General features: G+C 36.6%; 3 protein-coding genes and 1 pseudogene across 5 annotated transcripts; all 4 read left to right on the forward strand.

Moving 5' to 3' along the window:
* Window positions 16,534-17,401, forward strand: Or8aj1-ps1 (olfactory receptor family 8 subfamily AJ member 1, pseudogene 1; annotated as a pseudogene).
* Or8b55 (olfactory receptor family 8 subfamily B member 55) lies at window positions 37,990-38,925 on the forward strand. Its single transcript, NM_001000456.1, has one exon. The coding sequence runs from the start codon at window positions 37,990-37,992 to the stop codon at window positions 38,923-38,925; it is 936 nt and encodes a 311-aa protein (NP_001000456.1).
* A 9,779-nt stretch (window positions 38,926-48,704) lies between these two features.
* Window positions 48,705-52,350, forward strand: Or8b56 (olfactory receptor family 8 subfamily B member 56). 2 transcript variants are annotated; one of them, XM_063265079.1, is made up of 2 exons: window positions 48,705-49,624; window positions 50,417-52,350. In XM_063265079.1, the coding sequence occupies exons 1-2, from the start codon at window positions 49,565-49,567 to the stop codon at window positions 51,368-51,370; spliced, it is 1,014 nt and encodes a 337-aa protein (XP_063121149.1). In that variant the 5' UTR covers window positions 48,705-49,564; the 3' UTR covers window positions 51,371-52,350. The 2 variants fall into 2 exon arrangements, with proteins under 2 accessions (XP_063121149.1, NP_001000457.1); NM_001000457.1 differs by lacking the exon at window positions 48,705-49,624 and having other exon boundaries at window positions 50,417-51,370.
* An 8,720-nt stretch (window positions 52,351-61,070) lies between these two features.
* Window positions 61,071-64,070, forward strand: Or8b56g (olfactory receptor family 8 subfamily B member 56G). Of its 2 annotated transcripts, XM_063265947.1 has the most exons (2): window positions 61,071-61,142; window positions 62,190-64,070. In XM_063265947.1, the coding sequence occupies exon 2, from the start codon at window positions 62,192-62,194 to the stop codon at window positions 63,143-63,145; it is 954 nt and encodes a 317-aa protein (XP_063122017.1). In that variant the 5' UTR covers window positions 61,071-61,142; window positions 62,190-62,191; the 3' UTR covers window positions 63,146-64,070. The 2 variants fall into 2 exon arrangements, with proteins under 2 accessions (XP_063122017.1, NP_001000802.1); NM_001000802.1 differs by lacking the exon at window positions 61,071-61,142 and having other exon boundaries at window positions 62,210-63,145.
* Window positions 64,071-72,089: the final 8,019 nt, after the last annotated feature.

Genomic DNA, 72,089 nt, shown 5'->3' on the forward strand with positions numbered 1-72,089 from the left:
GGGCCCCAGCTCCGAAAAAAAGAAAAAAAAATCCACATGTGGTAAAGGTGTGGAGCATAAGACCATAAAGCCCTCAGTCCTGCTGGGACAACTATATCACACTCCTCCTGTCAAGGTTCAGGAATCACTGCAGAAGCAGCAGAAAGAAAGTGTGATCCAGGTGATAGATGACCAGAAGGAGACAGTGTTTTTTTGGACACAACAGGTAGTTACACTTATTATTTCCAGGAACTTGTGACATCATGCACAGGAACGATGAAAGTTCAAGGTGGACACAATCCTAATCTTGAGAGGGAAAGTGGGTGTCAAGTCCCATTCATGCCCAACCAGCTATTGGAGCCTGAAAGCTGAGGGAGAGTCAGTTTTGTATAAGGGTTGGCTTGAAAGGTTGATGATGTTTCAGTAGAAAGCCACACTCTTAAGAATGTGTGCACAGCACAAATTGGACATGGCGGAATTAAACAAAAAATAAAAAGGAAAGAAATGAACAGTTAAAAGGGGAAGTGGAGCTTGGAAGGCTTGGAGGGAAAGAGTGAACATAATCAAAATATGGCCGGAAAGTTTCAACTAATTTTTTAAAAAGAATACTAAGTAAAAATGATTACAATTTAATGAATAAAAGCACTGAAGTGCACAGTAACAATAAACGAAATAAAAATGTTGTTCAGAAAGTACATTTAATAGTTTAAATTGTATAGCTTTTCCTGTTCAATTTAGTTGTGTGAAATATCCAATATTTACACTGGCAGGCATAGTAAATGGAAACATAAGGTGACAAAGGTCATCATCATTTCTTGGATTCTTACTCCATCCTAGAATCATCAATATATTTGAGTACCATTATCTCACCTAACTTTGTATCATTCTTCTCTCTGCCATGAGATCAGTGCAGTGAGACTGGAATTCTTGCTTCTCTCTTTCCTCTGGTACACATATTTATTCTAAGGGTCTAGCTGTGATGTAGCCTACAGTAGTCTCACACATCATAGATGCCAATCCAAGAACAGTGTCTTTTCTACAAGTTTTTCTTATTTGTATTCTGAAGACAGAAGACAATTAAGATTTGTTTAAGTATACCAAAAAGATAAAACAAAGTACAAAACAAAAACAAAAACAAAGCAAAAGAATAAAAACACTGAGACTTCTTTAAAAAAATGGAATCGATATGGAGAAAAAAATAGAATGGAGGTGATGACACCATTTTATTTATACCATTTTGTTTGTCATATGGTGGTTTAACCATTTTATTTACAGTATCACATGGTTTAAAGTCTTTATCATGTTTTACACAGAACTGTGTTCATATTGTGAATAACTGTATAGATTTACTATTTATTATAATACAATAAAGTTTAAACCTTGTAGGAAATATATGCAATTGAGCAATTTATTAACTCATAGAGAGCAGAAAAGGCACTAATACTTGAACTGTACAGACGTCAATTACAAAATGTCTCACGTTAGAAAAATAACCGAGAAAGCCCACAGAGCAGTCTACTCTGAATAAAGGCATTGGTTCGTCCCTGTGCAGTGTCAGGTATGGAGTTCCCATAGAACACACAGATTCTGTAATAGAAGGAAAGTCAGTATATCCCAGATGTAGATTTGTACCATGCTTGGAGCAATGCTGTAGTCAAGAAGGCATTGTGGCATGTTCTATGATTATATTTTCTCAGTTGTTTAAACATATTTGATATCTAATTATACTCCCCTTCCCCAACTCCTCCCCAGACCCCTCCCCACATCTCCATCTACCCAAACCCACATCCTTTCTTACTTTCCCTCATTAGGAAAAAAAGGAATCTTAGAGAGAAAAACAACAGTAAAGTAAGATAAACAAACAAACCCACATAGGACAAAACAGTTGAAGAGAAAAACAAAGGACCAAAGAATAATTACGAGAGGATTATTCACAGATAGAGATAGTGACGCAGAGGTTGATTTACACAGAAAACCAATTAAAGCACCAGGTGAGAAACCATAGTATATAAGCGAAAGACAAGTGGCAATAAAACAATACCCAAAGCATTATGAGATAGATAGATGATGGATAGATTCATAAATGATAATGAGATTGATGGATAGATACCATTAAGATCATTTTATAATGTCATCTAATCCTGACCATGAAGCCTAACATTAAGATTGGTTTCTATGTCCAGTAAGAATACAATAGAGAAATATATATATATATATATATATATATATATATATATATATATATATATGTATGTATCTAGGTTAGGGATATTGAGCTTGTCCCAGCTCTGTGCATAAAGCAATAGTCTCTTTCAGTTCAAATATACTGTTCCTGCCTTGTCCTGCCTTGTTTAGAATGCATTGTTTCCTTGGTGTCCTACACACACACACACACACACACACACACACACATTCACACACACACACACACACACACACACACAATCACTCCCACTTTTGTTTCTTCAACTCTTTCTGTCTCCTCTTGCCAGGATTCCATGGACAGTAAGGGGTTGGAACTGTTGTTAATATCCCATTGAGGACTGAATATTCCAAGGTTTCTCACTCTCTACATTCCTCAACTGTGGGTCTCTGTATTTAGGAGGAAACTTCTTTGATGATGGCTGAGCAAGACATTTATCTATGACTTTAGCCTAATGTCATTAGGAGTCATTTTGTTGTGGCAGATCTTAGCAGGACAATAACCTTTGGGTTCCCCTAACATTTCTACACTGTCTAGTCTCAAGTTTTTGGCCAAGCAAGCTGTGTTGGGGACCATTTACATCTTATATAATGGACCTTAAATTCAGTCATGTATTAGTTGGATAGTCCCCACAGACTTTGTGTCAGTATAGTATCTAGCATGTAATTCACACTATAAATCCAAGTGTTTATAGCTGAATGAGTATTTATTTTTCCAGTTTGTACTTTGATGGTAAAACGACTACCTTTTAATACCATAAACACTAGTCAAAAGTGGTAAGGGCTCTAGACAGGCACAAGCTAGATTTTGCCATGTGAATGATTTGTGTAGATATTCTTTTTAGCAATAGAGTCCTAGAATCAGGTTCTGGAGATCAAACACAAACTGCAGGAGGTGGGGACATGGAAGTGGGCCATTACCTCTGTACCTGGGTCTTCCCACCATAGATAAATGTCAGGGTCAGCTCTCCCATACTCAGACCCTAGGGGCTGATTTACCCACACCACTGCCACAGGGCCAGTTCCACTGTGGTTCCCCAGTGAGGCACAGGGCTGCTTTCCTGATTGCAACCAGTGGGGAGAGAGAGATCCTTCTCTCCAGAGTACAGCTTCTAGTGAGGTGTGAGGCCAGTTCTGCCCAGCAGATGGATATCCAGATGATCACTTGTAACTGCGCTGACCACCTGACATCTCAATCTTCTCTAGAGGTACTATGAGCCATGGACATCAACACTGAGCCTGGCTACTGTCTAGTCATAGACTCAGACATTGCCCTCAGTGGCAGCTCATCTGGAACCTCACCATGGCCCCAGGTGGCAATGCTGACCACTTATAACAGGCTAGTACTCCCTAACTTCCAGTCTCTAGTTCTGCCTTTCTCTTTCATTTTGATCTGATGCAACACACATACATATTATGGTAGCTACAATGGAGACTGGTCACATGACTGGCAGGCCCCTGGGTGACATCCTCTATACATACTGCATGACATGTGGGCAAGCAGCTATCTATGGCCCATTTGTGATGTACATTGGAGGACCAGTCTGTGGGTTGTATGGCAGTCTGTAGGTTTCTCTCTATATTCCTCCTTTTATGCTGAACTGCCTCGATTTGAGTTTTGTGAGCCCAAAGCACAAAACAGCTTGGACCACCAAGCTAGAATGAACAAAGGATTGTCGTCTTCTCAGCTCCTAAGTGACTCAAGAACACCACCTACAACAAGGAGTCTCTTTGCCCATTGCCTTGGGGTATATTGTGTTCTTTCTAAGGAACCACTGTAACGATTGCCTACTGGCTATACATCTTTTTACTCCCACCAGTAATGTGTCCTTTTTAATCATATTCTCACCATCATTAGTTGTCTGTTCTTCTTCATTCTGACAGGTATAAGATAAAATTTCAAACTCATTTTTATTTTCATTTCCCTGATGGCATAAGATACTGGACATTTCTTTAAGTATTTCTTGATCATATGAGTTTTCTCTAATTATATTTGTACCACATTTTAAATTGGATTATTTACTTTCTTGATATAGAGTCTTTTTTTTCTATATATGTTTTAGAAATGAGCCCTGTCAAAGGACACTGTCCTTAAGACAAAATGGCAACCAACAGATTGGGAAAAGATCTTTACCAATCCTACATCGTATAGTGGGCTAATATCCAATATATACAAAGAACTCAAGAAGCTAGACTCCAGAGAAGCAAATAACCCTATTAAACAATGAGGCACAGAACTAAACAAAGAATTCTCAGCTGAGGAATAGCAAATCGTTGAGAAGTATCTAAAGACATGTTCAACATCTTTTTTTTTTTTTTTTCCGGAGCTGGGGACCGAACCCAGGGCCTTGCGCTTCCTAGGTAAGCGCTCTACCAGTGAGCTAAATCCCCAGCCCCCATGTTCAACATCCTTAATCAGCAGGGAAATGCAGATCAAAACAACCCTGAGATTCCACCTCACACCAGGCAGAATGGCTAAGATCAAAAACTCCGGTGACAGCAGATGCTGGTGAGGATGTGGAGAAAGAGGAACATTCCTCCATTTTTGGTGGTATTGCAAGCTGGTATAAGCACTCTGAGAATCAGTCTTGAGATTCCTCAGAAAAATTGGACGTTACACTACCTGAAGACCCAGCTACACCACTCCTGGGCATGTACCCAAATGATGTTCCAACACATAACAAGGACACATGCTCCACAATGTTTACAGCAGACTTATTTATGATAGCCTGAAGCTGGAAAGAACCAAATGCCCTTCAACAGAGAAATGGATAAAGGAAATGTGGTTCATCTACACAATGAAGTACTATTCAGCTATCAAAACCAATGACTTGATGAATTCATGGGCAAATGGATGGAACTAGAAAATATCACCCTGAGAATAAAAGGACACTTGGTATGCACTCGCTGATAAGTGGATATTAGCCCAAAAGCTCGAATTATCCAAGATACAATCCACAGACCCAGACCACCTGAAGCTCAAGAAGAAGAACGACCAAAGTGTGGACGCTTCAGTCCTTCTTAAAAGGGGGTAACAAAAATATGAGGAAATATGGAGACAAACTTTGGAGCAGAGATGGAAAAAATGGCCATTCAGTGTCTACACTACCTGAGGATTCAGCCCTTATACATACAGTCACCAAACCCAGACAATATTAAACCAAGAAGTACATGCTGGCAGGAGCCTGTTTCCTGAGAGGCTCAGGCAGAGCATGACAAATTCAGAGGCAAATACTAGCAGCAAACCATTGAACTGAGAATGCAGTACTTGTTGGAGGAATTGGAGGAAGAATTTAAGGAGCTAAAGGGGCTTGCAACTCCATAAGAGCAACAATACTAACCTACCAGAGCTCCCAGAGACTAAATCACCATCCAAAGAGTACACATGGAGAGACTCTTGGCTCCAGTTACATATGTAGCAGAGGATGGCCTTGTTGGACAGCAATAGGAGGAGAAACCGATGGTCCTGCCAAGGCTGGACCCCCCCCCAGTGTAGGGGAATGTCAGGATGAGGAGGCAGGAAGGGGGTGGTTGCGGAGGCGGAACTCCCTTATAGAAGAAGGATAAGAGGGATGGGATAGGGTGCTTATGGATGCAAATGTTGGAAAAGGAATGACACTTGAAATGTAAATAAAAAAAAATCCAATTTTTTTTTAAAAAAAGCTCAGTAAAAAACAAAACAAAGCAAAGCAAAAACAAAAACAAAAACTCCAAGCTGTTCTCATTTGAAGCTCACTGCCTAACATAGGAAAAAATTGTTTTGTTTTGTTTTCTAAGTTTATTCAGTTTCCAGACAGAATATCAGAATATTGACATTCTTCAAAGCAAATTTCCAATTAGTACTTAACACTTCTTTTTGCACAAAATCATGAATTAAATCACTAAAAATTGTCTTGTCTAAGCACCTGTTTCAAACTTACTCATCTATACTTAAAAGAAGAAATTACTGGCTTTCTTAAAGCTCTGACTAAGTATCAGAGGCTTTTATTCTAAAAGTTATGAAAAGTCAATTCCAAAATGCACAGTCTTTCTAGTCTGTGAAAGCAATGTGAGCAATGAATTTTTAAGGACATATATGTTGAAAGTGGCCAACATCTCTCTGTAGCAGCTAGCAGAAAGGCTGGTTGATATGGTTGGTTTCTCCTCTGTTCCTTACCACCAGCCCTGTTTATCTGAACTCTGAAGTAAAAGGAAGTGTTATGTTTATGAATGTTTTAGAGAAAGAAATCAACTGTTTAGTTTATAAGCTATTAAAATAATAAAACCGGGGCTTTTGAAATGGTTCGGTGGTTAAGAACATGCATGGCTCTTCAGAATTTGGTTCTTAGCATCCAGGTCCTACAGCTTAAAGCTCGTATTTTTAATTTATTTATGTGTAGGAGTGTGTCTGCTTGTGGGTGTGTGTGCACAAGAGTGCAGGTGTGCATGGAACCCAGATATTGGATCTTGTGAAGCTGGAGGTATAAAAGTTATATGCCACAGACATTGATATTAAGAACTGAACTTGGGTACTCTGGAAGAAGAGCAAATTCTCTTAATTTCTGAGCCATTTCTCTAACTCCAGGAAAGAGATTTAAATAGGTGAAGAACACAAAACAGCCATAAATGGGAAAGCCAGACAAAGATCTCCATGAAGCACACCAGCTTCTCACAACTATTTCCTGTCATAATTCCTCCTCCATAAATTTACTTCTAAGCAAAGTGAGGATAAAAAAAGTGAGGATAAAAGGCCAGAAATTTGAACTTCTGTAGAAGCAGATTGATGCTGCTCAAAGACATGGAAAAGGCCATTTTTTTCTACCATGAAAGACTCAAAGAAAATAAAGGCATGCTTTTTCTGCCTCTATATCTGCAGTCAAAAGGCAGACCGAATCAATCATCCAATTAACAAATTTCTCTCTTCCACAATTTCTCTCCATACCAAAATTCAGTTGGCCACATGGGCAGTGGTCTAGCTTCTGCCAGCCTAACATGACCAACTGCTTTGTAGCAGAATTGTATAAGATTCAATAGGTTTCGGGCAGGTCAGATAATGCAGTCCATAGTTTGCACACCTCTTGAGAACACTGAAGCAACTACTCTGTCTGCTACCAATCATGTGACAGCAAACAATCACATGGTACAGAAAGTACAACTGGTGTTCGAGCTAAAGAATTCAGTATGCATACAAATTTATTTGAAACAAATAAAGTGACTTGAGCTTCGTTTAAAAAATAAAGTGAAATCACTCAGAAAAAAGAAAGAAATGAACCCTGTAACAAATTTATATTTGGTAAAAATGTTCATCCATTGTATAGTCTGCCTTTTTGTCCAAATGATTGTGTCCTGCACTGTGTAGAAGTTTCTCATGTTGATACAATCCTGTTTGTTAATGTTTATTATTGTCAGATATTACAGTAGTTACATCATCTTGGTTTTCAGGTCCGTTTGCTTGACATATGTTTTCAAACAATCTATGCTGAGATAATATTGAGTATCAGTGTTGAGGTCTGTCTTGGATGTTGCAGAAAGAAAAATCCTGCTTGCATATTTAATGTGTTAGTCTGTGTCTTTTTATTGTGGAATTGAGGCCATTGATGTTGAGAGCTATTAAAGAGCATTGATATTGACTACTGTTATTTTGTTGGCATGTGGATTCCTCTAAGTTTCGAACTGTTCTTCTGGGATTACTTATTTCATGGTGTGTGTGTGTGTGTGTGTGTGTGTGTGTGTGTGTGTGTGTGTACTTAATCTCTTCACATTATAAGTTTTACTTCTAGGGGCTGGAGAGATGGCTCAGAGGTTAAGAGCACTGCCTGCTCTTTCAGAGGTCATGAGTTCAATTCCCAGCAACCACATGGTGGCTCACAATCATCTGTAATGAGATCTGATGCCCTCTTCTGGCCTGCACGTGTACAAGCATGTGGAATGCTGTATACATAATAAATAAATCTTTTTTAAAAAAAGTTTTTCTTCTAGTGTTTCCAGTAGAAATGGATTTATAGAAGTATGGTGCTTAAATTTGGTTTTATTGTTAAGTGTTTTTGTTTCTCCGTATATTGGGATTGGAAACTTTGTGGAGAATAGTAGTCTGGGCTGGCATCTATGCTCTCTCAGAATCTTTAGGACACCCATCCAGGTTCTCCTGGCATTTAGAGTCTTCGTGAAAAGTTAGGTGTTGTTCTAATAGATCTGTCTTTACATATTTCATGAACTTTTTCCCTATACTTTTAATATTATTTATTTCATTCTGCATTTTCAAGGTTTTAGTTACTATATGCTATGGGAATTCTTTTTGCTTCATCATATTTGATGTTCTTATATGCTTCTTATACGTCCATAGGCAACTCTTTAGGCTAGGAAAAATTTCTTGTATGCTTTTGGTTAAAATATATTCTGTCTCTGTCTGTGACAGCCATGAGTCTGTCTATGTGTAGACATTGGGTAGTGATTTAGGTCCTGGGAGCTCTGATTGGTTGGTATTGTTGTTCTTATGGGGTTGCAAGGCTGTTCAGCTCCTTCAGACCTTTCTCTGACTCCTCCAATAGAGACCCCATTCTCAGTACTGTGGTTGACTGCTAGCATTCACCTCTGTATGTCATGCTGTGCCTGAACTTCTCAGGAGAAAACCATATCAGGCTCAAGTCACCACGCACTTCTTGTCTCGGTTTGGTGGATATATATATATATATATATATATATATATATATATATATATATATATATATATATACAGTATATGGGCTGTATGCCCAGGTAGGACAGACTGAATGGCCATTCCTTCAATCTCTGTTCCAAACTATATCTCCATATCTCCTACTATGAATATTTTTGTTCCCTCTTTTAAGAAGGACTGAAGCATCCATATTTTGGTAGTCCTTCTTCTTGAGCTTCATGTGGTCTGTGTATTGTATCTTGGGTAATTTGAGCTTTTGGGCTAATATCCACTTATCAGTGAGTGCATTCGTAGTGTCCTTATACTGTGATTGGGTTACAGCCTCAGGGTGATATTTTCTATTTCCATCCATTTGCCTATGAATTTAATGTAGTCATTTTTTTGATAGCTGAATAGTACTCCATTGTGTAGGTGAACCACATTTTCTTTATCCATTTCTCTGTTGAAGAGTATCTGGGTTCTTTCCAGCTTCGGGCTATTATAAATAAGATTGCTACCAACATGGTGGAGCATGTGTCTTTGTCATATGTTGGAGAATTATTTGAGTACATACCCAGGATTGATATACCTGGATCCTCACATGTCCATTTTCTGAGTAAACTCCAGATTGATTTCCAGAGGGGTTGTATGAGCTTGCAATACCACCAACAATGGAGGGATGTTCATCTTTCTCCACATCCTTGTCAGGGTCTGTTGTCACCTGAGTTTTTGATCTTAGCAATTCTGACAGGTATGAGGTGGCATCTCAGGGTTGTTTTGATTGCCCTGGTGAATAAGAATATTGAACATTTCCTTAGGTACTTCTCAGCCATTTGATATTCCTCAGCTGAAAATTCTTTCTGTACCTCTGTACCCCATTTTAATAGGGTTATTTGGTACTTTGGAGTCTAAATCCTTGAGTTTTTGTATATTTTGGATATTAACCCTTGATCAGATATATGATTGGTAAATATCTTTTCCCAATCTGTTGGTTGCCATTTTGTCCTGATGACAATATCCTTTACCTTACAGAAGCTTTGCAGTTTTGTATGATCCTATTTGTCAATCTTGATCTTAGAGCATAAGCCATTGTTGTTCTGTTCAGGACAATTTCCCTGGTGCCCATGTGTAAAGTCTCTTCCCTACTTTTTCTTCTATTAGTTTTGAGTGTATCTGGTTTTATGTGGAGGTCCTTGATTCACTTGAATTTAAGGTTTGTACAGGGTGATAAGAATGAGAATGGGACCCCCGTAGCAGGAATCAGAGAAAGGACTGAAAGAGCTTGAAGGGGCTTGAGACCCCATGTCAACAACAATGCCAACCAACCACAGCTTCCAGGGACTAAGCCACTACCCAAAGACTATACATGGGCTGACCCTGGGCTCCAACCTCATAGGTAGCAATGAATAGCCTAGTAAGGGCACCAGTGGAAGGGAAAGCCCTTGGTCCTGCCAAGACTGAACCCCCAGGGAACATGATTGTTGGGGGGGAGGGCAGTAATGGGGGGAGTATGGGGAGGGGAACACCCATATAGAAGGGGACGTGGAGGGGTTAGTGGGATGTTGGCCAGGAAACCGAGAAAGGGAATAACAATTGAAATGTAAATAAGAAATACTCAAGTTAATAAAGATGGAAAAAATGGTCAATTTGTATATTTCTACATTCGAACCTTCAGCGGAACCAGCAACATTTGTTGAAAATGGTCTCTTTTTTCCCCACTGGATGGTTTTAGCTCTTTTGTAAAAAAAGATCAAGTAACCATAGGTGTGTTGTTTCATTTCTGGGTCTTCAATTCTATTCAACTGATTCATTTTCCTGTCCCGTATTGTATGGTAATACAGTTTTTATCACTATTGCTTTAAGTCAGGGATGGTGATTTCCCAAGAAGTTCTTTTATTTTTGAGGATTGTCTTTACTATCCTGGGTTTTTTTTTTTATTCCAAATGAATTTACAAATTGCTCTCTCTAAGTCCCACTAACTCTTAAAGAAATAGAAGCAGTTATTAAAAGGCCCCCAATCAAAAAAAGCCCAGGAACAAATGGACTTTCTGAAGAATTCTATTAGACCTTCACAGAAGATGTAATACCAATACTATCCAAACTATTCCACAAAATAGAAACAGATGGAGCACTACCCAATTCCTTCTATGAAGCCAAAATTTGACTTATACCTAAAGCACACAAAGACCCAACAAAGAAAGAGAAATTCAGACCAATTTCCCTTATGAATATCAATGCAAAAATACTCAATAAAATTCTCACAACCTAAATCCAACACCATATCAAAACGATCATCTGTCATGATCAAGTAGGCTTCATCCCAGGGATGCAGAGATAGTTCAATATAAGGAAATCCATCAACATCCACTTTGTAAATAAACTCAAAGAAGCAATGCACATGATCTTCTCATTAGATGCTGAGGAATCATTTGTCAATATTCCACCCCCCTTCATGTTAAAAGTCTTGGAAAGATCAGGAATTCAAGGTCCAAACCTAAACATATTTAATGCAATATACAGCAAACCAGTAGACAACATAAAACTAAATGGAGAGAAACTTGAAGCAGTCCCACTAAAATCAGGGACTAGACAAGCCTGCCTACTCTCTTCCTACTTATTTAAGATAGTACTGGAAGTTCCATCCAGTGCAATCAAACAGCAAAATGAGGTCAAAGGGATACAAACTGGAAAGGAAGGAGCCAAAATATCAATATTTGCAGAGGATATGATAGTAAAGTGACCCCAAAAGCTCCACCAGAGAAATACTAAACCTGATAAACAACTTCAGCAAAGGGGTTTGGTATAAAGTTAACACAAACAAATCAGCAGACTTCCTCTACTCAAAACATAAACAGGCAGGAAAGAAATTAGGGAAATGACACTCTTCACAATAGTCACAAAAAACATAAAATACCTCGGTGTGACTGCTACCAAGCAAGTGAAAGTTCTGTATGACAAGAACTTCAAGTACCTGAAGAAAAAAAGTTGAAGATCTCAGAAGATGGAAAGACCTCTCTTGCTCATGGATTGGCAGGATTAATATAGTAAAAATGGCCATTTTTCCAAAAGCAATCTACAGATTCAGTGCAATCACCATCAAAATTCAAACTCAATTCCTATTATTTTTTTGTTTTGACTTTTATAATTTTTTGGATTTCCTGGCTGTTTTGTGCCCTTTTTTTTAGATTTAACATTTTTGTTGATTAAGTTGTCCATTTTTTCTATCATGTTTCAAGTCCTGTAATTCTCTTTCCTCTCTTTTTTTTCTGCTGGTGAAGGTTGCCTCTGAGGCTCCTGATCAAGGCCTTATAATTTTTATTTCCTCTTTTCCCTCAATTTGTTTTGTTTGTTTGTTTGTGTTTGTTTTTGTTGTTTTATTCTGTTTTGACTTTCATATCCTGAAATTATTATTATTATTTCATTCCACTATTTATATTTCCACAGACTTCATTAATATATTCATTAACATCATTTTTGGCTTTCTTTGAATATAATCATAATATTTTAAAGTCTTCTGCTTGTTCCTCAGATATGCTGCGTTTCTCAGGGACTACTATATTATGATTAATGGACTCTGGTGGAGACATATTATCCTGGCTGTTGCTGATTGTATTTGTTACTGGTGTCTAGTCATCCGGGTTTGGGATGATTGTAACTCTAGGTGTTCATGTATGATGATAGCTTTGTTGGTTTGATTTTCTGACCCTCAAATTCTGAGTAGTGCTAAGAAGATCCATAGGAAGGAGGGAAACTGTCTCTGTCATAAGGGTCTGCAAAGTACACAGTGAATTGAGTAAGAGGGGAAGACATGCCCCTGTAAGTTGTATGCTACAGGACTGGCAATGAGATTTGAGATTTAGAAATGGAAGGGGCAAAGGGACATAAAATTTGCATACCGGTTTTTCTGACCATTTTAGTCAGTGAACCTCCAGGGAGAAAGCTTTTCTTGAGTATTTTTGAGAGAACGATGGGGATGGCGTTAGAAAATTTTCAATTATTTCCAATAAACATTTTAGTCTTAGTGAATATATTGTAATAGTGTATAACTATCATTATTTACTGAAGAACTTTTACTTTTGGGCATTCTATCAATTTTTATCCTCCCAGTTTATTCATCTATTTTTCTGATACTAATATCTATTGAAAGCACCTCATATAAATTATATTGATAACATTTTTCTTATTTGGACTATAACATTATCAATATGTTTTCACACTTTATTCATGTTGTATAATAATTATATGTTTTTCTATTTAAGTGTTGAAAATACATTACAACTTATTTATCTATTAACTTGAGTAAAGACAATTTGATAGCTTCCACATTTTTTATCGTACAAATTTGGTATTTGGAATACGTACTAATGTGTCTTGGAATCTCTAAATCCTTTAAATGTATTCTCAGATGCAGATCTGCTGAATTTTATACATACAAGTGTTTTATTTCCCTCCCAGGAATTGTTGTACCTTATTGCATAGATATATAGTATTTTATATTCCTTCCAAAGGGTTACAAGTATTTGAATTTCTAAATATCTCTATGTAAATTTTATTTTCAACATTTATTTTAATTTAGTTATTTTTATGTAACTATTGCTAGTGCTGGGGTTTTGAAGTGGATTCTCAATTATAGTTTAGATTCATCTTTCCCTGATAGTGATATTGGTTATCCTTTATGAAAACTTTGAAAATATATATATTCCTTGAAGAAATGTCTGCTGAAATATTTTCTTAACATTTAATTTGGATTATTTGTTTTCATTCTGAATTTGTTTTGTTTTGTTTATTTCCTTGTTTCTCATATATCTCAAGATTCAATACTAATTAATCACATTCATTTAATACCATTATATGAGTTATGATTTCATTCCATTTAATTTTTTTAAATACATTTTAAGGAACTAGACAGAGAGCTCAGCAGGTAAGTATACTTATAAAGACATTATGAGGACTGAAGTTTAGATTCCAGAATCTGCATAGGAATCTAAGCATTGTGAAAAGCCTATTGCTCCAGCTCCATTGGGATGTGATGTTTTCTCTTGGCTGTCACATACATATAGTCACAGAGAGTATTGATCACATTTACCATTATGTAGTTTTCCTCTCTGTCTTAATTTCACAGGTTCTGACTTGTTCCTTGTGTCAATTGAAGCAATCACAACTTTTGATCCCTTTTGATTTTTGCTTCAGGAAGGTCCCTTGATCTTTAGTTGTTCAACTAAATTTTATTTTCAATCTAGCACACACAGCATTAGGTATCTCAGATCATCATGCATGGCTCAAACCCTCATCTGAGACACTTCTATTTGTGTTAGTAATAACACAGACACCCACAACTGGGCAAGATGTAAAGAATAAGGAACTGTAGACTACTCAGCTGAAATGGCATATAGAGAAGTCACCTCCTATCGTAAGATGCAGAGATGATTTCAGGAGGGTGAGCAGAATTAGTGTAGGAACCAGAGCTCGTGGGTGAATAATAAACAAGTAAGTAGGCAAGTAAATAAATGAATAAATAAACTTTAATACAGTAGGGCAGTTATACCTCTGTAAGCATAAAACCTATGCTAGCATAGGCCAGACCAAACCCAGCATGAGGAGCAGGCCACACAATTTCTCCTTAGCCAAGAAGTGACTAGTACTTGTGACCTCATATTAAAAGAAAGCCAATTTCATTAGTACACTGATAAATTAACCACACTGCACTGGAAAGTCCCATATCCTAGACCATACGAATAGCACAAACTGGTTTTGAGGAGTTTTCCTGTATGGAACAACTTTTTCCTATCTTTCACTTTCAGTCTTTTTGTTTTTAAAATGAAATGAGTTTATAATCAATACAATATATGTGAATCATTTAAAAATAAGTTCAATGAATATAAGTCATTTTGAGGAGTCAGAGCTTCTCATTTGTTTATTGATGATAAAAACCCAGCAGGACCATTTTTTGATTATCTTTTGTATCTTTTTGATATATTTTGTTTCCTTCTTCCAATTTTATTTATTTATTTATTTATTTATTTATTTATTTATTTATTTATTTATTCATGGTTTCCTATTAGTACGGTTTAAATATTTCAGTTTGCTATTAGTAATAGTTAATTACTATTTTTATTCATGATTAACATGAAGATTAATGGAAATATGTTAAGAGTGGAGGAGAGAATGAAGGGAAAACCACACAGAGACTGCCCCTCCTGGAATTCCATTGTATATACAGGCAAATAAACCAAGTCACTCTTGCTGATGCCAAGGACTGCTTGCAGACAGGGGCCTGATATGGATGTCTCCTGAGAAGTTCTGTCACAAAATGACCAATTCAGATGCAGCCCACCACTGGACTGAGCACAGGAACCCCAATAGAGGAGTTAGGAGAAGGACTGAAGGAGATGAAGGGATTTGCAACCCCAGGGGAAGAACAAAAGTATCAACCAACTAGAACCCCCAGAGCTCCCTGGGCTAAACCACCAACCAAAGAATGCACTTGGAGGAACCCATGGCACTCTGCTTATGTAGCAAAGAGTAGCCTTATTTGGCATCAGTGTGAGGAGAGACCTTGTTTGTGTGAAGGCTTGATGCTCCTGCATAGGGGAATGATAGGGTGGTAGGATAGGAGTGGGTGGGGGAGCACCCTCATGAAGGCAGGGGAAGCAGGATGAAATAGGGGCTTTTCAGAGGGGAACAAGGAAAGGAGATAACATTTAAGATTTAAATAACCAATATAAAAGGAAAATGATAATATGTTATAAAATTCGAAATGAATATATGAATATGATATAAGCTCACTCAGTAGAATATCATAAAACTCTATAAAAATTCATTTTTCTGTTGTGCTAAAGATGAATCCCAGGGTCTCCAGTGTCCTAAATAAGACTTACTGCACTGAATTATATTCTTTTTTCTTACAAATAAATTTTGATTGAATTTGCAAACACTCATTAACTTAATAAGTAACTCTAAGACAGAGTCTGTTGAAAAAACTAGATATATTGCCTTATGTGTAAGTTTGTGCATGTTCAATGAATAGTGCACACATGGCCTCAGTGCCTTCACCATTAAGTTCCCTCCTCATGAAAGGTTCTACGTACTCTGATTTTGAGTGTTCTAGCACAGAAGGCTACATCTTAAACATCCTCAGGCTCTGGTCCTTTTCTCAATTCTACCATAATACTGTATGGAATTTTAGCATGTGGATATTAAGTTTCTTTCTGCATCTGGGAAAGAATGAAGGAATAAAGAAATGATGAAAAAGGGGAGGTTTGATTCTGTACAAGCCCAGACTGCCCTCTTCACCTTTTTCCTAGTCATGTCAGAATTTACAGCATGGACCTTAGTTCTGCAGAATGCTGATGTTTTTAGGATTATAATACAGTGAAGATTATGCCTCTCAGTATTAGGGTAACATGTGAAGTATGTTCTGTAATTCAAGATATTAATTTTCAGAAATACCTAAGCATAGACCTCCATGCTGTGAAGACAGTTATTCACAGAAGATCTGCTTTGTTATCTAATGTCATGTTTATTTTTTATTTTTTAATTAGATATATTTCTTTATTTACATTTCAAATTATTCCTTTTCCCGGTTTCGGGTTTCTTTTTTTTTTTTTTTTTTGGTTCTTTTTTTTCTGGAGCTGGGGACCGAACCCAGGGCCTTGCGCTTCCTAGGCAAGCGCTCTACCGCTGAGCTAAATCCCCAACCCCGGTTTCCGGTTTCTTAAAGAATACCTTTGCATAATGACTATTTGATAACATACTTCAATCTGAGAGAGTTACCCGGTGACCCTGGCCTCCAAGTTCCCTGTGTTTCCTCTTGATATATGTGCTAACTATTCTTGGAATTCTGAGTTGGAACCTGCTAACTTTGTTTAATTGCCACCTTCACGCTGGCATGAATTTTTTCCTCTGTAATGTATTCTTTGTAGAGTTCTAATTCATTGTTCTTGTGTAATGATACACAAAATGCTGACTCACTTTGTACCAAGGAAGGGCTTTATTCCTCACAATGGATGTAATACACAGCTCTCCTTCATTTGCAATTTCATCAACAGTGCTAGGTTCTGATGACATTGACCCAGGATCACTCTGTGGATATCTTCAATTCACACCTGAAGAACATCACCATGTCCCTAAGGTATTCTCTTTCTTATATGTGTTTCATATTTGATGATGTTTTCTTGTTCCCTAATTCACACTGGATCCATGCTGAGACTGACCTACTTTGAGAGAAACACAATCAACCACTAGTTTATGTGTTTGCTATAACTCTAATGCTTCAGCACCTGTGGCAATGAGATAGAGGTGTTCATTGTACTGGGAAAAGACATCACCATACCAACTACTATTATCTTCATTTCTTTTTAGATTAATTGTGTTAGCATCCTTCAAAGAAAGAGTACTGAGGAATGCTGGAAAGCATTTCACAACTTTACTTCTCAATGATCCTTCTCTGTTCTTTTGCTCAGGGACATTTATGGATTGAAAACCTCCTCAGATGAATCTATATATCAGGAGAATAATCACTTCTTTTCCACTGTTGTGGCTTCCACTTTGAACCCTTTAATTACAGCTATAAAATCAAAGGTGTGGGGTTGGGGATTTAGCTCAGTGGTAGGGCCCTAGCTGGGTTCGGTCCCCAGCTCCGAAAAAAAGAAAAGAAAAGAAAAGAAAAAAACAAAGGTGTGAAGAAAAAGTGGGGAAGCATCTTGAACACATGGGCACTGTAAAAAATTTCCTAAACAAAACACCAATGTCTTATGCTCTAAGATGAAGAATAGACAAATGGGATCTCATAAAACTACAAGGCATCTGTAAGGCAAAAGGCACTGCTGTTAGGACAAAACAGCAACCAACAGATTTGGAAAAGAACTTTACCAATCCTAAAACTGATAGAGGGCTTATATCCAAAATATACAAAGAACTCACAAAGTTAGATTGCAGGGAGACAAATAACCCTATTAAAAAAGTGGTTCAGAACTAAACAAAGAATTCACAGCTGAGGAGTGTCGAATGGCTGAGAAGCACCTAAAGAAATATTCAACATCTTTAGTCATAAGAGAAATGCAAATCAAAACAACCCTGGGATTCCACCTCACAGAAGTCAGAATGGCTAAGATCAAAAACTCCAGCAACAGCAGATGCTGGCGAGGATGGGGATAAAGAGGAAAACTCCTCCATTGTTGGTGGGATTGCAGACTGGTACAACCATTCTGGAAATCAGTCTGGAGGTTCCTCAGAAAATTGGATATTGCACTACCTGAGGACCCAGCTATACCTCTCTTGGACATATAACCAAAAGATCCTCCTACATATAACAAAGACACATGCTCCACTATGTTCATAGCAGCCTTATTTATAATATCCAGAATGGATACAGAAAATGTGGTCTATGTACATAGTGGAATACTGCTTAGCTATCAAAAACAATGACTTTATGAAATTCATAGGCAAATGGATGGAACTGGAAAATATCATTCTGAGTGAGCTAACCCAATCACAGAAAAACACACATGGTATGCACTCATTGATAAGTGGATATTAGCCCAAATGTTCGAATTACCCTAGATGCACAGAACACTTTAAACTAATGAAGGATGACCAAAATGCGAACGCTTCACTCCTTCTTTAAAAAGGGAACAAAAATACCCTTGGGAGGTAGGGGATAGGGAGGCAAAGTTTAGAACAGATGCTGAAGGAACACCCATTCAGAGCCTGCCCCACATGTGGCCCATATATGTACAGCCACCAAACTAGATAAGATGAATGAAGCAAAGAAGTGCAGGCTGACAGGAACCAGATGCAGATCTCTCCTGAGAGACACAGCCAGAATACAGCAAATACAGAGGCGAATGCCAGCAGCAAACCACTGAACTGAGAACGGGACCCCCGTTGAAGGAATCAGAGAAAGGACTGGAAGAGCTTGAAGGAACTTGAGACCCCATATGAACAACAATGCCAACCAACCAGAGCTTCCAGGGACTAAGCCACTACCCAAAGAATATACATGGACTGACCCCGGGCTCCAACTGCATATGTAGCAATAAATAGCCTAGTAATGGCATCAGGAGAAGGGGAAGCCCTTGGTCCTACCAAGGCTGGACACCCAGTGAACAGGATTCTTGTGATGAGGGCAGTAATGGGGGGGAGGATGGGAAGGTGAGCACCCATATAGAATGGGAGGGGTAGGGGTTAGGGGGATTTTGGCATGGAAACCAGGAAAGGGAATAACATTCGAAATGTAAATAAGAAATGTCCAATTTAATAATGATGGAAAAATTAAAAAAAAAGAAACAAAGTTGTTTAAGGTGGCCTCAGAAAAAGCCTTAAGCAGAAAATGATTTGAATAAAAATTAATTTTTTCTGTGCCTGGATGTATAGCACAAAGAGAGTTTTTATTTTAAAATAAAAATAATGGCAGTTTATTTATACTTCTCTATCATAGGGTAGAAATTTTTAAAATATCTACATTTAGCTATTTGAATCATTTTTCATTATTTAATTATAGATTTTGATCAACATGAGCATAATTTTTCTTTTTATCATTTTTGCATTCTAAGAATAATGTGTATTGGACCAATTTGAATATGGACATCAGCAAATGTTTATTTGCACATAAAGTTCACTCATCAGGAAAAAAATTTATGTCTACTACTGCAAAACTAGTCAAAAACTGAGGTTGAAAGAAAGTAGAGTTAAGAGATGAACCTATAACTACAAGTTTCCTAAATAAATATAGTTTTTGATTTCTGAACATTTTTATAAACTTTATTATTATAAATCCTGAAAATGAATAAAAGCATCAAATAACAAACTTATTTAGACCGGAAGTTTATATATCACTGCAACTATACAGTTAGAATAAAAATCAGGAACAGAAGCTGTATATTTTTTATATACCTAAACATCATCCAAAATTAAAAATCCAAAGCAGAGTTAGAAATAAAAGACAATTAGTTTTATACTCTTTCATAACTCATGTCCATTGCATACAATCAGTCCTTCCTTTAATATCTACTCTTTCTGGTTTCTTATTCAACATGCTTTAAGAGTAGGAGTTCTGTTCACATGTGTACATGTATCATTGATTATATTCCACATGAGAAGGAAAACACAGGTTATGTTCTTTCCGAGGTTTTATGACCAATATGCATTTCAAATTGTCCATCCAGTTTTTCTTCAAATTTTGTGATTACATCTTTCTTTAGAATAGTATATTTTCCCTCTCTCTCTCTCTCTCTCTCTCTCTCTCTCTCTCTCTCTCTCTCTCTCTCTCTCTCTCTGTGTGTGTGTGTGTGTGTGTGCGCGCGTGTGTGTGTGTGTATCTGTCTGTCTTTCTCTCTCTGTGTATGTGCAAAACGTCAATTTTTCAATATCCTTTCATCTGTTTAAGGACAATTAGGTTGATTTGTTATAATGAAAAATGCATCAATAAATATGGGAATACAAGTATCTTTTGGTAGGGTGTAGAGATTTCTCAGTATATACCTAGAAGTGAACAAGAAGTGAACATGATTTTTATACCCACATTGAACGTATCTTTCACACACTCATTAAATAAGCTTATTATTATTATTATTATTATTATTATTATTATTATTATTGTAATAATGGAGACTTTTGAAAACATATATAATTGGTGAAAATGCAGCTCAGGGAAAAATCAAAGTAGAAGGACCAAAAAGATTGTACAGACCAGAGACCAGAATGTCCCAGAGTGTCCCCTAGGCAGCATAAGTAAAAATGGACCAGTACACTTTTAACAATATGATGGCCTGATCAAGAACAGCATAATGAAAACACCAGTTAAGAAGCTAATGCAAACAGGAAAAGGGGAGGTACAAGTTGTCAATGACTGCTGAATGTGAGAGAGAATCAGTTTCTTCCAAAGAGGTCTTCCCACATAAGTCATTCAATCCCAAGTCATGATCCCTGGACACTTGTACACATGAGCAAAGATAAGTAGACTCACTAGATTATACTATTGTGCATGTATTTTTGCATTTCTTTGGAAGAAAGCTATCATAAATAATATTTCTATTGGGTACTCAAATAAATATGAATTAGTTATATTTGTGCTTTCTTCTATTTCCTCCACTCAGTAAAAGTCTAGTACTTTCAGATGTTAGTTTTTAACAAAAGTACATATTTCCATACTGACTCTTTACATAACCTACATACCAGCCATATATTCTACGCAATAAATGTTCTTTACTCTAATGTGTTATATTTATTTTATTTCAGTAAAATAATATAAATATGTGTTTGTTGAATTCAGAGGTTTCTTAAGTTCAGAGAAATCAGTAATTGTATAGTATCATATAGTATCATATACATCAATAAATATAGAAAAATCCTTTGAATTTAAGTCTATAATTCTCTGAATATACATGTTTTCTTTATTAATCATTTTATTAATTTACATTTCAAATGTTACATATCCCAATTACCCCTCCACAACCCCCTCATCCCATCCTCTCACCCCTCTCCTTTGCCTTCATGAGGGTGATGCTCCATCCATTCACCTACTTCTGCCACACTGCAGCCCTCTAACATCAACCCTACCTTCTCTCCTATTGATGTCAGATAAGGCCATCCTCTGCTACATATATATCTGGAGTCAGGGCTCCCTCCATGTGTATTCATGGGGTGGTGGTTTAGTCCTTGGGAGACCTTGGTGGTCTAGCTATTTAATGTTGTCCTTCATATGGGGCTGTAATCTCCTTCAGCTCCTTCAGTTCTTACCCTTGCTCTTCCATTGGGGACCCTGGGCCCTGACTGACAGTTAGCTATGAGTGCTACCAGCACTTGACTCTCTGGGTCAATGCTGGTAGAACCTCTGAGGGAACAGCCATTCCATGCTCCTGTCAGCAAGTGTTTCTTGACATCAGCAGTAATGTGGGGGTTTGGTGTCTGTACCCATGGATCCCTAGGTTGGACAGTGTTTGGATGAACTTTCCTTCAGTCTCTGTTCCATTTTTTGTCTGTCTTTTCATTGACATTTCTGGGTTAAAATTTTTGAGCTGCATTGGTGGACACATCCCTCAACTGGGGGTTGTGCCTATCTACTGGAGGAAGAATCTTCAGGATCTATCTTGCCTCCATTGGGAATTTCAGCTAAAGAATTGCCATTGGATCCTAAGAACCTCTTGCTTCCCTGGAGTCTGGGACATACTAGTGGCTACCACCATTCCCCCATCCCCAAAAGCTACATGGTCCTATTCAATTTTCTGACTCTCTGTCCTTCTCTTCTACTCCTTCCAAAATCTTTCCTAACCCCTTTTCCCTCCACCTCCTTTCCTTATCACAGTTCCCTCCCTCCCTCCCTCTATAATTATTCTGTAACCTGTTCTATGTAGGACTGAAACATCTAATTTCATCTTCCATTATCTTAAGTGCCATAAGATTTGTGGATTGCATTGTGGGCATTCTGAGTTTTTGGGTTAATAGCCACTTATTGGTGAGTACATACCATGTGTGTCCTTTTGTGTCTGTGTTACCTTACTCAGGATGTTATTTTCTAGGTTCATCCATTTGCCTAAGAATTTCATGAAGTCACTGTTTTTAATAGCTGAGTCGTATTCCATTGTGTAAATGTACCACATCGTCTCTATCCATTTTCTTATAGAAGGACATCTGGGATGTTTCAAGCTTCTATAAACATAGTGGAGCATGTGTCTTTTTTTGTATGTTGTTGCATCTTTTAGGTACATGCCCAGTATTTTGTATCTACTTTATTTAACTAAAGCGAAGTAGCAAGTAAATTTTCCTCTGATTTGACTACATCTTTTTTTTTAAATTGGATATTTTTATTTACATTTCAAATGTTATTCTCTTTTCTGATTTCCTGTCCAAAAGCCCCTATCCCTTCCCCCATTTGCCGTCTTCTATAAGGGTGTTCTTTCTCCACAACCACTCCCTATTCCTACCTTCCCAACTTGACATTCTTCTACAATGGGGGGTTCAGCATTGGCAGGACCAAGGTTTTTTCCTCCAATTGGAGCACAACAAGGCCATACTCTGCTACATATGCAGCTAGACACAGGGGAGTGTCCATGTGTAGAATTTGTGTAGTGGTTTAGTCCTTGAGAGATCTGGTTGTTTGGTACTGTTGTTCTTATGGGAATGCAAGCGCTTGAGCTCCTCCAATCCTTTAACTACTCCAATGGGAACCCAGTTCTTAGTTCAATGGTTTGCTACTAGCATTTTCTCCAGTATTTGTCACGGTCCAGCTGAACCTCTCAGGAGAAAGCTATATCAGGCTCCTGCCAGTGTCATCAATATTGTCTAGGTTTGGTGGATATATGTATATGTATATATATATATATATATATATATATATATATATATATATATATGCTGTATTCCCTGGTAGGGCATACACTAAATGGACATTACTTCAGTCTCTACTCCAAACCCTGTCTTCTTATCTCCTCCTATAAATATTTTTCTTCCCCTTTTAAGAAGGACTGAATCATCCATATTTGGTTTTCCTTCTTGATGAGCTTCATTTGGTTATATGGATTGTATGTTGGGTAATTAGAGCTTTTGGGCTAATATCCACTTATCAGTGAGTACATACCATGTGTGTTTTTCAGTGATTGGGTTACCTCACTCAGGATGGTATTTTCTAGTTCATTCCATTTGCCTATGAATTTCATGAAGTCATTGGTTTTCATATCTCCATGTGTAGATGAACCACATTTTCAGTATCCATTCCTCTGTTAAAGGGGATCTGGGTTCTTTACAGCTTCTGGCTATTAGACATAAGGTTTCAGTGAACATAGTGGAGCATATGTCTTTGTTGTATCTGGGAGCATTTGTGGGTATATGCCCAGGTGTACTATAGCTGGATCCTCAGTAGTACAATATCCAATTTTCCAAAGAACCTCCAGACTGATATCCAGAGTGATTGTACCAGCTTGCAATCCCACCAACAATGGAGGACTGTTGCTATTTGTCCACATCCTCACCAGCATCTGTGGTCTCCTGAGTTTTTGATCTAAGCCATTCTGACTGCTCTGAGGTGGAATCTCAGAATTGTGTTGACTTGCATTTCCGTGATGACTAAGGATGTTGATCATTTCTTTAGGTACTTCTCAGCCATTCGATATTCCTCAGCTAAAAATTCTTTGGTTATCTCTGTACCCCATTTTTAACAGGGTTATTTGGCTCTTTGGAATCTAAGTTCTTTAGTTCTTTGTATATATTGAATATTAGATCTCTGCGGGATGGAGGATTGTTAAAAATGTTTTAGTTGCAGTTTTGTCCTAATGTCAGTGGCCTTTTACTCATAGAAGCTTTGCAATTTTATGAGGTCACATTTGTCAATTCTTGATCTTACAGTATAAGCCATTGATGTTTTGTTCCAGAAATTTTCCACAGTGTTCTTGTGTTCAAAGTTCTTCTCCACTTTTTCTTCTATTACTTTGAATGTGTCTGGTTGTATGTGGAAATCTTGGAGAACAGAACCCTTGTTGGAGGAATTAGAGAAAGGAATGAAAGAGCTGAAGGGACTTGCAACTCCATGAGAACAACTATGACAAAAAACCAGAGTTTCCAGGGACTAAACCAATAGCCAAAGTCTATACATGAACTAACCCAGGACTCCAACTGCATATGTAGCAGAGGATAGCCTTAGTCCTTCCATGGTTGGACCCCCAGTGCAGGAGAATGTCAGGGGGTGGTAAGGGGAAGTGGATAGGAGGAGATACTCTTATGGGGGAGGGACAGGGAATGAGGGTTTTGGAAAGGAAACTTGGAAAGGGAATAACATTCAAAATGTCAATAAAGAAATATATCCAATAAAAAATGAATAGCTAGTCCACCTTGTTTCTTGGGAGCATTTACTTGCAAATTTGTTTTCTGGCCTTTTATACTGAGGTAGTATGTGTGTTTGTCACTGAGGTGTGTTTCCTATATGCAGCAAAATGCTGGGTCCTCTTTATGTACCCACTCTTTAGTCTTTGTCTTTTTATTGAAGAATTGTGTCCATTGATGCTAATAGATATTAAGGAATAGTGATTGTTGTTTCCTGTTATTTTTGTTGTTAGAGATGGAATTGTGTTCATGGGGTTCTCTTCTTTTGGTTTATTTGCAAGGAGATTACTTTCTTACTTTTTCTAGGGTGTAGTTTCCTTCCTTGTGTTGGAGTTTTCCATCTGTTATCCTTTGTAGTGCTGGGTTTGTGGAAAGATACTGTGTAAATTTGATTTTGTCATGGAATATCTTGGTTTCTCCATCCAGTTTTGCTGGATATAGTATTCTGGGCTGACATTTGTGTTCTTTTCGGGTCTGTATGAAATCTGTCCAGGTTCTTCTGGCTTTCATATTCTCTGGTGAGAAATCAGGTTTACTTCTGATAGGTTGCCTTCATATGTTACTTGACCTTCTTCCCTTCCTACTTTAAATATTCTTTCTTTGTTTTATGCATTTGGTGTTTTGACTATTATATGAAGGGAGGAGTTTCTTTTCTGGTCCAAGCTATTTGGTTCTTTGTAGGCTTCTTGCATAAAAAGGGCATCTTTTCTTCATTCTCTTCTATAACTATTATCCTTAGGTTTGTGTCCTGCATTTCCTGGATGCTTTGGGTTAGGAGTTTTTTGCGTTTTACATTATCCTTGATGGTTGTGGCAATGCTTTCTATGGTATCTTCTGCCATTGAGATTCTTTCTTCTATGTCCTGTATTTTTTGGGGATTCTTGAATCTGTGACTCCTGATCTCTTTTTTTAAGTTTTCTATCTCATGGGTTGTGTATCTTTGTGATTTCCTTATTGTTTCTATTTCCATTTTTAATTAGTGAATGGTTTTCTTCAATTCCTTCACTTGTTTGATTGTTTTTTCCTGTAATTCTTTAAGGGATTTTTGTGTTTCCTCTTTAAGGGCCTCTACTTGTTTACCTATGTTGTGTTATACTGTATTTCTTTAAGGGAGTTATTTATGTCCATTTAAAAGTCCTCTTTCATCATCAGGAGATGTGATTTTCAAATAGAAATCTTGCTCTTCTCGTGTGTTTGGATATGCAGTATTTGCTTTGGTGGGAGAAGTGGGCTCTGCTGATGCCAAATCATTTTGGTTTCTCTTGCTGAGGTACCCTCACTTACCTCTCACCATCAGGTTGTCTCTGGTGATAGTTTGTCTTGCTGTCTCTGCTAGTGACTTGACCCTCCTGTAAGCCTGTGTGTCAGCACTCCTGTAGACCCTTTTTATTTTAGCAGGAGCTGGGAATGAGCTGTTCCTGGGTTTGTGTGTCCTGAAACTTCCAGGAATGTTGCTTGCAGCAGAAGACTTAGTCTTACCATAATTCTCAGATGTGTCAGTGCTCCTGGTGACTTGCTTTTAGTTTTTGGGTCAGGAGAAAACTGGCTGGGTCCTTTCCCTGACTGTTCCTATGTTCCTTTATCCAGAGGTTACTAGGTAGGTTCCTGTTGTGCCAGGAAAGTGAGTAGAAGTTGCAAGTCTGTGCAGCCTGTGAACTCTCTGGATTGTCCGCACTTCTGAGAGTCCAGCTCTCTCCATCACATGATTTGGGTACAGAGATCTGTGGGAGTGGTTCAGCTCTGGGCATAGGCAGAAACTAGAAGTGTCCTGTCTGAGACTGCTCCTGACTTTGTGTGTCCTGAGGCCACCATGCCGGTAGCTTGGAGCAGAAGAATTGGTCTTTCCTCTGCTCTCATTTATCTCAGTGCTCTTAGTGACTGGCTTTCAGCTTTGGGCGCAGGAAGAAACTGGAAGAGCCCTGAGGGCAGAGAGGGCTCTAGGTGGGTTCCCTTTGGGCCAGGAATGTAAGCAGAGCTAGTTGTCTCCTCTGAGCTCTCAGGATTGTCTGCACTTCTGAGAGTCCAGCTCTCTTCCCCATGGGATTTGGGTCCAGTTCCAGGCATAAACAGAAACCTACCATCTTGTTCTTTTAAGGGTTATGGAAGACAACATGATGCTTGTTTGGTTTATGTATGGTATGTATGTATGTATGTATGTATGTATGTATGAATAATAATAATAATTATTATTATTATTATTTAGTAATAGTAGTAGTACCAATAGTAGCAGTAATAAAAATAGATTCTTCTCTCATACAAAATACTCTATCCATAATTTGCTATCCCTTCATACCTCCCAGCTTCCACAAACCCCCATCTCCACAAGATTTTCTCCCCCATTATTTCCTCTTCCAAAAAGAACACATTTCCTTTATACTACACTCAATCAGGACAGAAAATATACATCAAGACAAGGTGAAAGAACTCTTATTAAAGCTCAACATTGTAAACCTATAGAAAGAAAAGTATATCCAAAGCAAACAAAAGAAATAGAAAAGAAAAACCTTCTCCTTCTTTTAGGAGTCCAATAAAAACACTAAGCTACAGTGATAACAGGATACAGGACCTGGGTGCAGACTTCTGCAGGCTGTATGCTTGCTGTTTTAGTCTATTTGGGTTATATGAGCCTTGCTTAGTTGATTTTGTGAGCCATGTTCTAACATTTCTCTGACCCCTTTTGTCTTTCTTCTCCCTCTTCTGTGCAAATCACCAATCTCCCAGGGGAAGGACAAGTGGAGACCTTCAGTTTAGACTCTGTCTCTATGCATAATGTTTGGCTGCGGTTCTCTGATCCTGTTTTTATCTACTGCTAGAGAAAACCTTTCAGATGATGACTGAACAAGGAATGGATATAACAGAATATTATTAGGAATCATGTTGTTGTTTTCTTTGTTACTGTACTACTTTCTTTATTTTTTCATATGTTTGTTGTTGTTTTGTTTTTGTTTCTTGTTGTTTTTTGGTTTGTTTGTTTTTGGACAGTCATTTTTGGTTCTACCCTAGGTTTCTGGGAATTACAGTCTATAGTTCCTGGACATCCAGGCAGTGTAAGATATGGGCTTGTTTTGTAGCATGAGAATCTACTTAAACCAGACATTGGTTGGCTACTCCTACAAGTTCTGTGCCAATATTGCCCCAGCACATCTCCCAGGCTGGACAGATGGTAGGTGGACAGTTTTGTGGCTGGGTTGATGTCCAGGTTCTTCTTTTCATAGTCTGTAAAGTACCTAGGTTTTGATGTTGGGATAGAGGATTTTTAAAACCCATATAATTTACCTACTTATCATCTTCCTATCTGTCTGTCTGTCTATCTATCTATCTATCTATCTATCTATCTATCTATCTATCTATCTTCATCTTCATCATCATCATCATCATCATCATCTATCTGTGATGGTTTGATATGTTTGTAGCAAGGAGAGGCACTTTTAGAAGTTGTGTCCTTCTTCAAGAAAGTGTGTCATTGTGGGCACGACATTAAGACACTCATTCCAGCTCCTCGGAAGCCACTCTTCTCTTGTTTGCCCTTGGAACAAGGTTTAGAGCTCTCAAGTCCTCCAGACCCACAACTTCCTGGATACTGCCACACTTTCTGGAATAATGATAATTGTCTAAACCTCTGAAATTGTGAGCCAGCCCAAAGAAATGATTGCCTTTATAAGAATTTTCTTTTTCATGATATCTCATCATAGCATTAAAACCCAAAGTAAGAGAGAAGTTGATAAAAGGAATTGGGCTATTGTAGTGATAGGGCTGATCATGATTTTGTTTGAAAGTATGTATATTTTGGGACTTTTGATTTGCAAAACAGTGAAATGCTTTAAGCAGGGCTTAATGGGCTATCCTAATAGCAATATAGAAAACATTTTTGCTAATAGTATCTGAGCTGCACAGGCCTAGAGCAATGTATTTCAGTGAAGAATTTCAGCACTGTGGTGTAGAGAATGTTTTTGTAATATTTTATGAAGGACATTGCTGATTTTTGCCATTATTCAAAGAGAGTACCTGAAGCTGAGATGAAAAGATTTAGATTATTTGTGTTGACAAAGAAAGTCCCAAAGCAGCCTGGTATAAATTCTGTTGTATGACTATGAAATTTCACTTTTATAAAGAGCACTTTAATGAAAAGGAGCAAGTTGAGAAAAGAAAAATATAAAGTGTATTGTCCAAGTAATAACCTGGTATAAAAAGTGAAATGGGGCTGAATCATATATATAAGGAGATAAACAGTTTAATGTAGTGGTGATTTGAGGCAAGATCCTTCCTGGCTTATCTATGGTCCAGACATGGTGGTATACACCTTTAATCCCATGAGACAAAACCAAGCAGATCTCTGAGTTTAAGGGTAGCCTAGGACAGAGCAAGGTCTAGGTAAAGAAAAACTTAAGTCAAGGAATGGTGGTACATGCTTTTCATTCCAGCATTCAGGAGAAAGAGCCATGTAGATCTCTGAGTTCAAGTTTTAGAGCAAGTTCCAGGACAGCCTATTTTAGGCATTAAGGGGATTGGAAAACAGAAAGCTTGTAGTAGATTAAGAGGGGAACATATTCTAGGCTCAGAAAGCAGCAGAACTTGGTAGCTTTGGCCTTGTGGCTCTGGCTTTATAGTCAAGATGAGACAGGACTACTGGGACAATTGATGCTGGTTAGATGGAGCTAAGAAAATTAGCTCTGATTAAGAGGAGATCAGCATCATTCAGGTGACATCTGGGAAGTATTTTCTGAGATCACAAAGGAGCTATGTTACAAAGATAACCAAGGTTCTAACTTGTGCTGTGTTACCTGTACTTGTTAATGTGTAAGAATCACTCGCATGGTACTGGTTTGAAGGTATGAAGAGATCATGGAGAGAGTATGAGGATTGGCACTGTGACAAGCTGGGGAAGGTTATTGGTCAAGGTGCAGACTCAGTTGCATTTGACAGCGCAGGAGTAAAGGTATTGCAAAGTAGTAGAGGCTTGGTACCATGAAGAGAGCCTATGAAAAGCTATTGGTGAAACTTAGTTGTAGATGAAGTCTCCATTGTTTTGGACATTTGGGTACTATGGGATGAGCTCCAAGTACAGCACCAGCAAAGAAGTGAAGTCAACCAGAGACTAGCGTGCTACAGAGGGCAGAGCGAGTGATATGACTCAAGCCCTTTGGAAAAACCTAGAAGATCATGTGTGGATATCAGAAATTGGAACTAGAAGCTGTAACATTGAAGTTCCCTTAGAGACTCCAAAATATTTAAGATGCTGAGGAAAGCTGCTAATAGAGAGGGGAACCATCATAACAGAAAGAAGTTTGTTGCAGTAAACAAATGAAAAAGGAGTTGGATATCTGAAGACCACTTTGACCTCAGACAAGGAGGTGTAGAGTTTGGAGTTTTCCTACCTGGTTCCCTGTCTTGCTTTGCAGATTATAGTTAAATGATTAGATGGATCTCTGGAGAGACTTTGAACTTTATATATTAACATTGTTGAAACTGCTATAGTCTATGGGGAATATAGGAGTTGGGCTAAATGTACTTTTTATTATGGTATGGGTAGGTATGGCCCCCATAGGTTCATGTATTTGAACAAGTTGATTGTGGCCAGGGAGTGGAATGTGGTGGTTTGAACATGCTTGACACAGGACGTGACACTATTAGGACATGTGACCTTGTTAGCGGAAGTGTTTCATTGTGGGCATGGGCTTTGAGACCTTCATTCTCTTTCCCTGCAAGCCAGTTTTCTCCTATTTGCCTTTGGAACAAGATGGAGAGCTCTCAGCTCCCACAGCTCCACAACTTCTTGTCATACTCCCTTGTATGCTGAAAATAGACTATCGTCTGAATCTGGTAAGCCAGGCTGAAAGAAATATTTGCCTTTATAAGAATTTCCTTGATCATAATTTCTCACCACAGCAACAAAACACAAATTAAGACAGTGTTTTTCTTTCTTTCTTTCTTTCTTTCTTTCTTTCTTTCTTTCTTTCTTTCTTTCTTTCTTTCTTTCTTTCTTCCTCCCTTCCTCCCTCCCTTCCTTCCTTTCTTTCTTTCTTCCTTTCTTTCTTTCTGTCTGTCTGTCTTTCTCTCTTTCTTTCTCTCTCTCTTTCTTTCTTTCCATCCATCCTATCTATCTATCTATCTATCTATCTATCTATCTATCTATCATCGATCCATCTATCATCTATCTCTCTTTGTGTCTATCAACAACTCATCTATCCTCTCTCTCTCTCTCTCTCTCTCTCTCTCTCTCTCTTTCTCTCTCTCTGTCTCATCAGTTACTGATTATTAAAAAGAATGGGGGTCCAAACAAATAACCTCTTCTCACTAGGCAAGCGACGTGGACACTTCTTGTTTCTTTGTAGACTTATTTGTGTATATGACATTCATCAGGAAACTCTTATTATTTCTCATAAGAGGTCATGAGGCCATCCATTTATCTCCAAAATTTTAACCTAAAATTGTTCCCATATAAAGAGAAATATAGGGACAAATAGTAGAAATAAGACTGAAAAAAAAAAACATGGCTCCAACTGGGGAACCATCCCATATGCAGACACCAAACCAAGACATTATTGCTGATACCAAGAAGTGCTTGTTGACAGGAGACTGTTATAGTTGTCTCATGAGAGGCTCTTCCAGAACCTGGCTAATAAAAGTGCAAAGGTTTGCAGCCAACCATGGGACTGAACATGATGACCCCAATGGAGGAGTTAGGACAAGGACTGAAGATGCTGAAGGGGTTTGCAACCCCACAGGAAGTAAAACCATATCAACCAACCAGACACCCCAGAGGTCCCAGGAATTAAACCACTATCCAAAGAGAATCCATGGCCCCAGCTGCCTGTGTAGCAGGGGATGGCCATCAATGGGAGGGGAAGCCCTTGGTCCTGTGAAAGTTTGATGCCCCAGTATAGGGGAATGTTAGGGCAGTGAGGTAGGTGTGTGTAGATTCCTGGAGGAGCTTCCTCATAGAAGCATGGCTGGGGGAATGAGATAAGGGTGTTACAGAAGGGAAACTGGGAAAGGAGATAACAGTTTAAATATAAATAAATAAAATATCTAATATATTTTTTAAAAATGTGTTATGTGACAACAATGCCACAGTAGATAAGACTACTTTCGAATGTATGTAATTTTGTCAAAAAAAAATGTGGTCAACGTTACTGCTAAAACAAACACATGGGAAAATGATTTGTTGAGAGCAGACACATGGTATTTTTCTGGAAGCTGCCTAGAAAAAGGGCACATAATGTTTTGTTAGACTGGACACTTGAAAGAACACATGATGTTTAGAAAGGCTGTTAATATGATCCAACAGACAGTGATGACCCTGTAATATTAGTTTGGCTTGTCACTCTTTGCTGATCATTGTTGTAGAGAAAAAAATGCACCAGAGAACTTCTGATGGAATTCTGGAGGTTTCTTGCTGCTCTCCCAGATTCAGGTCAATTAGCCTAGCCTTTCAGTCTCATCAGGATTGCACTGCCATTGCTGACTCATGAATGGTGTTTGTGAGTGGGTTGAGCTACTGTGGCTGTTCTATGTGAATTAAACTGCTGATATCCTGACAATGCAGATTCAATTCATTCCAAAGAACTATTTCTAAATAGCTCAACATCCTCTTTTGCCCTATTAACCTTTCCTTTCCACAACCTCTGGTGAGTGTTGGGCTAGAAGAAATGTTAGAGCATTAAAGTACTCTTATTAAATTAGGTATTGAATAATCTAAGTCTATATGCAAGCACAATACTTCTCAAGTAAAACCCCATCTCTCTCTCTCTCTCTCTCTCTCTCTCTCTCTCTCTCTCTCTCTCTCTCTCACACACACACACACACACACACATATGAAAAAAAAGCCTATTCTGAAACATTTTCAACACTTGTCCCTTTTTCCTTCCTTCCTTCTTCCTTCCTTCCTTCCTTCCTTTCTTTCTTTCTTTCTTTCTTCCTTTCTTTCTTTCTTTAATACACTTTGCATTCCAATTACAAGTCCCAGTCTCCTACCAGTTTCTCCCTCCCAGAGCCCCTCCCCAATTCCTATCTCTGTTTCAACTCTGAGAGTTGAGAAGCAGGTCCTGAAGGAGAAAGGAAATAATAGACCACAGGTCAGTAGAATCATTTGTAAGAAATAAAACTTCTCTGCAGGATAGCAATAGACTTTGAAACACTCTGTCTTAAATGGAATATTTTCATCAAATCTATCCACTCAGGGTTCAGGAAACTATGATCAAAGGAAGCAGAAAAGATCATAACAACCAAAGGTAATAAATTATTCCAAGGAAAGAGTATGAGCAGGACTGATGTAGACATTAAATTGACTGTGATAGTATTCACAGGGTTAACACAGATTCAAATCAGACCATGATTCAGCACTAATGGGGAAGTGAACTACTGCTATGTGAATATTTTAAGAAGAAATCTTTGTTTAGCCATATTTCTTTGTTTAGCCTTGCCTCAGTTGTTCTTGATATCATGGGAATAATGATCTTATGGTTTCTTGCCAAAATAGAAATTGAAGTAATGCATATTCATATCTATATAAGGCCTCTCATTGGATACATTAACTATACTTCAAAACAGAAGCCATGCCTAAGCCAACTCAATGTATCTCAATATTTTTGTATACTTTTTGTCTGCAAATGTGAACCTTGGATATTTTTTGTCCTCTTGATCTTTCCCAAACACACGCAGAAAATATTTAAGTTCACGGCAAATTTAAAAAGGGAATAAGTTGTTGATGTCTAACTGTCAAAGAATCCTTTCAAATATACCTTCTATCTACTGTATCAGGTTTATTTCATAAACAGGAAAGATGTTGTATTTCAAGTTTGAAGTTTTCCCTTTGCTTCTTAATGACATGAATTTTCTTAGAGTCTTGGTCACAGTAGATTCTGAATAAGCATGCCATTTAATGGCTCTTTCTGACCGAAAAGAATAGTGTAGTCGGTTGATAACCGGACTGCTTTGGGAGCTGCTTTGCCTTTGTTTTGATTTGAGAAAAGCCTTTGAAATTATTTACAGGAAATTGTGTTTGAGAGTATGATGATCTTTGTTGAGTAATCTGTTTTTGTTTGTAATATGTATGTTGTTATTTATATCCCAAGACATTTTTATTTGCCAAAAACATTTTTCCTATTTTCATGTTTGAAAACAATAGGCCAATTTGCTATTCATTTTTCAAACCTGAAGAGTTCAGGACGAGTACCAAGAACCAATCTCTCTTCAGGTATTCATTGTCTCCAATAGCTATATCATGTATGAGCAGCAGGATCATTGCTACAAAGCAGGAATTTCCCCTGAAAAGTGCATATGTAGCACTTGGGAAATGCCAAAAAAAAAAAAAAAAGGATGTGAAGCTTTATTTCATCTTCTGCTGGTATGTTATCCCAAACGTGATGCTGACAGTGACTAAATTAGTTCTGAGAGATGTTAAACATTGTAGGTAGTTCTACTACTGTACATATTCAAGCTTACAAACCAGACCAAGGTCCCCCGATTTGGTCCCAAGTAATTAAATTAGGCTAGTTGGAAGGCCCACAGCAAAACTGAAACTGTGTCAGTTTTATTGAAATCCATGAGGCTTTTTATACTTTTATCAGAATATAGTGGCAATTGTCACGATCAATCCAGTTGTCATTGACAGGGTACAATGGTGTTTGCAAATTATACTGTGTACACAAGATTAATGCTTAAGACCATGTGTCCTGCCACGTTTTCATGCTTCCTTGACCACTAAGGGAATATACAGAGAAACAGAATCCTGCCTAAATTCTTCACCTCTATCACTACCACCACTACCACCACCACTACCATGGGGATACTTCAGTTTCGTAAGACCTGAAAGGCATGAATTACCTCAGGAGCCACTAACTCTAAGCTGGAAAACCTTTAGCACACATCAATTTCACAGTTCCTCACATACTATATTTTTCTGTTAAGAAGAGTGAAGCCCCAAGCTCAGGATCGAATGCATCTCCACAATGAGACTTCAATGTCCAAAGATATATTTGTTCAGCAAATCTCAGCAAATAATTCACTCCTTAGTGTTCAAAGTAACAATGAAATGCCCCAGTCTTTCAGACAAAACTATATCAGATTTACTTAGAAAAATGCAATACAGGTCTCAGGGAATAGTAAAGCCACCCAAGTGTGAGGACTTGAGGTCAAGCTTACACACACACACATGAAGCCTTCGTCTTGGAGGCATGAACTTTAGGAAGTTCGAAATCGTGAAAATAGAAGCTGTAATCTTGTATTTAGAACTTACTTAAACATAAGATTTTGCTATCAAAAGTCATTTGGTAATTGTATCTTTTTCAAGTTTAACCTTGATCTACAGCTATTGGAGAATTTTATTACAAAGACCACTTCAGTATTTATATCTAAGGTCCTTTTTAAAACTGATATTAAAATTTCTGGTTTACACAAGGGTACAAAGGAATTGAGCAGAAAATGTAAAGGAAAATCAGGACTTACTTTTTTTCTTTCCATTCACTGCCTCTTGGATGAAAACATTGGAGGTTGACGTGAGTCTTATTGGAAGGGAATAGCTCAACCCCTATGTGTGTCATGACCTAACAAGTTTGGGACCACATGATTTTCATTTTAAAATAAAAACACATTACTGATTGGAAACTTTTAAGTAAGATTCTAGTGTGGATTATTTCATATCCACATAGCATTTGACGGCACAGTTCCTTGTCTCCTAGAGTTCTATTCTGTGTTCTTTTGTGTGCTCAGAGATGGAAAATCAATCCCAAACAGGGACAGTCTGTACCAGCTAATGACCACAGAGAATATACAGAGAAACACATGTCAAAAATGTGAACGTCAATCTTACATAGTCCCTCATTTAATGAAAGTGTGCCATTTAAAGCAGATGCTTAGGAAAATATGCTTTTACTAATAAGAGTAATACTGATGAAAACAGTTGGGGTGAAGTGGTGTACATCCTGTGCTGAATGGAATAAGTGAGTGAAAGTCAGAGGGGAATGGAGACAGGGAAGGAATGTGAGAAGTGTAGTTTGCGATCTTGTAGACATTTATAACAGTTTTTGTTTTGTTTTGTTTTTGTTATGGTAAGGGCAATGTAAAGGGTTAAATCATAATCTGACTTAATGATTATGATTATGTAATTATTAAACAAACAAACAAACAAAAACAACAACAACAACAAAAAAGGGATCCTGACTGCTATCTGGGGAAATAACCATAGAGATCAATACATGAACCGGTGCTTTAGTTCTAAAGGCTTTACAATGATGTTAACGAGAGACAATGGTCTCTTAAATAAATGGTTAGTTATAAAGTAAGTGATTTTAAGGTAATTGTGTACATGTTTCAAATAGCATTTGGGACATATTTATATGATGCTAGTGATGTAAACTTTTGCTTAATATAAAATTATGTAATGCAGTGAACTGGCTAAATCTTAAGAAAATTTGAAAGTAAGTGACATTTAGCATCCTGGGTTTTCATTCTTCTATAGTACAAAGTGAGAATGACCCCAGAGAAATGGGGAGAGGACATAAGAAGACAAGGCATATAAAAACATCTCATAAAATTACAGATTTATACAAAAATATGTAAGCTAGTAATATATGGAGAATTTGATATAAATGAGTAGCAATGCCATTTACTTGATTGTCACACTTTAGAAATTGTTTATTTAAATTTTTTGAGATGTAATTATAAAATTCTCTCTTAGCGTTCCTTGTCAAACCTTCCATATGCCTCACCTAGTTCTCTTCAATATTCATATCCTCTTTTTCATTAATTGTTGTATTTATATGTATATATAATGTATGATATATGTACATAATAACATGCACACAAACACACACATGTGTGTGTGTATGTGTGTGTGTATGTGTAGAGATATCTGAAGAAATAATTTTTTATTGCAAAAGGGAAAATAGTGTTCAAACTAACATGGATTAGTTGGTTATGTTACAATGTTGGTGACACTTTGATTAAGTCCTTTTAAATAACAAAAGTAGAAGAACAAAAGTATACTTATTAAATCAAATGCAAAGTTCAATAACAGTATTTAGTTGTGGGAGAAGGAAGGCAAAGTACAGAATGTATCTGCTAAGATAAAAAAATATATAGTTGGGGGAATGAGTATGAAGGGAACTGGCAAAGGAAAATATTAAGGCAAAATAAAAAGGAAGTGCTGGACAAATGAGACGCATGATACATGCTATTATGTGTGGAAAGATGTGCAAGAGCCTCTGATATTTTGGTAATTGCTTACAATGCCACTAGTGATATGTTTGCATATGTAGATATAAACCAAAGAAATACAATGAGAAAGACAAGGGAATTGGAAAGTTTTCTACCTCATCTTCCCTAGGGAATATACAATCCCAGAAGTAAATTAGAGTTAAATATTATCTCAAAATGTACCAGAGTGAAATCATCTTCATTACTGTATAAATGACGTCTTAGATGTGTTCTTCCTAAAGGACGTTAATGAAAGAGTAGGATCTCAGAGAGGTCTCTATATCAAGTGCTAAAAATAATGGCACTCAGATAAAATGATTTGCATAACTCTACTTGGTTGAGATAAGAAATAAGGCCTCTTTAGATTTCTGTTATGTGATTTAGAAAATGGTGGTGGGAATCATATTAATAAAAAATTGTGGTCTTTATCTGACTCTTGGATAAATTCAGAGATTGAGATTTACAAATGCTGGGGAGGGGAGGGGCATGAATACTGAACTATTATTTCCTTCAGAAGCAGAGTTGTTTTCCTGAAGAGACCAATGGCGAAGAGCAGATCAGAAGCCAAGTTCTGAGTTGTCTAGAGAGAAGGGTAAGCATCATCACTATGCTTCCATGTACTTTACTGCTTTGTCCAGATTTAAGCATGAAGTGTAAAGGATTGAAACTTCTTATAGGCAGAATGTAGGTTCAACGTTTTCCATTTCTCTGGAGTGTATTTAAATCAGAGAATTCTCTTGAAGGATACTGTAAATTTCCTACCAACGTAATGCTTCCCATTCATGCTTAGGAAGCCAAAAGAAGGCTGTCAGTCTCTGCTGTAGCTCAGTCCTCAAGGTCTCCATCCTAAACCACAGAGTCTTAAATGGCTGTCAATGCAGGGTATCTAGAATGTAGTAAGTGAAGGTTAACAAGCATAAATTGGAGTGCTAAATATAAATCGAAACAAAAAAGAGAATGCCTGGGTCTCTTCTTGGCTCATTTCTTCCATGTCTTTACACTTTGCTTAACCTTCCACACATATCTACCTCATAAGATCAGCAATAAAACCACAAAACAGCCAAGTTTCAGCGACCCTCTAGGATCCTGGATGCAAAATGACTAGACACAGCATGTTTTCCTAATGTTGAACATGACTTCTGTCTTTCAGATCCTGGTAGAAGAGAATGGACACTAAAAACATTTCCTTCATTACTGAGTTTATCCTGGTTGGCCTAACAGAATATACAGAGACCCATTTCCCCTTCTTCTTCCTCTTCCTAGGCATCTATGTTATCACGGTGGCAGGAAACCTGGGTTTGCTCACTTTGATTGGGATGAATTCCCCTCTTCACACTCCTATGTACTATTTCCTCTTCAATTTATCTTTCATTGATCTCTGTTACTCTACTGTCATCACCCCAAAACTGTTGGTAAACTTTGTCTCTGAGAAGAACACAATTTCCTATGAAGGATGCATGACACAGCTCTATTTCTACTGTTTCTTTGTCAGTGCAGAATGCTATGTGTTGACAGTGATGGCATATGATCGCTATGTAGCCATCTGTAAGCCCCTGCTGTATACAGTTACCATGTCCCCTCAGGTGTGCTCTCTCTTGACTCTCACTGTATATGTAGGAGCATTTATTGGTGCATGGGCCCACACAGGGTGCATGTTGAGGCTGACCTTCTGTAAGGACAACACTGTCAACCATTACATGTGTGACATTCTTCCTCTGCTAGAGCTTTCTTGCAGCAGCACTTACATTAATGAGCTTGTAGTATTCATTGTTGTAGGTTTTGATGTAGGTGTGCCCAGCATCACCATTATTGTTTCTTACACATTCATTCTTTCTAGCATCCTTCACATTCATTCCACTGAAGGAAGGTCCAAGGCCTTCAGCACCTGTAGCTCACATATTATTGTGGTTTCTGTTTTCTTTGGGTCAGGGGCATTTATGTACCTCCATCCTTCTTCTGTTTTGTCCATGGATCAAGGGAAAGTGTCCACTGTGTTCTATACGATTGTGGTACCCATGCTCAATCCTTTAATCTACAGCTTCAGGAACAAGGAGGTCAAGGTTGCCCTGAGAAAAACCTTGAGCATGAAAATATTCTCCTGAGTTGGGGATAATATTAGTTACTAAAGAGAATACTGGCTTCTCTTGAAATATGAAAACAAAGGAAGGATCCAATACCCAGCACTGACTGTGGAGTTGACCTGGTCTGAAACTTTGGAAAAGTAAGAATATCATACTATTTCACAGAGTTATTAGAAAAATAAGTTAATACTAGGTAATATTGAATTGATATAATTATTACTTCTCTCTTTTATCTTTTCAACTTTCTTTTCTTTTTATATTCCTGCCTCAGCCTCCTGACTGAAGGGATTACAGTAATAAAAGAACATATCTGGCTGTTTTTTTTGTGATTATATCTTATGTTTGTGTTTTATGAGCAATTACAACATCTTTTACAGCATAATGACCAGTTAATTGTATGTTAACATATTATCATCAGAATCCCTTCTGAGAGAAATAATTTTATATCAGCTCAAACCTATAAGTTTCAGTTTCATTGCTGCAAAGCTGAATTCTCTCTAGGCATCTGAACTCAACACATGGAAAATAATCTTTAAAATTTGTATAATTGAGTAAACATTCACTATTATTATTTTCATATTTGTAAAAAGTCTTGTACATTATAGCATATATTAAGAGTAAATAAAATGATGTTTTAAAATTCAAATAAGTTAATGATTATAATACTAACTTCACAGAATCAATCATTTCCATTCATAATATAAAATATAAAATGTCTGAATAAATTTCAGGTATTTATTACATTAAAATATTTTATTTCATAAACTAATATTATAAACTACACCATATAGTTTATAATTATATAAACTACAGTTAATTAACTCTGCTTTTCCATTTCTTCAACTCATCCCAGATTCTCCCTAAGTACTTACCTACCTTCAAACCTTAAGTTTATTTCTCTGTCTCAACACAAAAAAGTCAAAACAAAAACAACAACAAAAAATTAAAATGCCAGAGCAAAACAAAACAAAAAGTTTATTTGTTATGTATGTAGCATGTATCTACGAAACCTAGAACCCCAAACCACCCACAAAACTTTCAACTAAGATTGTATCCTGCATAAAAGATGGAGAAGAGATAGAGGGAATGGCCAATTGACTGGCCCAACACCAATCCCTAACACTATTAATGATCCTTTATTATGCTTGCAGGCAGAAACCTAGCATAACAGTCTTCTGAGAGGCTCCATCCAACAGCTGATAGAAAGAGATGGAAAGATCCACAGGCTCAGGTAGTCTTGAAGAGTTGAGAGAATGATTGTGGGACCTGAAGGGAATAGGAACTCCACAGAAAGACCAACAGGGTCAACTAACCTGGATCCTTGGGGGCACCCAGAGACTGAACCACCAACCAAAAAGCAAGCATGGGCTGGATCTAGGTCCCACCAAAATATGTAGCAGATGTGTAGCTTGGTCTTCATGAGGGTCACCGAATAGCTGAGGTTGCAGCTACCCATTTCTCTGTTGCCTGCCCATGGATCCCACTCCTTTAACTGGGTTGCCTTGTCTGGTCTTAATGGGAGAAAAGGTGACAAGTCTGCAATGACTTGATTAGAAGGGTTGGGAGGATTGGAGTGAGCAGTGGTGTGAAGATGGAAGGCCAGGAGCAGTGGTAGTGCTGCAATTGGGATATCAAGTGAATAAAGGAGAGGGTAGGGAGAGAGGGAGGAGGGGAGGGGGGAGAGAAGAGAAGAGAAGAGAAGAGAAGAGAAGAGAAGAGAAGAGAAGAGAAGAGAAGAGAAGAGAAGAGAAAACACAAGTAGGTTGATTGCATATTTTGACTAAAGTGAAAAATTCTATACATATCATGGAGAGTATAGTGTCCTTTTAAAACAAAGATTTCTTACCCTTTGAGTATGTACTCAGCACATGGACACAATTATCTTACATAATAATTTTATTTTTCCGTTTTCATTGAATTGGTTTTCATACATTATATTCTAATCATGGGTTTCATGTTCTTAAATTGTTCCAGATTATTCCTACTTCCCCACCTACCCAACTCCATACCCTTTTCTGTCTCTTATTAAGAAAAAATATCAAAATCAAAAAAAATTAAAAATATAAATGAAGTAAGATGAAACAGTAATCACCCCCTACAAACACACCAAAGTACCTAAACAAAGAAAAATGAAAGAAAAACTACAAAAATACCACTAAGTTTGTTTAGTGTTGGCTTACTATTCTTAGGAATGATGGAATTTCTTATTTTATTTTATAATGTCTCTTTAAACATAGAATCCCACAGATATAAGGATTCCTTTCTTTCTAACTTCCTCCCAAACACTCATTTTATTTCCTTTTTTTGGTAATTGTTATTTTAACAGTTATAATTTGGTAGATATTGTTGGTTCTATATTGAGTTTCTTTAGGATTTAGACTGCTAAACTTTTATCATATGTGCATGGCAATGTAAATTCTTAGCATAGTTTGGATACTGAAACTTTTTGGTGTGTTGTCTGTATGTATTTCCTTAATATTTGCAGACTATCTAGTTATTCTGCTGAATTATTCTTTTCTGTGAAGAGATTTTAAGTTTGGTGCGATTGCATAGGGTACATTATTGGTATTGTTGCTTGTGCCTTTAAGATCATACGTTTAAAAGTTCAGAAAAATGTCACAAACCATATTCTGATAAAATGAGCCAACAAGTGTACTTACTGATAAGTACCTAATAAAATGAAATTAAGTGCTTTCACCAAACTTGCACTCTGATGTGTAAAGGTGTTTATCAAGAAGTAGAGAATATGGGAGTGTGGAAACATATCTTTCAGTATATGAAGGAATAAATAATCCTTGACACACTGATACAAATTTTTTTCTTTAATTAGAATGGAAATGTGTCAAATCACAGAAACATACAGAGGAGACTCAATGGAAAAATGTCAATTTGAAAATTGTTCAAATATATTGTATGATTGTAAATATATAACCTCCAGAAACAGTGAACTATGGTGCTTAAAATTATTCATGGTTACTGGGGTTTGAAGGTAGAAAATAATAAATGATATGCAAGAGATTCTTTTAGGGGGAAAACTATTTGTGTTGGATACTTATCAAACCCTAAAAAAATAATAGCACCTACGTATTCACAATGTATTCATGGGTTTGGGTGAAAATTGGTGTATCAAACTTGGTCTGTCTCTTATAAGATGTGCTCCATTCTGGTGTGGCTAGTTGATACGAATGCAATATGAGGTAAGTGAGGGGTAACAGGTTTATACTCTTCTTTCTTCTCATCTTTACAGTGAAAACAAAAAATATTGTAAAATAATGTTTACTTTTAAAAAATGTATACCATGTATGGTACCACATGCTCGATGTCCTATATCCTGTTGTATACAGACATAAAGAGCGAAAAGACTAGAACAGCATGAGCTATATATCCAGACACTGACTAAATAAACACATGCTTATGTAAATACAAAGCACAGAGAAGATAGGTCAAAAAAAAAAACAGCAAATGCTATCTATCTAAGGGGCAAAGAGCTAAACCAGTTTTCTGAGTGGCTACAGTTGGAAGTGCTCATGTGTGGAGAAGATTGGAAAGGTTAAACGCTGAAGCTAAATAGCCTCTGCCTTTATGAGGTGAGAGAGAGGACTGTTGTGTGCTTTTCCTTGAAACAAAGTAAAAACAAAACACGTATTCATCAAAATGTGACCCTGACAAAAGCCTAGAAACGTCATTCTCCTCATGACCAGCATGATGAAACAGTAGATTACTTATACTTACAAGAGCAAGTATTTTAAAGGCCATGGGTAATTCAAGGGCAGCTGCTTCACTGAAAATCTCACTCCAGAATGAGAAATGACTCACCAAAACTATTGCTCTGAATCTTCATGAAAAACTCCCCTGAGAAGAGTCCCCCCTACCCAGAAATTAGTTGCTACTTATAAAACCTCAAGGAAAGCCTGGTGAGTCTTATAATTTTCTTGAATATTCTGAGATTTGCAGCTTCAACTTACTGTGTTTTTCTGTTTTCTCCAAGAGGATGTACCTTAGCACACAAAAGTCATTTACATTATTTACACACTGTGAATGCAGAAAGAATGAGAGCCAGAAGAATAGATCATTCCAGAAAAAAAAGGAAACATATTAGGCAGGTAGACTTGGTTACTCATTATGCCCCTGAAGGATTTTATTACACCATTTTTAGTGCAAAATTCTGTAGCAAAGTAGCTTTATTCCATAATCTTAATACCAAATTATCATTATTCTTTTATACATATGAACCTTTTGCTCTTTCTGATGTATTAACAAATCATGTACCAGACCTACAACGTGATAAACACTGAACGTTCTTTTTGGAAAGAGGGGGGAGAGGGAGGAAGGGACAGAGGGAGGGAGGGAGAATTTTGAGAGATTCCTGGATATACAACATGCAACGTTACACTCATAGGGATTTAGATACAAAACAACTACTGAAATATTTACTCCACTCTAGTCTGTATAGCTCCTGAATAAAAGACAGAAACCTAAAACTTTTATTAACAAGCTGTATGCCTAGACTGGGAAGGTTCTGACCTATTCAAACCTCATCCCAGCCATAGGACATGTGTTACTTGATTTAGAGACTCCACAGTCTTGCTAAAGAGTGAGCTTCTCTTGGCCACGTGCTCATGGTCCATGCTGCATCATGGGTGACCTCTCTTCCTCCTTCTCCCTCATGGTCTCTCTTGAAATCCCTCTCTCAATTCTAAGTTTCACTTTTTTTTTCCTCTCTGTCCACTCATAGGGTTCAGCCTTTTATTAACCAATCAGGAACTACTGGGGAGCATTCTTTACATCATATGGATTACCACAGTGCCCCAAGATCACCTTGCAATCTGGACAGAGGAACAGAACTCAGTTTCCAAATACACAGTGTCCAAGATGAAACCCAACACACCACCTCACATATCTGTTATTTAGAAGTATATTCAAACTGGGTCTTCCAAGCAAGTTTGCAAATTGTAAAATTAGACTAAATCAAAAATAGATAAAACAAATGGTGAGTAGAAAGTACTGTAATTTTCACATCATTTGAGCATTAGAATTGTAAGTTTTTAATCTGTCTTTGATGTTTTAGAGAATAAATCCTTTCAGAAGTTTGAGAAACTACCTATCTCCTTATCGTTTTTTACCATTCATATATGAACTCACAAAAACCCCCAAAGGAAACATTAATTTTTAATAAATTCATAAATAATTAATCTCCTTCAGGACAAATAGCAAATTTATCTCCTGGGAATTATTTGTTTATTTCTATTGAGAAATTATGGGTTTTCTTCCTGTTCAATTGAGTAAGGAATTAGGCTTGGGATTTGAGAGATCAACTGAAGCTTTAAGGAACTTCTAATATATAGTTACACAAATGCTGGTTGAGTATTGAGGGGCATACCACTTTTTCTTCTCTTTCTCCATTATGTTTTCAAACTGTTTTTACCCAATGCAAATTTAATAAATAAAATTAATCACCTTTTTCTCTCTTATTCATTAAATCCAATGATATATAAATATGTGTGTATATATACATATATATACATATATATATATACATCCGTATGTGTGTGTGTGTGTATATATATATATATATATATACATATATATATATATATATATATATATATATATATATATATATATATATCTCCATACACTAGAGGTTCCTGAAATTGTATGAGTGTGACGTTTTACCACAAATTAAAAAAATATTTAGGCTCAAAATTCTAACCATAATTAGTAATCAATCCACCAACCTATAAAAGATACTTCAAAGCAAATTATCAAAATAAATCCCGATTCTTAACTACACTCATGTAGTAAGTCAGAAGAAAAATTGTTCAGGACTTCTTTCTATGTATCACTATGTGACACAGTCTGAGTTATTGAAGCGCTGACACTAGTGTGAGTAAGCTAGTACATTTCCTTGACCTTCAGTACCTGCAGGTAATTACTGGTAAATCTGTTCAAAGTTCTGCTGGCCAAAGTGTTTGCTTCTGTCTGTGCTTAGAAAACAGAAGTGTTCTAAGATTCAACTTTCTTTTTTTTTACAGTTTTGTTTTAGAAACAACCGTACCCAATAATTGTGTTGAAACTACACACATTAGATGTTAATTCATTGCAATTCTCCCTTATAATTATGACTAACATCTTATGATTATGTATTATTTTACCATTTATTATTAAAAACACCACTGTTTGTTTCCAAGAAAAGTCCCTGTTTGTATCTTAAATATGATATCAATTATATGGTCTCTAAAACAGATCTTACACTACTCCAATGGGTCAGATTTTGTATGAAGGAAAGAAATGGGGCTTCCAGGACTAACATGGGCAATGAATGGAGTAGATTAAATACTTGTATTCATGTCACTGTCTTTAAATATAGGTCTTATCTAAACTCATTCCTGTCATTTGACTTTTTTCCCTGCAATGGCCTCATTCACATCACTCACCTTGAGGAATAACTTCTGTTAGAGGAAATCTCACTGATCATATCAGTAGATGTGTCTACTTCAATTCAGGATGTAGGTGGATATTGTTTAAAAGCAAGTTTACATGGAGATACAGGGAGAAAGATCCAAATATATTATTGGAAAATAGAGAAGGTTTCTTGAAGAAGTAATATGTGCAGTGACCCACATGAAGCAGAAGCTTATCTAATTATGAAGATGGTTGATTAAGAAGATGAAAATTATTTATTTGTTTCTTTATGTGTCTATCCATGCATGCCAAAAGATAATTTACTTAAATTAAGTTCACTGTTTTAAATATTAATATTAGCAAATTCATTAATGTATCCTCATAATGTTGTTTCTGCAGGTACCTTAATATTTTTTTCAATACCATGTCATTTCTTCTATGTTCTGAAATCTTTAAATATGATGGTTTTATTTTCTTAATTCTTGTTTCCATATGAAATTTTCTTTTCTTCCTTCTCTTTCTGTTTGTTTGTTTGTTTTTAGTAATCCTGAGCATAGTCTCCCCTCCATCTACTCCTGTTAGGACTTTCCTGCCTCCCTTCTATTCCTTATCCACTCCTCATTTGTTTCCCTTCAAAAAAGAACAGGTCTCCCAGGGACATAAACTGAAAAGGGCATAATGAGATACAATAAGACTAATATAAACCTTCATGAAAAGACTGGGCAAGGCAATCCAATAGGAGGAATTTTTAATTAATCATTTTATTTATTGCATTCCAAATGTTGCTCCCCCTCCCAGTCACGTTTCCTATAGCTTCATACCCTCTGCCCTCCCCTTTGCCTCTGAGAGGATGTTCCTGCAACACTGCCTCTCAAGGAGCAACCTCTTTCCCTGGGCATCAAGTCTCTATAGGATAGGAGTTTTCCCACTGAGACCAGAGAAGGCAGTTCTCTGTTGAATTCTTTCTTTAAGAATATCAATCAACCAATTCTACCAGAGCTCCCAGGGACTAAAACACCAACCAATGAGTTCACATAGAGGGACCCATGACTTCCGCTGTATATGTAGCAGACCATGGAATTGTCTGGCATCAATAGGAGGAGAAGACCTTGTTCCTGTGAAGGCTCATTTCCCCACCTTGGGGGAATGCCAAGGTAATAAGGTGTAATTGGTGGGTGGGAATGGGAGCATCTTCATAGAAGCACGGGCCGGAGTATGGAAGAGGGGGGAATGGGGGTAACATTTAAAATGTAAATACATAAAAGTCCAAAAAAATTAAATTAAAAAAAGAAAAAAAGTACAAGAAGCACACACACAAACACACATTCACAATCCAAAAAACTGAACCATAAAGATCACACAATTTTTAAACCATACTATATAAGTAAGGTTTAAAGGATTCTCAAAAAGGGTTATATGAGGCAAAACAACCTCTGAGCTCATGTGATGTTGCTCACTTACACCACAGGGCACCTTAATTGTGATTTATATACTCAGTGAATGCAATTGGAGAAGAAGTAAGGTATTAAGAATAGATGAATTCTTGGTTTGGGATGGGTAATTTTACCATCTACTTGGCCTTTAGAGTGTATTTTAATGCAAAGTTGGTTTAATCATGACTTTTCTTGACTTAATGTCTTTTAAAGAGTCTCTCGCAGCACCTAGGCTGAAATTTGAAAGTAAGAATATATTCTGGAAATATTTTCTAAAAGTTGCATGATTGTCAGCTATTTCACATGTGTTCTAGAAACTCAGTTAAAATGACTTGGCTGTTTCCCCCTACAACATTTTATATTGGTGCATTTCATTTTTATATTTCATGAACTTTATTGCTATTTTTTTCTTACTTTTCAAGTTTTATGACCTGAAGTTTAATAAAGATTTGGCAAGTCTTACTGAGACTGATATGCAATTTTGCATTCACTCCAGTATACAAACTGACAAAACAGCTTAAAGAATTTTATACTCATCCATTAGGCAAGTACATTGAAAACAACATCTCTAAAATTGTTCAAATGCAACTATTATTATTCCACAGCTCTATTCCTGGAAATGCATTAAAAATTAAATAAAGTCAGAAAGCATCTAGATCTAGAAAAATGTATTCACATTCTCAGGTTAAAAAAGGCATTCTTCACAATAGCCAAGAATTCAAAGAACCAAATGTTCAATAGTAAAACAATGAACCAAATAAGACATAGACATTCAATGGACTGTGATATAGAAATAAAAAGGAAGAAATCCTATTTGTGATGGATATTGTCCTAGAAAACATTACTGTATGTCAAAATAGTCATTTTAAGAATAACTACAGTATGGTTTCTTTTCTATAGGCATCTGAGGCAGCTGACCACAAGAGGAAGACAATAGAATAGTGAGTGGCAAACAGAGGGGAAGCAAAGGGATGAGGAAAGTGTTCAATGAGTATAAAGTTAGTCATAAACCAGTGGCTTCTAAGTGTCAACTGTGTAACATAGTACTATTAGTTGACATTATGATAATATTCATTTAAAAGTTTTATAAGAAGGATCTGATGTTCTATATTCTTACTAGTACCATAATACTAGGCAAAATAAATGAAACATTTTGGGAGGTGATGAGTTATTACCTTGATTGTGGTGATGACATAATGTATACAAACATCCTAACTCGTGAGATTATATACATAAATTTCATATAATTTTCATACTGATATTTTAATAAATCTTAATAAAATATGTAAATTAAATGTAGAGTTCTACCAAGAATTTTGCAAGAGAACATAAAATATTGCTTCCTTTCTACTTTAAGGTAAATTTATTGTAAATCCTACTATTTAATCAGATTCTAGAGCTATTGTGTTCATTAATAGAACTTGAGTTGATGAGGAAATGTGAAATGTAGATAAATTCAAACTGAAATGCTCTATAATTGTAAAAACGACTGCAGATATTTCAGGGAATATGAGAAAAAAGTGAAAAATTGTGTCTATATTTCTATTGTGTAGCCAATGGGACAATATTCTGTATAGAGCAGTTTAGTACAACTGCCCATACTTAAGATTCTTATTCTGTTGCTTTATATCTATTCAGCGTTGTTCAAGTAGATGTTCATGCTTCATGTTTATTGTTCAGTGCTGTTTTCGGCAAAACTTAAATGGAAAAAACAGCCTTTCTCTATACTTCTACCATCCATACCAAGCTTTATTCCTCTTAAGGTAACCAGTGCAACTGTTTTTATGTTATGAGAAACTCATTGAGATTTACTTGCTTTTAAGTTTTTAAATATTTACTTATTATTTATTTACTTATTATTTATTTATTTATTTATTTATTTAGTGTATAAATACACTGTAGCTGTCTTCAGACACACCAGAAGAGAGCATTGGATTCCATTACAGAGCTGTAAGCCAATGAGAAGTTCTGGAAGAGCAGTCAGTGCTCTTAAACACTAAGTCATCTCTACAAATCTATGATTATTATTTTATACTGCTAAGTTAACCAGAAAGACTTATATATTTGCAAAATACCTTGTGCTTTTCATTCTAGGAAGATTCAGATGCCCTAAAAGTATTTCACGGTTGGTACTTACGTTCAGTTAAGTTTTAATAAAGTTTGATTTCTCAAATGATGTATAAATAAAAGTGTTCTCTAGACACAGGCATTTCATCCCACTGCAAGCAGAAAAAAATCTGAGAAGTGGGATAGTTAACAGCCCACTACCAGGATGGTCTGCATATGGACCATATTTTGGAATTTTGAAATTTTGGGTTTATATGTCTAGTTTCATATAAAATACAGCACATGATCTAATGTCAACTGACTGGCAGTGAGGCCTAAGATCATCTGGAGAATCACTGCAGATGACTTCCTCTGTGTAATTTAGAGAATGAAATAATTAACATGGAGAAGTCATCTGCGAGGAAGCTAGTGTCTCTAGAGATGCTGTGCTCATCACTGTAAGATGTAAACAGGTATTGCTTTCCTGGGAAAATCTGTCTCTGAAAACTGACTATTCATAGGTGTTGCCAAAACACAACATCCCCTGGGTTGAATCCCCAGGATGTTCATCTGATCATAAATGGTAAAGTTCCTCTCGTGTGATTGTAGTGGGCTTCTTGCAGAAGACCAGCATAATGCACACTTTACTTTCATCTCTGGAGGAGTCTCAGGACCACTCATGGGTACATGCTGTACATCCTGATACACTCAGCACTATAGAAGCCTGAGGAGTCTATGTCAGCATTCTTCCCTTCTCAAGTTTCGGAATTATTTTTATGCAAACCATTTATAAGTCAAATATAATAAGGACTAACAATCTGTTCTCAAAAAAATCTGTGAGTATATTATTTCAAATTTAGGTTTAGAAATGTATTTGGTTAGTTTGCATTCCTTAAGTTGTTTAAAGCTAATTTTATTTATTATTGGGAATTTTCAGAAAGTATTTTTTAGGTTATTATTTTCCCATCCCCCAACTCTTCTAAAACCATCTAACTTTCACATCTATCCAATGTCATCTCTTTTTCTTCTCTCTTAAATGATGAAAAAAGAAAAAGACACTGAAACTCACTGAGGCTGCTTTTTCCAGCTGTTTACAACTAAGAAAGGGCTCCTCACTGGAGTATGGTATATAAGGAGTACAACTTCTTTGAAGAAAATGAAGTTTCCATCTCCTAGCAGCCCCCTTAAGAATTCTTTTATGAATTCTGAATGTGATGGTCCTATTTGCAAGATCTGTTGAGATAGTCAGTCACAGATGCTGTGTCTGGACAATTAGTTCCCATTTCATAAGATGGATTCTCAGTATCTTAAGCTTTCCTATATGAGGGATCTACTCAGTGGGCTTCTAAATAATTTACCATGGGCAAGGTGTATGTTTATGATAATGCATTTTTTAGCCACTTCTGAAATGTGTACAGTTGCCTCTGTAGAAACGGAGAGAATTGTATGTACAAAGCCACTGAGGGTTGAAATAGCAAACAGGCAACCTAGACTAATTGCCCACTGCAAGCAATTTCTTCAAAGTGGATAATTTGCAAACCATCTAAGGGTCTTTGAGGGAACAACAACATCCAGAGCATGGATAGCAAGTTTAATATTGTGCTAATTGTCTTTCTTTACCTCTGTAGATGAATACCAACAGAAGAATGATACATGGAAATTACTCACTGGTGACAGAATTTATCCTGGAGGGCTTAACTAACCGACCAGAACTCCAAATACCTTTATTTTTTCTGTTTCTAGGAATCTATGTGGTTACTATAGTAGCTAATCTGGGCTTAATTACGCTGATTTCACTGAATTCACATCTTCACACACCCATGTATTATTTCCTCTTTAACCTGTCATTTGTAGATATTTGTTACTCTTCTGTCTTTACCCCCAAAATGCTAATTAATTTTGTGGTAGAGAAGAACACCATCTCCTATACTGGCTGCCTGACTCAACTCTACTTCTTCTGTTTTTTTGTCATTACGGAATGCTATATACTGACTGCAATGGCATATGACCGTTATGTGGCTATTTGCAAGCCACTGTTATATAATGTTATATTATCTCCCCGGATATGTGCTGTGTTTGTGTTTGGGGCATATGTGATGGGTTGTTGGGGTTCCTTGGCCCATACTCTTTGCATGGCAAGACTGACCTTCTGTGATGCAAACCTTGTCAATCATTATCTGTGTGACATTCTCCCTGTGCTCCAGCTTTCCTGCACCAGCACTTACAACAACGAAGTTGTGGTCTTTGTTCTAGTTGGCATGAACATTGTTGTGTCAACCAGTACCACGTTTGTCTCCTATGGTTTTATCATTGCCAATATCTTACGTATCAGCTCCACACAGGGTAGAGCTAAAGCTTTCAACACTTGTAGTTCCCATATAATGACTGTTTCACTCTTCTTTGGAGCAGCAGCATTTATGTACATGCAACCTTCTGATGTAGAGTCTATGGACAAGGGGAAAGTAGCCTCAGTATTTTACACAAATGTTGGTCCCATGCTGAACCCCTTGATCTACAGCTTAAGGAATAAAGATGTCAAACTTGCTCTAAAGAAAACTCTGAAAAGAAATCTATTTTCCTGAGCAGAAATAGGGAAATATTAGAAGTAAATTATTCTCTTGATTATTTTGAGATATTTATCTTAATTAGATAAGTATGACTACATAAATAAAATATTGGTCATCTCCAGTAATTTAGAACCATATTTGCTTTACTCATAGCTTTTCTTCATTGTCATTGTTCTTTTTCTTGTGTCTTTCCGTAGATAATTATATACTTGAGACATTAAGAAACATGGCAAAAGTATTATGCTTTAACTTTTCCTATATGGAAATATGGTTATCGCATAGACAAATACTGTTGATTAGATAAGCAACTAACCACATAACATCACCCACCCCCATTTACACTGTGAGACAGGAGGTTGATTACGCTTGTGGATCCTGATATGCTGTGTGGTTTTGGTGTCCCATTGGAATTCAATGACACAGTCAGAGTCAGGATTTTTTTTTGTTTGTTTTGTTTTTTTTTTTTAACAAAAACAAACCTAGTGAACAAAATTGGTAAGAATTTTTTAAAATGTATTTCAGCTATTCTTTCATACAGCTACACAATCTGTCTTAGTTTCTCCTGTCTTAGGAAATTGTTAAGGACAAACATAAAGCTAATATAAACATATACTGAAAGTAAATACCACAGGGAATTTGGTCTTTCAGCATTTGGTCTCAAAAAGTCTCTGATGCATGAAGATAAATTTTCTTTACTTTTTTTAGTACTTTTTGTTAAAACTATTATTTGATATAGTTGTTGAATAAAAGGCATTTCTGCTTCCTCTAATATATGAGTTTCTTTGTTCTGAATATGGTAACATAAAAATAAACTGCTTAGTTCTTATTTCCTGTGTTGCCTTTGTAAAAGACATCATGACAAATATTGAAAACTTACTTACTATAAAATTTCAGAAATATTTATGTGTTTATAAAATTGCTGTTATGTCTATTCTTGTATATGGTCTTAATGAATGAATTACTTTAATTAAATTTTTTCATAAAGTATAAATCAAGAACAGAGATGTTATTTATGGTTTTAGAGCAAAAACCTTTATAAATCATTTCAAAGTTACTACTGTGACATATCTGTACACATAGATTATGAGAATGAATAAATTATAAAGACAGACAATTCTATTTAGATCTACGTTGTAAGTAAGTGCTATTTTTCCCTTAGAGGTTGGTTTGAAGTAAAAGGTAGCTTTTCAAATATAAAAATGAGATACTATGATTAGTTCATATCATCAAAAATAAGATATACAAAGTTTTAACAGTAAAGATATTATGTGAAGTAAAGTGAAGGTAAAGGTGAATGCTTTATTACATTTTTGGTGATTTTGATAGAAATCTTTCTATCAAAAAAAAAACTATTCTAGAGTAAAGAATAATTGCTAATCCTAAAGTGTGTTACATTCTCCAGATAGGAAAAACAAATTTGAAAACCAAAAATCAAAAGTAACATTTTTATTTTCTATATCTATGACATTAATATTTTACTTTACCAATTCCAATTCCTGCACATGTTCAAAACAAATAAACTCCTAATATTCCTGTGGAGAATAATTGCCAGGATATAATAACAAACACATTGAAACCGTGGTTAGGGTGAAGATATGTTGAAAGTGGTACTGTGAGGAATCCTGTGAGGAATCAGTAGGTCTAAATGTCCTCCTGATGAACTAATTCCTTCTAGCCCTCTGAAGTGAGGCTTCTGAAATCTGACTCCCATTGTGTCCTTGTTTGCCTCTTCCACTCTTTGCAAAATCTTCTTTCCTTCATCGCAGATAATAAACTTAAGCTTCATGAAAAATCCCCAAATTCACTGGAAGAAATTTTTACATAAACCCAAATGCAGAAGCTTGACATAGAAATCAGTATATATTATATATTGATTATTTGCTTACTTACATATGGATCACAGTTTCCCTTCCCTTCTCTCCCCTCAGTACTTCCCTCACTCCTCCCCTTCCCTAACCTCCTCCCTTCAGAAAAGAACAGGTATTCCAGGGATTTAAACTGAAAAGAGCATAATGAGATACAATAAGACTAATATAAACCCTCATATAAAGGCTGGGCAAGGCAATCCAATAGGAGGAATTTTTTTAAGTAATTATTTTATTTATTACATTACAAATATTGCTCACCTTCCCAGTCACCCTTCCCATAGCTCTTCACACTCTCCTTCCTCCCTTTCCCTCTGGGGTCCTGAGTGTGCTCCTGCAACACTGCCTCCCAAGGGGCATCCCCTTTCCCAGGGCATCAAGTCTCTGGAGGATTAGCTATATCCTCCCCAATTGCTTTCTGACAAGGCAGTCCTCTGTTGAGTTCTTGCTTTAAGAATATCTGTCCATGTCTGATGAATTCTGCACTAAACCCATCTGGTCCTGTGCTTTTTTTTTGGTTGGGAGAAGTTTAATGACTGCTTCTATTTATTTAGGGATATGGGACAGTTTAGCAGGTTTATCTGATCCTGATTTAACTTTGGTACCTGGAATCTGTCTAGAAAATTGTCCATTACCTCCAGATTTTCCTGTTTTGTTGAGTAGAGGCTTTTGTAGTAGGATCTGATAATTTTTGAATTTTCTCAGTTTCTATTGTTATGTCTCCCTTTTCATTTCTGATTTTGTTAATTTGGATACTTTCTATCTGCCTTCTGGTTATCCTTGCTTAGGGGCTAAGGGTTTATTTCTATTTTTATTTTTTTGATTTTCTCAAAGAAGCAGCTCTTGGTTTTGTTGATTCTTTGTACAGTATGTTTGTTTGTTTTTTTAGTTTGTTTCTACTTGGTTGAGTTTGATTATTTCCTGCCCTATATTATATTATCTTTTTTTTTTTTTTTGGTACAGAGCTTTCAGGTATGCTGTCAAGATGCAGAATTCTATCAGACCTTCGAAGAAAACCTAATACCAATATTCTTCAAACTGTTCCAGAAAATGGAAACAGAAGGAAAACTAATTCATCCTTTGAAGCCACAGTTATGCTTTTTCCAAAACCACACAAAGAACAAAGAAAGAGAACTTCAGACCAACTTCCTTCATGAGTAACGATGAAAAGAATACTCAATATAATTCTCACAAAGCAAATCCAAGGACATATCAAAAATCATTCACCATGATCAAAGGAGCTTCATCTTAGAGATACAGAGATAGTCCAAAATATAGAAATCCATCAACGTGATTCACTGTATTAACAGATTCGAGGAAAAAAATGAAATGATCATTTCACTAGATGCTGAGAAAGCATTTGAGAATATTCAACACTGCTTTGTGATAAAAGTCTTGGAAAGGGATTCAATGCTCATAACTCAAGATAGTAAAAGCAATATACATAAAACCAATAGCCAACATCAAACCTAGTGGAGAGAATCTTAAAGCAATCCCACTAAAATCAGGGACTTGATAAGGCTGCCCACTCTTTCCCTACCTATCCAATATAGTAGTAGAAGTCCTAGCCCAAACAATTAGACAATAGAAAGAGGTAAAGGAGATACCAATTGAAAAGAATGGAGTCAAAATATCACTATTTGCAGATGATAAAATAGTATAAATTTCCCCAAAATTCCACCAAAGAACTCCTAAACCTGATAAACTTCAGAAAAGTGGCTGGATATAAAATTAACACAAACAAATAAATAGCCTACCTTTACTCAAAGGATTAACAGGCTGAGAAAGAAATTATGGAAATGACACCCTTCACAATACTCACAAATAATATAAAGCACCTTGTTATGACCCTAACCAAGCAAGTGAAAGATCTGTATGACAAGAACTTCAAGTCTCTGAAGAAAGAAATTGACGAAGATCTCAGAAGATGCTCGTGGATTGGCACAATTATTATAGTAAAAATGGCCATTTTGCCAAAAGCAATCCACAGATTCAGTACAATTCCTATCAAAATTCCAACTTAATTCTGAATAGAATTAGAAAGAACAAATTTGCAAATTCATTTGGAAAAGCAAAAAACCCAGGATAGTGAAAACTATTCTCATCAATAAAAGAACTTTTGGGAGAATCACCATCCCTGACCTTAAACTGTATTACAGAGCAATCATGATTTCAAAAACTGCATGGTACTGGTACAAAGATAGGCAGGTAGAACAATGTACTAGAATTGAAGACACAGAAATGAATTCACACAGGTATGGTCACTTGATCTTTGAGAAAGGAGCTAAAACTATCCAATGGAAAAAGATAGCAATTTCAGCAAATGGTTCTGGCTGATCAGGGGGTCAGCATGTAGAACAATGCAAATTCACCCATTCCTACCTCCTTGTAAAAAGCTCAAGTCCAAGTGAATCAATGACCTCCACATAAAACCAGTTACACTGAAACTAATAAAAGAGAAATTGGGAATGAGCTTTGAACACATAGGTACAGGGGGAAATTTCCTGAACAGAACACCATTGGCTTATGCTCTAAGATCAAGAATCAACAAATGGGACCTCATAAAACTGTAAAGCTTCTGTAAGGCAAAAGCACTGTAAATAGGACAAAACAGCAACCACCAGATTGGGAAAAGGTCTTTATCCATCGTATATCTGATAGAGGGCTAATATCTAATATATACAAAGAACTCAAGGCGTTAGATTCCAGAGAATCAAATAACTCTATGAAAAATGAGATACAGAGCTAAACAAAGAATTCTCAACTGAGTAATATTGAATGGCTAAGAAGCACCTAGAAAATGTTCAACAATCTTAGTCATCAAGGCACTGCAAATCAAAACAACTCTGAGATACCACCTCATGACAGTCAGAATGACTAAGATCAAAACCAAAGGTGACAGAAGATGCTGGTGAGGATGTGGATAAATAGGAAAAGACCTCCATTGATGGGGAAATTGCAAGCTGTTAAACCACTTTGGAAATCACTCTGGTGCTTCCTCAGAAAATTGGATATAGTAGAAAATTGGACATAAGCTGAGGACTCAGCTATACTACCTGGGTATACACCCATAAATGCTCCAATGTATAATAAGAATGTCAACCAACCAAATCTTCCAGAGTTTCCGGGAATTATCACCAAAAAATGAGTACACATGGAGAGACACCTGGCTCTTGCTGCATATGTTGCAGAGGATGGCATTATCTGGCATCAATAGGAGAAGTCCTTGGTCCAGTGGAAGCCCATTTCCTTAGTGTAAAGTTAATGCCAGGGCAATGAGGTAGGAGTGGATGGGTGGGAGTGGGAGGATTTTCATAGAAGTGGGGGTTCAGGGGGGAGAATGAAAGAGGATGGAGAGGGGATAACTTTTGAAATTTAAATACATAAAATATCCAGTAAACTATTTTGCAAAACAATAAAATCTCTTCTGGAGCTGGAGACTTGGATAAATAGCTGAGAAAATTTTTTGTTCTTGTAGAGGACCCTAGTTTGATTTCTACTGTTCAAAATGGCATCAAACAACTCTATGTATCTATAGTCCAAGGGGATATAAAACTCTCTTCTCACCTTCACAGGCAGTAGACACATGCATGCAAAATACTTACACACACACAATAATTGTATAAAGGAAACTTCATATACGTGTTCCTTTCTTCAGAGTGCATTTCAATGGAAAGTTGTTTTAATCATGACTTTCCCTGACTTAACATCCTCTAAAAAATACTCACAGTACCTGGGTGAAATTTTGAAAGTAAGAACCTAATCTCTGGAAATGTATTTTCTAACAGCTGTATAAAATTTTAGTTATTTTACATATATTCTAGAAACTCAGTTAAAATGACTTGACTGTTTTCCCCTAAAACATTTTATATCAGTGTGTTATACCTTTTTATTTCGTGAATTTTATACCTATTTTCTTATTTCTCAAGTTTTATGCCTTAAAATTAATAAAGATTTGACATCTCTTATTGAGACTGATATGCAATTTTGTATTCTCCTCAGTATACAGACCGACAAAACTGCTTAAAGAAATTTCAATTCATATTCTGCTGTTGGGCATGTACTTGAAAACAACATCCCTAAAATTATCCAAGTGCAACTATTATTATTCCACAGCTCCACTCTTGGAAATGCATTAAAAAAAGTCAGAAAGCAGTAGATCTGGAAAATATATTTACATTCTCAGGTTGATAAAAGCACTCTTCACAATAGCTAAGAATTTGAGTATTCAAATGTTCAATAGTAAAACAATGAACCAGGTAAGACATAGACATTCAATGGACTGGGATATAGAAGTAAAAAGGAAGAAATCCTATTCGTGATGGATACTGTCCTAGAAAACATTACTGTGTGTCAAAATAGTCATTTTAAGAATAACTAAAGTATGGTTTCTTTTCCATAGGCATCTAAGATAGCTGAACACAGAAGTAGACAATAGAATAGTGGCAAACAGAGGAGAAGCAAAGGGATGAGGAAGGTGTTCAATGAGTATAAAGTTAGTCATAAACCAGTGGCTTCTAAGTGTCAACTGTGTAACATAGTACTATTAGTTGACAATATGATAATATTCATTTAAAGGTTATATAAGTCCAAGTGGATCAAGGACCTCCACATCAAACCAGATACACTCAAACTAATAGAAGAAAAACTAGGGCAGCATCTCAAACACATGGGCACTGGAAAAAATTTCCTGAACAAAACACCAATGGCTTATGCTCTAAGATCTAGAATCAACAAATGGGATCTCATAGAACTGCAAAGCTTCTGTAAGGCAAAGGACACTGTGGTTAGGACAAAATGGCAAACAACAGATTGGGAAAAGATCATTACCAATCCTACAACAGATAGAGGCCTTATATCCAAAATATACAAAGAACTCAAGAAGTTAGACTGCAGGGAGACAAATAATCCTATTAAAAATGGGGTTCAGAGCTAAACAAAGAATTCACAGCTGAAGAATGCCGAATGGTTGAGAAACACCTAAAGAGATGTTCAACATCTTTAGTCATAAGGGAAATGCAAATCAAAACAACCCTGAGATTTCACCTCACACCAGTGAGAATGGCTAAGATCAAAAACTCAGGTGACAGCAAATGCTGGCGAGGATGTGGAGAAAGAGGAACACTCCTCCATTGTTGGTGGGATTGCAGACTGGTACAACCATTCTGGAAATCAGTCTGGAGGTTCCTCAGAAAATTGGACATTTAACTGCCTGAGGATCCAGCTATACCTCTCTTGGGCATATACCCAAAAGATGCCCCAGCATATAAAAAAGACACATGCTCCACTATGTTCATAGCAGCCTTATTTATAATAGCCAGAAGCTGGAAAGAACCCAGATGCCCTTCAACAGAGGAATGGATACAGAAAATGTGGTACATCTACACAATGGAATATTACTCAGCTATCAAAAACAATGCCTTTATGAAATTCATAGGCAAATGGTTGGAACTGGAAAATATCATCCTGAGTGAGCTAACCCAATCACAGAAAAACACACATGGTATGCACTCATTGATAAGTGGCTATTAGCCCAAATGCTTGAATTACCCTAGATGCATAGAACACATGAAACTCAAGACGGATGATCAAAATGTGAACGCTTCTCCCCTTCTTTAAAAGGGGAACAAGAATACCCTTGGCAGGGAATAGACAGGTAAAGATTAAATAGAGACAGAAGGAACAACCATTCAGAGCCTGCCCCACATGTGGCCCATACATATACAGCCACCCAATTAGACAAGATGGATGAAGCAAAGAAGTGCAGGCCGACAGGAGCTGGATGTAGATCTCTCCTGAGAGACACAGCCGGAATACAGCAAATACAGAGGTGAATGCCAGCAGCAAACCACTGAACTGAGAACAGGACCCCCGTTGAAGGAATCAGAGAAAGAACTGGAAGAGCTTTAAGGGGCTCGAGACCCCATATGAATAACAATGCCAAGCAACCAGAGCTTCCAGGGACTAAGCCACGACCTAAAGACTACACATGGACTGATTCTGGACTCTGACCTCATAGGTAGCATTGAATATACTAGTAAGATCACCAGTGTAAGAGGAAGCCCTGGGTCCTGCTAAGACTGAAACCCCAGTGAACGTGATTGTTGGGGGGAGGGCAGCAATGGGAGGAGGATGGGGAGGGGAACACCCATAAAGAAGGGAAAGGGGAGGGATTAGGGGGATGTTGGCCCGTAAACCGGGAACGGGAATAACACTTGAAATGTAAATAAGAAATACTCCAGTTAATAAAAAAAAAAGAAAAGAAAAAAAGTTATATAAGAAGGATCTGATGTTACATATTCTAACTAATATTATAAAACTAAACAAAATAAATGAAACCTTTTGGGAGGTGATGAGTTATTACCTTGATTGTGGTGATGATATTATGTATACAAACATCCTGACTCGTGAAATTATATGCACAAATTGCATATAATTTTCACACTGATACTTTAATAAATCTGAATAAACAAATATGTAAATTAAATGTAGAGTTCTACCAAGAATTTTGCAATAGAACATAAAATACTGCTTCCTTTCTAGCTTAAATTAAATTTATTGTAAATCCTACTATTTAATCAGATTCTAGAGCTATAGTGTTCATTAATAGCACTTGAGTACACAAGGAAACGTGAAGTGTGGATAAATTCCAACTGAAATAATTTAAAAACGACAACAGATATTTCAAGGAATATGAGAAAAAAGACAAAAATTGTGTCTATATTTCTGTTGTGCCACCAATGACGGAATATTCTGCATTGAGCAGTTTAGTACAATTGCCTATTCTGAAGATTCCATTTTCTTTTGCTTTCTATATATTCAGCGTTGTTCAATTAGCTATTCATGCTATGTCTTTATTGTTCATTGTTGCATTGTGTAACACTGAAATGGAGAAAATAGCCTTTCTCTATAATTCTACCATCCATACCATGCTTTATTCCTCTTAAGGTAACAACTGAAAGGGCCTTTAATGTTAGGAGAATTCACTGAGATATACTTGTTTTGAAATTTTTAACTATTTATTTATTTGTTTACTTGTTTGCTTGTTTGTTTTGCATGAATACATTGTAGCAATATTCAGACACACAACAAGAGGGCATTGGATCCCACTACAGAGCTGTAAGCCACCAGGTGGTTCCTTATACTTGAAATCAGAAATTCTGGAAGAGCATTCAATGCTCTTAACCACTGAGTCATCTCTCCAGCCCCATGAATTTTATTTTTTACTGCAAAGTTAACCAGAAAAATTTATATATTAGTAAAGTACCATGTGGTTTTAATGCTAAGAAGATTCAGATGTTCTAAAAGAATTTGGAGACTGTCATTTAGGTTCATTAAGAAGAATTTTTAATAAAGTTTGATTTCTCAAATGATGTATAAATAAAAGTGTTCTTTAGACACAGGCATTTCATCCCACTGCAATCAGAAAAAATCTGAGAAGTGGGATAGTTAACAGCCCACTACCAGAATGGTCTGCATATGGACCATATTTTGGAATTTTGAAATTTTGGGTTTATATGTCTAGTTTCATATAAAATACAGCACATGATCTAATGGCAACTGACTGGCAGTGAGGCCTAAGATCATCTGGAGAATCACTGCAGATTACTTCCTCTGTGCAATTTAGAGAATGAAATAATTAACATGGAGATGTCATCTGCGAGGAAGCTAGTGTCTCTAGAGATGCTGTGCTCATCACTGTAAGATGTAAACAGGTATTGCTTTCCTGGGAAAATCTGTCTCTGAAAGCTGACTATTCATAGGTGTTGCCAAAACACATCCCCTGGGTTGAATCCCCAGGAATTTCATCTGATCATAAATGGTAAAGTTCCTCTCGTGTGATTGTAGTGGGCTTCTTGCAGAAGACCAGCATAATGCACACTTTACTTTCATCTCTGGAGGAGTCTCAGGACCACTCACGGGTACATGCTGTACATCCTGATACACTCAGCACTATAGAAGCCTGAGGAGTCTATGTTAGCATTCTCCTCTTCTCACGTTTTAGAATTACATTCATGCAAACCATTTATAAGTCAAATATAGTAAGGACTAACAATCTGTTCTCAAAAACAGATTGTATATGAGTAGTTATATGTTATTAGTTATATGTTAGTATATGATTTCACATTTAGGTTTAGAAATGTATTTGGTTAGTTTGTATTTCATGAGTCTTTTTAAGCTAATTTTATTTAATCTCGGGTACTTTCATAAAGTATTTTTAGGTTATTATTTTCCATCCCCCAACTCTTCTAAGAGCATCATCCTTTCATATGTCCCCAATTTCATGTTTTACGTCTTCTCTCTTAAAAAATGAAAAAGGAGAAAAACCCACTGAAATTCATAGGGTCTGCTACTTTTGAGCTGTTTACTTCTGTGAAAGGGGACTTCCCTGGAAATGGTATATAATCAGTGCCACTCATTTGAAGAAAATGAAGTTTCTAACTACAACCCTCACCATTTCAACAATTATTTTATGAACTCTGAGTGTAAGCATTCTGCTTGCAAGATCTACTGTAATAATTGGGCATAAAAATATACTGGGAAAATTAGTTCTCATTTCATAAGATGGATTCTCAGTATCTTAAGCTTTCCTAGGTGAAGGATTTATTCAATGGGCTTCTAAATAATTTACTCTTAGCAAGGTATATGGTTATGCTAATACATCTTTTAGCCATGTCTGAAGGAAGAAGATTTTGTGGTAGAGAAGAACACCATCTCCTATATTGGCTGCCTGACTCAACTCTATTTCCTCTGTAGAAAGGAAGGGAAGTATACCTACAAAACCAATGAGGGCTGAAATAGGAAACAGGAAACCTAGGCTAATCACCTACTGCAAGGAATTTCTTCAAAGTAGATGATTTGTAAACCATCTAAAATTCTTTGAGGGAATAGCAAACTCCAGAGCATGGATGGCAAATGGTTAGGTAAGTGCAATATTGTGCTAATTGTCTCTTTCTTTACCTCTGTAGAGATGAAGATCTACAGAAGAATGACAGATGGAAATTACTCCCTGGTGACAGAATTTATTTTGGAAGGCTTAACTGACCAGCCAAAACTCCAAATGCCTCTATTTTTTCTGTTTCTAGGAATCTATGTGGTTACTATTGTAGCTAATCTGGGATTAATTACACTGATTTCATTGAATTCACATCTTCACACACCCATGTATTATTTCCTCTTTAACCTGTCATTTGTAGATATTTGTTACTCTTCTGTCTTTACCCCCAAAATGCTAATTAATTTTGTGGTAGAGAAGAACACCATCTCCTATACTGGCTGCCTGACTCAACTCTACTTCTTCTGTTTTTTTGTCATTACGGAATGCTATATACTGACTGCAATGGCATATGACCGTTATGTGGCTATTTGCAAACCACTGCTTTATAATGTTATATTATCTCCCCGGATATGTGCTCTGTTCATGTTTGGGGCATATGTGATGGGATTTTGGGGTTCCTTGGCCCATACTCTTTGCATGGCAAGACTGACCTTCTGTGATGCAAACCTTGTCAATCACTATCTGTGTGACATTCTCCCTGTGCTCCAGCTTTCCTGCACCAGCACTTACAACAACGAAGTTGTGGTCTTTGTTCTGGTTGGCATGAATATTGTCGTGTCTAGCAGTACCACGTTTGTCTCTTATGGTTTTATCATTGCCAATATCTTACGTATCAGCTCCACACAGGGTAGGGCTAAGGCCTTCAACACTTGCAGTTCACACATAATGACTATCTCACTCTTCTGTGGATCGGCAATATTTATGTACATGCAACCTTCTGATGTAGAGTCTATGGACAAGGGAAAAGTGGCCTCGGTATTTTACACCAATGTTGCTCCCATGCTGAACCCCTTGATCTACAGCTTAAGGAATAAGGATGTCAAACTTGCTCTAAAGAAAACTCTGAAAAGAAAACTATTTTCTTGACTTGAAATAGGGAAGTGTTAGAAGTAAATAACTCTCTTGATTTAGTTTGAGATATTTATTGTAGCTAGATAAGCATAATTAGATAATTCAAATATAACTCACTAGCTTCATTAATTTAGAGCTATATTTCCTCTATTCATAGCTTTTCTTCACTTTCTTTGTTTTCTTTTTGTGCAACTATATAGATCATTTTATACTTGAGACACCAAGAAACAAGTAAAAAGTATTGTGCTTTAATATTTTCTATATGGAAATATGGTTATTACATGGAAAAATACTATTGATTAGATAAGTAACTAACCAAATAACATCACCCACCACCCATTTATACAGTGAGATAAGAGGATGATTATGCCTATGAATCCCACTCTGCTGTGTGGTTTTGGTGTCCCAGCGGAATTCCTATGACACAGTAACAGAGTCAGGTGTTTTTTCACAAAATCAATACCAATGAACAAAATTGATGAGAATTTTGAAAACTGTGTTAGCTATTCTTTCATGCTTTTGGTAGCAGCTACAAATCTGTATCAGTTCCTCTTACCTTAAGAGATCATTAAGGACAAACATTAAGACCATATAAACGCATGCTGAAAGTAAATACCACAGGGAATATGGTCTTTCAACATTTGGTCTCCAAGAGTCTCTGATGCATTGCGATAAACTTTCTTTACTGTTTTTTGTACTGTTTGTTAGAACTATTATTTGATGTAGTTGTTGAATAAAAGACATATCTGTTTCCTCTAATACATAAGTCTCTTTGTTTGGAATATAGTAACCTAAAATAAACTGCATAGTTATTATGTCCCAAGAGATAAAGATTCAGTTTGTTTTGCCTTTGTATAAGACATTATGACCAAGATTGAAAATTTGCTTTATAAATGTTTCAGAAGTATTTTAAGTGTTTATAAAATTACTGTTACATCTATTCTTGTATGTGGTCTTAATGAAGGAATTACCTTAATTAAATTGTTTTTATAAAGTAAATCAAGAACAGAGATGTTATTTTTAGGGTTAGACTAAAAAAAAACCTTTAGACATCATTTTAAATCTGTTACTGTGGCATATCAGCACACATAGATTATGAGTATGCTTACACTATAAAGACAGACAATTCCATTTTGATCTAGCTTGTAGGTAAGTGCTATATTTTGTCTTAAAGGTTGGTTTGAAGCAAACAGTAGCTTTTCAAATATAAGAATAAGATATTATAAATAATTTTTCTCAACAAACAGAAGATATACAAAATTTTACAGAGCAAAGATATTTGGTGAAGGTAAATGAAGCTAAAGAAGAATGCTTTATTCCATTTATGGCAAGTTTCAATAGAAATCTTTCTAGAGAGAAGGATATCACTAATCCTAAACTGTGTTACATTTCTCCAGATAAGAAAAACAAATTTGAAAACCAAAAATCAAAAGTAACAAGATTTTTATTTTTAATATCTATATCTATGACATTAGTATTTTATTTTACTAATTCCTGCACATGTTCAAAACAAATCAACTCCTAATATTCCTGTGGAGAATAATTAACAGGATTGAATAACAAAAACATTGAAAACTGTCATTAGTTTGAAGATATGTTGAAAGATGCTGTGAGGAGTCCTATGTCTTTCAAAAGTTTTAAATTTTCTCCTAATGGGCTAACTCCTTCTATTCCCTAGGGAGGCTTGTGAGATCTGTCTCCCATGTGTTCTTGTTTGCTTCTTCCACTCTTTGCAAAATCTTCTTTGCTTTATTGTAGATAATAAACTTAAGCTTCGTGAAAAATCCCAAAGTTCTTTGGAAGAAATTCTTACAGAAACCTAAATGCAGAAGCTTGACACGGAAATCAGAAAATATTTTATATTGATTATTTATTTACTTACATATCGATCACAGTTTTTCTTCCCTTCTCCCCCCACACTCCTTCCCTCACTCCTCCCCCTTCCTAACCACCTGTGCTTTACTTCTCAGAAAGGGATGGCCTTTCAACATGAATCAAGCCACCTTGACATATCGTATTTCAGAAAGAGTATGAGTGTTTTTTTATTGAGGCTAAGCAAGCAAACTAATTAGGGAAACGGGATCCAAAAGATAGAGATAGCTTCTGCTCACACTTTAGGAGTCACACATTAAGGCTATGGTGCACAGTTGTTACATATGTGCAGAGGGCCTAAGTTCTTCCCATGCATGTTTTCTGGTTGGCAGCCTCTATAAGCACCTATGAATTCAGGTTAGTTGATTCTGTAGGTTTTCTTGTGGTTTACTTGACCCCTCTGATTCCTTCTATCATTCCTCCACTTCTTCGACAGGATTCTATAAGCTTCACTTAATGTTTTGGTGTGGGTATATGCATCAGTTTCCATCAGTTACTGAGTAAAGTTTCTCTGATGACATTTATGCTATGCTCCTGTCTGCAAGTATAGCAGAATATTATGAATAATGTCAGGGGTGGCTTCCCTCTCAAGGTGTGGGTCTCAATCTGGGTCAGTCATAGGCTGGTCCTTCCCTGAAATTCTCCTTCATCTTATATCCCTGCACATCTGGTAGGTGAGACAAATTGTGGATCTAAAGTTGTGTGACTGAGTTGGTGTCCAAATCACTCCATTGGAAATCTTGCCTGGTTATAGGACATGTCCAGTTCAGGGTCGGTATTCCCCATTGCTAGGATGAACCATTCTACTAGGTTTCTAGAAAGAGAAAGAAGGAAATAATTCGTCCTGTGTGGTAAGAAGTATGGGCAACAAGTGAAGGCCTTAGGACATCAGGAATGCTTATTAATAGATTGTGGATTTGCAAGATGTAATTTTGAGCATCAAATGAATCACATCCAATCCCTTTTCCTTGCCTTTTTTTCACTGTGCAAAAAGGTGGCTATGTTCCACTTTATATCTCAATAGGGATAACTTTAAAAATATTTTTAAAAGAATTTACTATGCTAAAGAAAGCCCATGCCTAGCTCTAGGAAGAGGTGACCATGGTAAATACCAGTAACTCTTATTATGTAATTGAAAGTTATAAAAAAGTAACCTTATTTTAAAATAGGTTAATACCATTGCTACAAATTTTCTATTAAAATGGGTTATTTTATGTTTAATGTATCTTATAACTCACATTTCAAATCTTAGGAAAAAGTAATTTATTATCTCTTGAATTTCTGATACATACTTAAAATACTTAGACTCATCATTATAAAAACATAATTAGGCAATAAAATTACCAAGATCCTATATCCAGATGAGTTTTGTAACAAGAGCCAAAGGGAACTCATAGAAAGTAATAAGAAATATGTAATAATTGATATTAGAGACAGGTAGTCAGGCAAATTGAACACAGACCTGAGTTACACAAAGGGAACATAGATCTGAGTGCCTAGAGGATGAAAACAGAACATTACAGAAAATGCAAGTGTGTGTGTGTGTGTATGTGTGTGTGTGTGTATCTGTGTGTGTGCATGTGTGTATGAGAGACAGACAGAGAAAGAATGAGAGAGAGAGAGAGAGAGAGAGAGAAGACACAGACACAGACACAGAAACAGACAAAGACAGACACAGACACAGACACAGACACAGACACAGACACAGACACAGACACAGACACAGACACAGACACAGACACAGACACAGACACAGACACAGACACAGACACAGACACAGACACAGACACAGACACAGACACAGGCACAGGCACAGGCACGAACACAGACACACAGAGATATCTAAATTTCAAGACAAAGAGAATTTTAAGAAAGAGAACTTGCAAGTCCTTTCTGGATTCACATGACCAAAGATCATTCTGAACATTAAGTGGATTCTTACATATGGAAAAGTTAGATTATTATATGAAAAATGTACTATTTTAAAAAAAAATAAAACACTTATTCATACATGTATATAGTATATTTAGATCATGTGCACCAAGCTGCTGCCCTCGTTTATGCCCCTCTGACTGTCAAGGATCTTCCCTTCCTAGTTTCCCTTCTATTCTCATTGCTTTCTTTCTTTTGTCCTTTTGTTTTGTTGACAGAATGAAGGCAATTAAGTTCCTGATAGGGATATTGACCTCAAATTCTACATACAGGTAAGCTGACAGTCATTAATTATTATGAAATACAAACATTCTAAGACATAAACTAGAATATCCATTTCACTAACAAGACCTTTTCACTAAAACAAAGAACAGATATGCACACTTTAGAATTCAAAGGTAGGAATGAAAAAAAGTTAAACCTGTTGGTGAATGAGTGGGTATATTTCAAGAGGCATTTTCTACATACCAGGGAAATAGCAGATAAATTGATTTTATTTCACCACAGCAAGGAGACATTTATTTATCAGAGATAAAGAACACACAAAAGAGGGTAGATTAGAGTCATAGTAGTTTCTAATCCCTCAATTAATTGACAGGAATGAAAGTACATGATTTGGTTTAAACATTGCTAATTCAATAATACAAAATCCTAGAGTGACTGCTGAAATGTGTAATTTTAAAATGTGAAAATAAGTAGGAAGTATGAACAAAAAATGTTTAATTTAATAAAAAGAATTAAAGTGAAATACGCCTGCTGAATAGAAGCACAATTAATAATGTCAAAGTAGAGCCTTGGCTTGGAGTGCAGTTCTGAGAGAAGGGGTGTCCGAGAGTAGCAGAAAAAGAAAGACTTGATTTCAAATCCTGTGTCCAAGTTGGCTGCCTTTGTTTTACTCAGAACAGCTTTTTGACTGCTTTCTATATTTCTTGCTCCAAACAATTATTCAAGGTTTTTTGCTATCCTAAAGACTTCTTCTGATAGCCTATCTCTTGCAGAACTTAACCCAGGCTTTTGTTTCACATATCAATCCAGTCATTTACTCCAGGTTCCCATTTAACTCTCCTATGAATCAGCTTTCTTCAACCCCAGCCCCTTAATTCTTGGGGACAACATGCACTTGGTTCATTGTTTGTTTGTTTGTTTGGGTTTTTTGTTTGTTTTGAAACACTGCAAAAGAATTCAGTACTCTGCCTCCTTCTGTTAAGCACAGATGATAAGGTAGTTAGGTGGGACCCCATCCTGAAATTATCACTTCTACCACACCTGGTCCTAACCTTGCTCTGTTCCATGCTGACTCAGGCATCTGTCTGCCTTGGTAAGCATAAACAGAAAACTTAGCTTGGTCACATCTCCTGTGATCAACGCTCCCTAAATATCTTTATCTCCTTCCTTAGAATTTTTCTGGCAAGTTGGCTCAAAGTTCAGTTAGTTTTGATTCTTAATACTTCTGGAGCCCCGCATACCAATGCATCAGCCCCTCATGGAGAGTGATTAGAAGGCAACCCTGAATGTGTATAACGAGCAGTTTTTATACTTTTTAGGGGTACAGGTTACATCAGCAAGGTTAGAGTTTAAACTTATTGGCTGAGTATATTGACCTTTAAATCTACTGGTTAGCAAGCATATGACAGGCATTCAAACTCTATCTGGGACCAGATCATCAAGTGACTATCAATCAGTACATTCTCCAATTTTTAAAGAATGTTCCTTGTCCTCCCAAAAACTGTGGGTGGAGAAGGGAAATTTGCCTAGCATTGACCGGAGGTGGGAAGCTTGTACTTGGCCTAATCTTGACTGAGGTGGTGGGTGTAAGGCTGACAAAAGCCCCTGGCATCCTTCACAGAAACCCCATAACCTACCTACTTTCTACCAAGCCAAGCTTCTTAATAGCTCTTACAGTTTAGTAAGAACTAGGGGCCTCACTTCATCTCACATTCTCTTGCTGTCTCTGAATATCCCTGGGACATTAACATTAACAGGAGGATATTCCTTGATTGAGGAACACAAAATATGTACATTATTGTACAAACAAGCCTTAGGTCCACAGCATCCATCAACACTCAAGGGGGTCCACACTTGCTGGCCCTGTCTTAGGGGCAGAAACTGTGACATTCCATCCCTAACAAAGCCTTGCTGGACCTGGAAAATACAAAATATTACAAGAAATTAATATAGGAATAACAATGGCACAAATAAATTAAACATCTCGATTGTTCACATGATGAACTTTACAGGAAAGGTTTTGGGAAATAGTAACACCCAACTTTTACCCTAAAAAAGCTATGCACTATTGTAAATGATAAGTTTAAAACTGTAGAGCAAATAAACATTACAATGAAAGAGGAAATTATAATATATTTGGAACTCACTATGACACACACATAGGTTCTGTCTGCTGAATGCTGGAATTAAAGGTGTGTACCACTCTGTGTAGGCCTAAGCATTTCATGATCATTGTTCCTCAAGATCTATATCAAAAGCGTGTCTTCCTGTCTCAGGATCTGGATTACAATTTTGCCCTCCATTTCTCTATTGTAGTTCATTTCAGTTTAAAAATCTAAATTATCCCTTGTTTAAATTTATTGCTTAAATAAGCTTATTTGGGTGGGGTCTTACCCTGAGATCACTACTCTCTTACTCTTTTTATTTTATTGAACACAGGAATCAGCTTCATTTTTCTTTCTTGTGCGACTTTATAATTAATTGAACCAGACATTTTGTAATTTTTTTCTTTTGAACCTTTTAAGATGCCTTATTTAGACACTTCAGACACAGGCAAAAACCAGCTACATTCCTTACTTCTCTTGGCCACATGCTGAAATTGTCAACTGAAACCTCTTGGGCCAGGTCTGCAAAATTCAAATCACTCTCAGCAACAAACGCTCCATATTCCTACTAGGATAGCCCATTAAGCCCCATTTAAAACATCCCAGTGCTTTCCAAATTCATTTTCTTCCAATACCCCAGACTCTGATACTAACTTCTATATTAGTCAAGGTTTCACTGCTCTAAATGGACACCATGAGCAATGAAACTCTTATAAGGACAACATTTAATTGGGGCTACCTTTAAGGTTCAAAACTTCTGTCCATTATCATCAAGGCAAGAGCATGGTATCATCCAGGCAGGCATGGTACAGGAGGAGTTGAAAGTTTTACATCTTCATCTGAAGGCTTTCAACAGAATACTGGCCTGCAGGCAGCTAGGAAGAGGGTCTTAAAGCCCACACCCCCAGTGACATAGTTACTCTACTCCAACAGGGCCACACCTTCTAATAATTCTACTCTCTGAGTCTAGCATATATAAACCTCTTGAGATAAATATTAAAAATAACCACCAACACCTGCTAGCGGGCATCGTCAAGGCATATGGCATTAGCGGTGTGTATTGGTCTCAGTGGCAGTTGTTTCTAGGGCACCACACCACGCTATTTCTTGCTATTTTGCGATCCCAGTAGTTACCACCTTCCTGGCTCTCTGCTGAACTCTGTTCACATTCCAAGCATCTGCCCTCTAATGGTTATAGTATCAACTCCTAGCAATCTGTTAAAATCAAGACTCAATAAGTTTGCAATTTAGCCATCAGATTTATCTCAGTAGATTTATACTCCACAAAACATCCACACAATAAACTCACAACCAATTGATAATGATATTAACCACCCACCTAGATAAGATAAATTAACTTATGGAAATCCATCCCTTAAGAAATATTCATAACTACTTGTGACCATGTAAGGCCATAGGGATCTGAGTATTCCTTCTCTCCATCATGGTCCTTTTCGTCTTTCTCCCCTTACCAAAACTCTGTCCTTGTCCAATTTCTCACTGCCCACTCATATGCCTTGCCCCATCCTGTGCCAGTCTTCTATGTATATAGACAACCATCCACACTTCACCCTCTCTGTCTAGTTAAAAGAGGAACTTTTCTCTCAAATGTAAGCTGAGCACAGCTACTACTATTTTGTAGTTCACAACATATAAAACACACCTAACACCCAGTCTATCATTTTTGTCAATTAAATGGTATATTTGGTCATCTATTTTAGCTTAAGGCTTAAAATCTATGTGTTATGTCTTGTTTAGCTTGTATACACTCTCAAACCCATCTAATTAAATATATATTCTCAATGTTAAATAGTCTGGATGAGTTATGGGACTATAACTCATCTTCAACGCCATCAGAAATGAGAACGACCAATACTATCTGAAATATAGGAAGCCTAACATGGCTTCCCAAACTGAGACAGGTTGAAGAGATAACTGTTTATAGCTGCAGTCCCCTGGTTGCAACATATAAGCCTTGTGGCCTAGTATCATCTGACAGACTTTTGTAATACTGAATTTTTTGAAAGACTGACATGGCAGAGATTATCAGTCAACTAAGTCCTTTTCTGGGCAGTATTTTGTCTGTATATGAAATATGCAATTTCTGCCCAGTGGCTACCTAGACACAATGAATTTCCTCACCTGGAGGTAGAAATGCTCAATTTATTCTTTGAATCCACCAAAGGGGAGCTACAAGGAGCAGATATGTCTCAACAACAAAAGAATAAGTAAAATTAAATGTCACATTTTGTGGATTCCTGACATTTTGAAAATCTTCTATCTACGTAAAGTTATCTGGATTGTTTGCTGTTAACTACTCTTAGTTAGTTCTAAAAAAATACCAAGAGACCATCCTAACAGTAAACTCAGAGCCATGAATTTGCTATCTGGCTCTTAACTCACATGTCTAAACTTCTCAGCTCATTAATAATAGCAGTTACAGGACTTTCTCTAGGCCTTGCATTCTTATATGTGTTGTATAGGCACAATGCCTATATATGAGAATAGCAATATTAATTTCAATTTTATATCAAGTATATGATTCTAGGTCATAAACCAGAAAGATGGGATTTGAACAAGTAGCCTAAATTAATGTAACTACTGAGGTAAGCCTTTTCTCACAGAAAAGATGCTCTAATTACTTTTAGTCTTTTAAAAATAGTAAGTGAGTAACTGTGATTCTTTATACATTCTGAAATAGAATAGATATAGACTAGTGAATAGGAAAAATCCAATCATTTCCACGGGGACCAACTGACGTCTACTAGGGTACAATTTAGATATCAAGTCAAAATATATTTATGACATAACTTGTTAATACTGGA

Source organism: Rattus norvegicus, chromosome 8 (genome assembly GCF_036323735.1).
Source record: "Rattus norvegicus strain BN/NHsdMcwi chromosome 8, GRCr8, whole genome shotgun sequence".
NCBI lineage: Eukaryota > Metazoa > Chordata > Mammalia > Rodentia > Muridae > Rattus > Rattus norvegicus.

Bases quoted from the DNA above. Each gene is read 5' to 3' on its own strand.
- Or8b56g (XM_063265947.1), top strand. From the start codon at position 62,192: ATGAAGATCTACAGAAGAATGACAGATGGAAATTACTCCCTGGTGACA.
- Or8b56 (XM_063265079.1), top strand. From the start codon at position 49,565: ATGCAAACCATTTATAAGTCAAATATAATAAGGACTAACAATCTGTTC. The intron at 49,625-50,416 runs GTGAGTATATTA...TTACCTCTGTAG, and splicing joins ATCTGTTCTCAAAAAAATCT to ATGAATACCAACAGAAGAAT.
- Or8b55 (NM_001000456.1), top strand. From the start codon at position 37,990: ATGGACACTAAAAACATTTCCTTCATTACTGAGTTTATCCTGGTTGGC.